The sequence below is a fragment of the Calliphora vicina genome, chromosome 2 (genome assembly GCF_958450345.1).
Source record: "Calliphora vicina chromosome 2, idCalVici1.1, whole genome shotgun sequence".
In the NCBI taxonomy this organism is placed as follows: Eukaryota; Metazoa; Arthropoda; class Insecta; order Diptera; family Calliphoridae; genus Calliphora; species Calliphora vicina.
In genome coordinates this window covers 46,949,321-47,021,409 of record NC_088781.1, presented here as the reverse complement: position 1 = coordinate 47,021,409, position 72,089 = coordinate 46,949,321, and positions in this window count along the sequence as shown.

Sequence of the window (72,089 nt, the reverse complement as noted above, 5' to 3'; positions counted from 1 at the left end):
GTTCGAAAGCCAAATCCTCATACCGCTCAATGATATAGTATCCAGTTTACACAGAAAATTTCCTTAAATACCAGATTCTATGCCCAACCATCTAATAGAGAGAATTGCGGGAGTCAAAGGACTTTTGCTCTCAGACACACATTTTTTAAGGTCGTAAGAGCGATGGTCAAAAAGTATAAGTGATGTATTGCTATTACAACTTCCCATCAACTGAGTAAAAATTCACAACCAGAGTCTCAACAGATATACTGCTTTGCCAAGAATCTCGGTATGTTACACCGTCCGACAAATAGAGAAAAAATTCGTTAGACACGAACCGGATGATATACGTCTGAAACAAAAATTTTAATGGAGAAAAACTGTGTTTTCAGATTTTCATTTCGTGATCCTGTGTCCTTTTTTAAGGACTTCAAAGTATCAAAGAAGTACATTTTTCAAAAAATATTTAAAAATACTCCTGCTATTTCAACAATGACAAATTGTATGTCAAATGAACAAGAAGAGTTGTAAAATATTTTGTATTATCTTTATTTTATCCTGTAAGGATCAAAAGATGTCAAAAATGTCCTTTTTAAAAAAGTACTCCTTTGAAAATTTGAATCAAATTTGAAATGAAAAACAGAAAACGCAGTTTTTCTCCATTTAATTTATTGTTTCAGACGTATATCATCCGGTTCGTGTCTAATATTGAGTGTCGTACGGTGTTATACTCGTAGAAACTCAGTATAAATACATATTCCAATCTATGTATAATAAATACATTCACATTATTATTTTATACTTTTCGTCTTCATCACTCAACCCATAGTGAATTAGCCTTTACATGTCGTCACCTAAAATGCAAAATAACGTATCTTAAAAAAATATCTAAATTGATTTTTTGAAATTTTCCACTAATACTCAATGTTAATAAGATTTGTTTGGTGTTGAAAACCGCGGTTTCGGTTTGAAAAAATTTAAAACCGATCGGTTTCGGTCGGTCTTGTTATAATTTATTAAAAAATTGGTACATTTTCTTTTAATGGTACTTTTTTCATATATTAAATTAGTTAGTTTATATACATTAAAGTTGCTTTTCAGTAAAGAAATAATCAAGAATAGGAGGCTCAATGGTATTATGATACCAAAAAAGGAAAACTAAACCAAACTAAGGAGTACTTTTTCGTTCTTCATAATGGTACTTTTTGAATTTTCTATAATATTGAACCTAAAATCAGGAAATTGCTTTGATTTCAAACATGATGGGGGTTCAATTGTTGAAAATTGGAACGTTGTCTTCTAATTGTACTTTGTATTATATTAAATTATTTTACTTATGTACATAATAGTTGGCTATAGTACTATTTCTTTATTCCAATAGTACTTTTGGAATATTGTATAATAATAAACCTAAAAATTAGACACACGTGATTCTGAATGAGTTCGATTTCGCAAAAGGTGTCTCGAGTGGTACATTTCTTTTGCATTTTCAATAATAATGGGCCCAGAAATATAAAATTGGGCATTCATGATGCTGAGTGGGAATAAAAAATGTGGTTCTTTATGGTACTTTTTTAATTCCAATAATACGTTTCAAATGAGCTAGAATCCTCATTAAAATAAACCAATAAACTTGAAGCTTTAGTGGTTCATTAGGAGACTTAATAGTACTATTTCTTTCTTCTAATTGGGGTGGCGAAGCGCACCGGGTCAGCCAGTACTCCATAATTTTATTGGATGTTTGAAAATAACTAATGGAGTTTTGTTTTCTGCCATAAATGATGCCTTTATTCTGCCTTTTACCCTTTTCTGTGTTCTTTTCTAAAAAAATGTAGATTGGAAAGGGTATATCGTGTTCTTTTCAAATAATGTTGCCCTAAAACCCCGAAGATATGCTTCACGTTTCACCCTCAATTTTATCAAATGCAGGACTTTTTAAAGAGCAAAATGTATAGTTTTACAACATTTATAAGGTACATAAAAGAAAATTGCATAAATGGTAATGGTTTTTGTTCTATTGTGATCGTTAAAAATGTAAAACATTATGAGGGTATGGGTTGTCTTTTATAAATGGTACAAAATATGTTGGCATTTTGTGTCAGAAAAGAAAACGCCATAAGTCTTTGTTAAAAACACTTTGCATTCTTTTTTTTTTAATAAAATAAAGAGCCATTTGAATTTTAATTATCAGGAAATACTTAGATCTTTGGATGAAAAAGTTTGTTTTTCATTTCTAAATTTTGAATTTTTCTACTAAAAATAGATTAAAAGTAAAAATTGAAGAATAATTGTCGGTTTCGGTTTTAGGCCTTGAAAAACCGCGGTTTCGGCTTCGGTTTCGACTAAAACCGAACACGAAACTCTATAATTTATACTGGTTAATTTTTGGTGCAGGATTTTTCAAATGTTTAGCTTTTATTTTAAAACATTTGTACAATATTGTGATGCAGTCCTGGTCTGTCCTGGTTCTGTCTTGGATTTTTAGAATATGCTTGTTAATGGGCGAATCTTCTAATAGAGAATTCGACGAGATTTATGCTTCGGCTCTCGGTCGGCTAACGACTTTTTATTCGTAAATAGAGCCTATGGATGTAATCCGAGGAGATAAATTCTTCAGCTCTCGTCGGCTAACTACAACTTATTGACTATACTAACTGGCTATACTAAACAAGAGCGTAAGACGGAACGTTTTTTTGCGCTTAGCTTTAACGCTGAAATGCCATACCTAAACAACAGCGGCAACGCTACGTCAAACAATAAAAACAGGGTTATCAAAAAAATAAATATAACAACCCTGATTATTTAGACAATAACCATATTTCTGATAATATAAAATATATAAATATAAAAGAAAATAATATATGTACTATTTTAAATATTTACACTTACCTTGGTCCCTTTCAAGCAATGCATTTCCTAAAATAATACTTCTCTGTATGCTAATGTTTATTGTGTTGTTGGAACACCAGCAGATACCTGCGCCAAACGCCTAAGAGTCGGTTAAGCCGAGTCGCAGAGTCGTGAAATATTAGGACATTGTGACAATATGACGTGATGAATTGACCTTGTGAATTGACTAATTGTATTTGTATCAAATATGTTAATTTAATGTATTGACTTTTGTAATTGCACAATAAGGGTCCTCATATAAACGCTTAAATGTCTCGCAAACTGTGCAATCTGTGCATTTTTATACTCTCGAAAATGAACTGTCAAAAAATTTATGGAAATTCGTTTGCACAACTCCGATAAGTTTGTGCGACAATTTTGACACGCAAACTTGAATTTATTGTGCATTTGCTGAATCACTTGCTTTTGTTTACTTTTATTTATAAGAAATAAAAATCGAAATATAAAAATTTTGAGCATGTGAAAATTGTGTAACTTTGGAACAGAGTGATTGGATTAAATGGCATTGTGTATGAAAACACATAAACAAAATCTTCCATACTATGTATACCACCACTTGTTCCAAAGATAAGACTTTCATTCATCATTTCTAAAATTAAAATTTATACAATTTGAAAAAATTTGTTTAAAGCTTTTGTTGAATTTATTTTTATTTGACATTTTTATCAAATATATGTAAATTTTCTTTATAAACTGGCACAAAATTGAAAAGGTGGATTCATGAAACACATCGCGTAAATTTGCACAAATGGGAAACTTAAGCGTTTAAATGAGTACCCTTAATATAAATTTATTCAAAGTCAGGAACGAATCAATTCAATTTCGGATACTCTGTTCCAAAGTGAAGCGTATCCCAGAGAGACCGTTCTGCATCGATCGAAACAAATAGTAGTCGGACGATGCAATGTCAGTACTATAGTGCGCGTGAGGCAAAACTTCCCAACCAACCACTTCATTCTAAATATTTTTCAACAGTTATTGCAACATGTGGCCGAGCGTTGTCATGTTGAAATATTACGGTTTCATCTGGATGTTTATTTCGGCCAATGCTCGCTTCAAACGAATCAGTTGCGTTCGGTACATGGTTCCATGTGATGGTCTGGCCAGATTTCAGCAGCTCATAATAGATAGGACACTTTTGCTCCCACCATTAGCACCGCCATGGATATTTGGCTTTGGTGCTGTTTCTGCTTATTGGCCATCCTGCTCTTACACTTCGGGTTATCGGAATGGATCCATTTTTCATCGTAAGTAATTATAGCGTTCAAATATAATTTCGAAATCTCTCGGCTTCAATTGGTATGATACCCAATTTTCCCACTTTTGGATGAATCCTGCTGCTCGTAAACGTTATGAAATTGCGGCTTGAGTAGCTCCCAATAATTTTGCAAGCTCCTATTAAGTTTGACAACAATATTCATGGAGGAATGCCTCTAATTCTTGGATGCCTCTAATTCATGATCTCGTACGTTGAAACCGATGGAACACATTTCCCATAAGCTTTTGTGAGCAATTGGTGTGCTGCAACGGCAATTTTATTTTTCATATTGTTGGTACAAAATACGACATTTTCGTAGCAAAAACAAAATTGTTGTTTACACCATAATGTTCAATAACTAAGTGAGAATAAATAACAGATATTATTACCCTTCAAAATGTCTTATAAGTTATTAAAAACAAAATCCGCGTTCAAAAGATAGACAATCTATTGTAAATCCGACATTTTTAAGTCGCACACCCAATATCTAAAATATTGTTACCTTTTTACCTTTTAAAAACGGTGGTTTATTTCCTTTAAATAAACCTAATTCTTTTGATAGGAAATAGAAGTAGTTTAGTACTTTAAAATCTGTAAAAACTCTTTATTTATTTAAATGTATACAACAATTTAAATATTCGCACTCTTTTAACGCACACACTTATATTACACACTTTATGATGTCCAAGAATACACTGCTCATACAGTTGATGTTAATTCTAACAGCTCCCACTATTTATATACAGCGCCATCTTCCAGTAGCTTCCTGAATTATCTTAACTGACAAAACTAGAATGTTCTATTTCTAGAGCTTGTAGTAGCTTCAATGTCAATGTTGTCATACTTACAAAGAATTACTGTGTGTTTATAGTTTCATGTTAACCTAGACTTGAAAATTTTGTTTCAGTATCTTCAGTAGTTTCCATTTTATGTTTTTTTTTTTTGGTTCTCCTGTAAACTTATGAAAAGTGATGTGTATTTTGTATTGTTGCTAACAATATGTATTTACTTACAACATTTATCTTTAAAGAAAACAAACAAGCATAAAAATATCATTTAATCTCTAATAATGAAAAGGATGAAAAGCAAAATATTGACACAAACATAGCACTGCCAACAAATAAACAAAAAATCACACAAATAAATACACAAACAATATTAAATGTATCTACACAATCAATACCCGCAATAGCTGTACAACTCGTAGAAATAAACCTGTCCTCTCGTATTTGTGCACCACACAAAAATCCATACAAATTGTTAAAATTCAATACTAAAGGAACGACATCAAGTAAAAATCATTGAGTCAGAAACACACACAGCAACTACAAGAAAGGAAAAGAAAAAGAAGAAAGTAAAAACACCGACCGACCAAATCGAAAGAAAACATAAACACACTACCATTCCCATGCATTTAGATTTACAACCACTTACTACTATTACATACTCATTCATTCATTCAATGAATGGACGGATGGATGGATAGATGTATGAAGGAAAAACATTGAACATTTGAAATCAAGTTAATCATGAAAATTGCCAATTATAACATGAATTTCACCAGAGAGAATGGGTTTATAAGGAGGTAACCATTCGTACAAGTACCCAAAATATAAAGTCAAAATGTAGGGAATATAAGAAAGAATGGAACAACATTTAGAAGAATTGTTAAAGGAATGGCTCGTCATATGGATAAACATTCATATAAATAATGAAATCCATACATACATATTCATAAGTTACATACTTCCATGCATTATAGTATGTACGCATAAGCAGACTTGCATACATTAGTAAATATACCGGAATTTAATTCATCTTTGTTGTAAGTACAGTCACCCTACCATAGATCGGGGGAGATATTTTGATATCAAAAAGAAGAACATCCATCCTATAACTCACCTTCAACGCGAATTGTAAATTCTTCTTTATTTGAAGTTTTTTTTTTGTTGACAGCCGTTAACCATGATGACTAACTTGGGTTCATCTGTCCCAAAACAATTCCCATCATGTCAAGGCGGCATACCAAATAGAAATCCAAGTTTTAATTATTGGCCGCATACATGAATAAATGATGTCAGCTAACTTGCATGAGTGTTGAGATTTCATAATTGAATTAAACCAATTAACTTCCAGGAGGAATATCACATATCCCCGTCCAGCCAGTGAGTTGTCCTATGCAAAGTGTTATGAAGTGTTCTATCCGCTACTGACACTATCTACATAGGCAACATTATCTTAACTCATAAAGGGAGTTTTTTTTAATCTCGATTTTTTTTATCCGAAAGATCATTACATAGCATTAACATATGATAATGATTTCGGGCATTTGGCCACCGCGGCTGTTCTTGACGAAGCGCATTCTGGACATAAAGTTTTGGACCACTTTTTCGAGCATTGCTGGCCGTAAGTCATGAATAACACGACAATATTGGCTTCCAAGATGTCAACTGTTGCTGGTTTATTAGCATAAACCAGTGACTTTACATGTCCCCACTGGAAATAATAGAGAGCAGTGAAATCGTACGACCTTGGAGGGCAGTTGACAGGTCCATTTCTTGAAGTAATCGCCAAATTTTGATTTCAATAAATCGATGGTGGAGTCATTATTTCTTTATTGGAGACATCTACTATATTTAGATTAGCTGTGGCTGTTTCTGGGAAACATATTGCTACATTATCACAATGCCTACAAACTTCACTTAGTACACTTATCCCTTGTAGCACTGATAGTGGACTTGGTGTGAATCCTAGGAAAACGGAGCTTTTGCTTTTTTCAATAAGGTACACAATCCTTCCCATTACCGCGCCTTAACGGTGTGGAACTTAAGCTATCAGATATACTCATTGGTATAATTTTGGTCTCCAAGCTATTCTAGAGCCTGAATATCCAAGCGAACCGGCTATCGCTATTTATGCCTGTATGAGGTATGTGGTGGAAAAGCCCATATTAATGTATGGAGTTCTAGTATGGTGGAGTCCACCTACTGCGGGTTGATTGAGACAATCCTGCGAATCTCTACACTAATGATTACGGGTGCGCAGATCTCCACTCCATCTCGTGATTTATTCGTTATGCTGGACTGGCTACCGGTTGATCTAATGGCCTAATAATTCAGCGGTTAGACTAAGCACTGTAGGACCATGGAGGTCTGGCTTTACCGGCCATACGTATATTCTGGGATATATATATATTATATCCTTGTGAACATTGACTACTGCACTCCCTTACCCTTTATTGACAGACTATTCTCTTCATCGACGGAGGGCGTTTGTCATCTCCCGTAACACACCCTCCCCCCGTTTTCAGAAGGGGGTGTGTGTGTCAGGCTACACGATCAATTCAGTGTAATTCTAGCTGAGATTTCAGCCATCAAAAGCGCGGTACACTGGATGAAGTACTATAGGTTATTTGGTGTGAATATCCGAGTACTGACAGCAAGTTTGCTATCAAATCCCTCTCTGGGTTGTATTCGACATCCAGATTGGTATATGAATGGCGGGTACCTCTTAACGAGATGGCGGTTTACCGCTCTCCTGCTGTAAATCACTCATACAGCTTAAATAGTTTGAGTCTGCTCAGGTCATATGTTTGTCTAGTTTGTCAAATTGCTCGATATCGAGGTTCATGTGGGCCGTTTTTGACCATCATAGGTAAATGTCCGTTGATATCCAAACTTACAGGGCACTGATTAATTGGTTCGTATGCTAGGAGACTGAACACTTCATATAATGACTTATGTAGAAGTTGTCATGATGAAGGCGAGGAGGAAATGGTTTAACATCTCCTCTGTATGAGGGGCAATGACCTCTTCAGGACCTGAACATGATCCTTAGGGTATTACAAAGGGACCAATTCATGGACCCAAGTGATACCCAAGTTAAAACTGGCTGCCTTTATAACCTAACCTAACACCTTAAGCCAAAACTGAGCTTCATCGCTGAACACAATTTTGCTATAAAACAGTCGTCTATAATTTGGTAGCGTTGTTCAAGCGTCAATCTATTCATGATGGTTTGCCAGAGCATACTGATCATAAATGGCAAAAAGTGAGCGCAGAAGGACTTATTTTATATTTCTGCAATCAACTAGTCTCAGACGATCGTTTTATACATTTAGCATCCTTTAGAATATCATGTCCACCTGTTCTTAGAGTATCTCTTAGAATATCTTTTAGCGTTGCTACAGAAGACCTTCACTTGTTATGTTACTATGAAGATTATGACATTTGTTTTCAGTTAATCATACTTCCTTCTCGAAAGGGATGCAATCCCGCATCGATAAAATCTTTATATAAGAGGTTATTGAAGAATTATTCGCTAGAAACCATTCCCTAATCTTAACAGAGTACTCTTCCTGCTAAAATTACAAGAAAAATCATTTGGGCCACTGAGTTTAATATTCGTCAGTTCCGCAATGGCTGCAAAGTACTGTTATATTGCATTCCTCACTTTGTCTTATTTCAACTTCAAAAGAGGTTATCTATCCACTAATGCAAACTTATTCTGAAATGGGAGAGTTAGTGAGTCGAATGCAAAGTAAATAGCAGTAAGTTCGATTTTGGAAAGTTATTTTAATACATGTCACATTATATTTCCCTGTTCGTCTTACTCGAAAAGGATGAATAAGTATTTTACCGATGCGAATTCATCCCTTTCCGCTTAAGTGATTGCCTTCCAACTCAATGATCGACTGCCGGCCATCCCTTCACATTGTTGGGCATAATGGACTGCAGGATATCCTCGTCCTCGACAAAATCGGAGTGCCTTTAGTTGTCACTAGGATAGTCCATTCATAGGGCCTCTGTTGGATCAATCCCATCGAGTGACAATGGCAGTGCTGTGCATTTTGCATAATTCATGTTGTTGTTGTTGTAGCAGAGCTTCAAGAGTATTCGCTACAGGTGAAATCGTCCTTCCCAATTTTTGATTACACGGAAGTCAAAGATCGCCCAGGTCAGACAAAAAAGTTTGTAGACCATGAATTGGAGATTGTTGTTTAACTCAACAAGAGCCTGAAAATCATTGGGACCTACTAAAGCAGCAATTTAAAAACGTCTATGAGCAGCATGATTCATCCAAAAGCAAAAAAATTGGGTACCATATGTATTGAAGCCGAGATACTTTGAAAGACTTTGGATGTCCGAAATGATGTTTGAACGCTATAATATGATTATTGCACCGAATCATTACTTGCGATGTAAAATTGATCCATTACGATAACTCGAAGTGTGAGAGGTCGTACGTGAAGCCCCGCCAACCAGCCGAATTGACATCAAAACCAAATATCCATGGCGCTATTTCAATATGACAACGCTCAGCCACATTATTGAATACCGGTTAAAAACTATTTAGAATGAAGTGGTTGGGAAGTTTTGCCTCACCCGCTTTATAGTCTCAACCGTGGCCCATCCGACTACTATTTGTTTCGATCGATACGCTTCGCTTTGGAACAGAGTATTCGATATTGGCTTGATTCGTTCTTGGCCTCAAAATATGAACAGTTCTTTTGGCTCGGGAACCATATGTTGCCAGAAAGAAAGTAAGAAAAAATCCTGCATTTTTAAGTCATACACCTAATAGTTCCCACAAAGGATTGGGAATTGGTCACTTCCTATTTACTTAACAATAAGATGTTTGATCCTTCACGAATTATTTAAGCACTCTTACAACATTGAACGAAGCTTGACCTATTTATAGGGTGCACAGCAATAAATCGTCTCAACCTTCTGTCATTGTCATAACCCGGCACTCCCCACTTATTGTATTTCTATTTCTATTACATTTATAGATTTGTACTTCAGTCAATTCTACCATTTCGAACATGTTCAGTATCAATTTTAATAATTCGTTGTAGTTTTTTTTGGGTGGGGATAGGATGGAGAGATGGTGAATGAGTTTAATGGAGCAGCAGAGTCAGCCAAAGAAGAAAATTTTAGAAATCTACAAAAATAAAGAACAAAAACTAGAAAGGAAAGAAATCAATGAATAAATGAATGAATATACTAAAGAGAAGAACTAATGATGAAGATGATGATCATGATTATGTTGACGATGATGGGTGTAATGATGAAATTATTATTGTTGCCATTACTCTTTTTGCTGGGACTGACTGAGTGACTGGCTGGAACTACTTACATACTGCTGCCACTCATATCGAGTATATGCTGATACTGAAGATGATGATGACAATAATGATGGAATAGGAATTATGAACGTGCTTATTCGTTTCAATTGTTGAACAACAGAACTTAATCTAGCAAAAAAAATGACAAATTTCAAACCAAACACATGAATGTAGAGTAAAAAAAAAATCCCTATGCTCTGTAGAAGAATGAATTGTATTTATTGTTGTTTGCTTTTGATTTGGTTAGAGATGGTCCGACGGTTGGTTGGTTAGTTGGTTGAATGGCTGTCAGGTTGGTCGGTCGGATGGTTGGTTGGTAGTAGTTTAGGTTAGGTTTGCTTAAAGGTTTGGTTAGTTAGTGAGCTAGTCGGTTGGATGGTTTGGTTATTTTGGCATTGACTACAGATTAGTAGTGACTGGAGGTAAAGATGTTTTCATTGATGTTTTGTTTTTAATGTTTGGGGCGGTTGGGTGTAAGTACCCCACAAGCACTTGAGTAATAATTTTTACTGCCAATCTCCTTGTGTTTGTTACAACAATTTTGATTAAATGAATTACAATTCCTTTTTATGATTCCATATATCACAGAAAAGTAGTTGGGGAAGCGAAAATAGTAGTAGTGTTGATTCTTAATATTCAATTTCAATTAGTACTCAACCAATTTGATTTGTCAACGACAATTTTTATGCACTAACTTGATGTTTTAGAAGCTGGTAAAATAGAAAATTAGGTATGATTTTATAATTGCGAATAAAACAAGTAATTATTTGCAATTACTGTTTTTTGTATTAATAGTTTTGTTAAAAACAATCAATACTTTAAAATTTGTACAAGTTTTAGTGCTCTTATTTTGTTCCTAAATGTTGTAGGCAGTAAGCTTCTGTTTACACAGTCACTTATTCAATTTTATTTCATTTTCAAATGCATTTATAGCCTTTACAGAATTTAAGCAGATAAGATGTTTTTATGTAAGAATTTGTTCTTTTCTCAATTACGAGAATTTTCTGTTATTTTTTCAGAAGATTTATTTTAAGCCTAGGAAAAATTTACAGTGAAATTTTAATGCCGGCTTACTAGTTACATAGAATGTAAAATTTAAATGAAACAAGTAAGGAAGTTACATTCGGCAATGCTGAATCTTGTATTCCGACCCGCAATATGAGACAATAAAATATTTTCACATCTAGTTCACACCTATTTATATCTCTAAAGGGGATCACAATGGATCTCCGATTGGATGTGTTCTTCTTATAGTACACATCGCTTCAAATCTATATAATCTATCTAATCTATCTAATCTATCTAATCTATCTAATCTATCTAATCTATCTAATCTATCTAATCTATCTAATCTATCTAATCTATCTAATCTATCTAATCTATCTAATCTATCTAATCTATCTAATCTATCTAATCTATCTAATCTATCTAATCTATCTAATCTATCTAATCTATCTAATCTATCTAATCTATCTAATCTATCTAATCTATCTAATCTATCTAATCTATCTAATCTATCTAATCTATCTAATCTATCTAATCTATCTAATCTATCTAATCTATCTAATCTATCTAATCTATCTAATATAGGTGCTATAGGTAGGTCAAGAATGAACCGATCCTCACAAAAATTGGTAGAACGATTTAGGTTCATATAAAATTAGTTTATGTTCAAGTCCATCATGATGTTAATTATTATAATACAATTATGAATGCTCAAGTTATTTCCTGAGGGGGACCTTGTACGAGGGCTAGGGACAAATCTATAATTTCGGAGTACTTGGATATAGTTTGTGCAAAATTTGATCAGGATTGCCGCATATTCAAAATATTTATGACTGTTCCAACAGTATTCCGGTTGGATATTTGAATGGGGTCTAGGTGAAATTATAGACCTACATTGCCTATACCAAACAAACCTTATCAACAAAGAGCACTTTGTGAGGCATTGGTTGTTGGTTGAACACTACATTATAAATTTAAAATTTTGAAAATTTTTGTTTACATGTATGCTTTGAAATTTGATTCAAACGTTCTTTTGGAAAAATTAAAAATTTTGGTTATTATGTTTTGAAAATTTAATCGAGTCGGTTGTGTCAAGTTTGAAAATTTTGGTTTTCTTCTTTTGATTGTGTTCAACTAGATTTTTTTTTTTAAATACGTAAATTTGAATCGACAATACAATTGAACGAAAATTAATTTGTTTGTCCATTGGATTTTTGCTGAAGAGATAGATTAGCATATTCTGGTAAGAGAATTTAGAGTCAAAATGGCTATTTGTTTGGTTATTGAGCAACTTTTCCTTTCTTTTGTTGTTTAAAGGCCTCTACATTGATCTTTGTTTTGAGATTCCTTTGTACGATTTGGAAACAGAGACAGCTAAATTTCGATTTTTGGAAGAAGATTCCCAAATTTTAGGGAAGGGAATTGAAAATTTGTATTTTTACCAATAGCTGGACCTTGGCAAGAACGAAAATTAAATATCCCTCAAATATTCGAATATTCACAGCATATACATACAACCGGACTTACAAATACTAAATACAACTATTAACGGATCAAGATTCGCAGTTATTGTAACTGTGGAATCCTTGAATCCTTACTATTATTGCAATTCTCCCTGAAACTGACAATTTTAATCATTTCCAAACTACTTTTGGAAGTCATAATCTGATTTTTCAATACATCTACTAATCAAGGGTGTGAAGTTAAATTCGTAAGTTAAATACGTCCCACATATATGTTAACTACTTAACATAGCACTGTTAAATAAAGTAAATTTTAAAAACATAGTTTTTTTTGACAAAAACATAATAAAATTAATTATTTTTATTCACCAATTAAAGAAAATACCTTAAATTTAAACTTTTAGTTAAAAAATAAAAAAAACGTCTTCATATTAAGATTAAAATTACAGTTTGAATATGTAGTATTCAAGTTCATTGGCGGGCCACTTAGGACAGACCTGAATGGGGTTTGGATATGGTAGGTGAAAGCTGGGAGGGAGTAGATATCAAAACTATATAGGGTATACCCAGTTGTTTCTCAGGGAAGGCGCTACAAGGGGCGGAATTTGTTCGATTACTTTGTTTACATTAATGTTCAAAGCGTTATAGGGGCCATTTAGGACAGACCTGAAAGGGGTTTTGAGATACCGGGTGAAAGCTGGGAGAGAGTAGATGTCAAAATTATATAGGGCATATCCAGTTCTTTCTCAGGAAGGGCGCTACGAGGGGTGCAATTTGTTCCAAAATTGTTGTAATGTTAAAAGTGTTATAGGGGCCATTTAGGACAGACCTGAATGGGGTTTCAACATGGTGGGTGAAAACTGGGAGGGAGTAGATATCAAAACTATATAGGGTATACCCAGTTGTTTCTCAGGGAGGGCGCTACGGGGGGTGGATTTTGTTCCAAAATTGTTGTAATGTTTAAAGTGTTATAGGGGCCATTTAGGACAGACCTGAATGGGGTTTGGATATGGTGGGTGAAAGCTGGGAGGGAGTAGATATCAAAACTATATAGGGTATACCCAGTTGTTTCTCAGGGAGGGCGCTACGGGGGGTGGATTTTGTTCCAAAATTGTTGTAATGTTAAAAGTGTTATAGGGGCCATTTAGGACAGACCTGAATGGGGTTTGGATATGGTGGGTGAAAGCTGGGAGGGAGTAGATATCAAAACTATATAGGGTATACCCAGTTGTTTCTCAGGGAGGGCGCTACGGGGGGTGGATTTTGTTCCAAAATTGTTGTAATGTTAAAAGTGTTATAGGGGCCATTTAGGACAGACCTGAATGGGGTTTGGACATGGTGGGTGAAAGCTGGGAGGGAGTAGATATCAAAACTATATAGGGTATACCCAGTTGTTTCTCAGGGAGGGCGCTACGGGGGGTGGATTTTGTTCCAAAATTGTTGTAATGTTAAAAGTGTTATAGGGGCCATTTAGGACAGACCTGAATGGGGTTTGGACATGGTGGGTGAAAGCTGGGACGGAGTAGATGTCAAAACTATATAGGCTATACCCAGTTGTTTCTCAGGGAGGGCGCTACGATGGGTGGACTTTGTTCAATTACTTTTTTAACATTTATGTTCAAAGTGGGATAGGGGCCATTTATGACAGACCTGAATGGGGTTCTGAGATACCGGGTGAAAGACGGGAGGGAGTAGATATTAAAACTATACAGGGTATACCCAGTTGTTTCTCAGGGAGGGTGCTACGAGGGGTGGATTTTGTTGTATTACTTTTTTAACATTTATGTTCAAAGTGTTATAGGGGCCATTTAGGACAGACCTGAATGGGGTTTGGAAATGGTGGGTGAAAGCTGGGAGGCAGTAGATGTCAAAACTATATAGGCTATACCCAGTTGTTTCTCAGGGAGGGCGCTACGATGGGTGGACTTTGTTCAATTACTTTTTTAACATTTATGTTCAAAGTGGGATAGGGGCCATTTATGACAGACCTGAATGGGGTTCTGAGATACCGGGTGAAAGACGGGAGGGAGTAGATATTAAAACTATACAGGGTATACCCAGTTGTTTCTCAGGGAGGGCGCTACGAGGGGTGGATTTTGTTGAATTACTTTTTTAACATTTATGTTCAAAGTGTTATAGGGGCCATTTAGGACAGACCTGAATGGGGTTTGGACATGGTGGGTGAAAGCTGGGAGGGAGTAGATGTCAAAACTATATAGGGTATACCCAGTTGTTTCTCAGGGAGGGCGCTACGAGGGGTGGATTTTGTTGAATTACTTTTTTAACATTTATGTTCAAAGTGTTATAGGGGCCATTTAGGACAGACCTGAATGGGGTTTGGACATGGTGGGTGAAAGCTGGGAGGGAGTAGATGTCAAAACTATATAGGGTATACCCAGTTGTTTCTCAGGGAGGGCGCTACGAGGGGTGGATTTTGTTGAATTACTTTTTTAACATTTATGTTCAAAGTGTTACAGGGGCCATTTAGGACAGACCTGAATGGGGTTTGGACATGGTGGGTGAAAGCTGGGAGGGAGTAGATGTCAAAACTATATAGGGTATACCCAGTTGTTTCTCAGGGAGGGCGCTACGAGGGGTGGATTTTGTTGAATTACTTTTTTAACATTTATGTTCAAAGTGTGATAGGGGCCATTTAGGACAGACCTGAATGGGGTTTGGACATGGTGGGTGAAAGCTGGGAGGGAGTAGATATCAAAACTATATAGGGTATACCCAGTTGTTTCTCAGGGAGGGCGCTACGAGGGGTGGATTTTGTTGAATTACTTTTTTAACATATATGTTCAAAGTGTTACAGGGGCCATTTAGGACAGACCTGAATGGGGTTTGGACATGGTGGGTGAAAGCTGGGAGGGAGTAGATGTCAAAACTATATAGGGTATACCCAGTTGTTTCTCAGGGAGGGCGCTACGAGGGGTGGATTTTGTTGAATTACTTTTTTAACATTTATGTTCAAAGTGTTATAGGGGCCATTTAGGACAGACCTGAATGGGGTTTGGACATGGTGGGTGAAAGCTGGGAGGGAGTAGATGTCAAAACTATATAGGGTATACCCAGTTGTTTCTCAGGGAGGGCGCTACGAGGGGTGGATTTTGTTGAATTACTTTTTTAACATTTATGTTCAAAGTGTTACAGGGGCCATTTAGGACAGACCTGAATGGGGTTTGGACATGGTGGGTGAAAGCTGGGAGGGAGTAGATGTCAAAACTATATAGGGTATACCCAGTTGTTTCTCAGGGAGGGCGCTACGAGGGGTGGATTTTGTTGAATTACTTTTTTAACATTTATGTTCAAAGTGTTATAGGGGCCATTTAGGACAGACCTGAATGGGGTTCTGAGATACCGGGTGAAAGACGGGAGGGAGTAGATATTAAAACTATACAGGGTATACCCAGTTGTTTCTCAGGGAGGGCGCTACGAGGGGTGGATTTTGTTGAATTACTTTTTTAACATTTATGTTCAAAGTGTTATAGGGGCCATTTAGGACAGACCTGAATGGGGTTTGGACATGGTGGATGAAAGCTGGGAGGGAGTAGATGTCAAAACTATATAGGGTATACCCAGTTGTTTCTCAGGGAGGGCGCTACGAGGGGTGGATTTTGTTGAATTACTTTTTTAACATTTATGTTCAAAGTGTTATAGGGGCCATTTAGGACAGACCTGAATGGGGTTTGGACATGGTGGGTGAAAGCTGGGAGGGAGTAGATGTCAAAACTATATAGGGTATACCCAGTTGTTTCTCAGGGAGGGCGCTACGAGGGGTGGATTTTGTTGAATTACTTTTTTAACATTTATGTTCAAAGTGTTACAGGGGCCATTTAGGACAGACCTGAATGGGGTTTGGACATGGTGGGTGAAAGCTGGGAGGGAGTAGATGTCAAAACTATATAGGGTATACCCAGTTGTTTCTCAGGGAGGGCGCTACGAGGGGTGGATTTTGTTGAATTACTTTTTTAACATTTATGTTCAAAGTGTTATAGGGGCCATTTAGGACAGACCTGAATGGGGTTTGGACATGGTGGGTGAAAGCTGGGAGGGAGTAGATGTCAAAACTATATAGGGTATACCCAGTTGTTTCTCAGGGAGGGCGCTACGAGGTGTGGATTTTGTTGAATTACTTTTTTAATATTTATGTTCACAGTGTTATAGGGGCCATTTAGGACAGACCTGAATGGGGTTTCAACATGGTGGGTGAAAGCTGGGTGGGAGTAGATATTAAAACTATATAGGGTATATCCAGTTGTTTCTCAGGGAGGGCGCTACGATAGGTGGACTTTGTTCAATTACTTTTTTAACATTTATGTTCAAAGTGTGATAGGGGCCATTTGGGACAGACCTGAATGGGGTTTGGCCATGGTGGGTGAAAGCTGGGAGGGAGTAGATGTCAAGACTATATAGGGTATACCCAGTTGTTTCTCAGGGAAGGCGCTACGAGGGGTGGATTTTGTTCAAATACTTTTTTGAAGAATTTATGAAGAATTTTTGTGTAGAAATACGTAAACATTTACGTCCCAGCAAAAACTTCGCTTACAAAGGCTACAATGACTTTTTAATAATGTATTTTTTAATAACTTACTTTTTAAGTAGTAAAGTCTAAAAAAACAAAATAAACAAACAAAACAAAAAAGCTGTTACTTTTTTTCAATTTGCCCATTTTTTTATTGCACGTTTATTTTTAGAAAAACAGAAAAGAATATTGCATTACTGTGTGAAAACAATTATTTGACGCACAATAAAATATCTAAGCAGTGGTGTAGTGAGCAGAACGGCGGACTACCAAACAGAAGGTTGCAGGTTCGAATCGGGTCTGCGACTTATTTTTTTTATTTTTATTTTTTTATGTAAATAAAAATTCTATAAATAACTCTAACAAAACAACTTATTTCTGGCCAAAATATAAAGGATTACTTTTGGGTCATCGCGAACAAAAATAATGACTTCTTACAGTAGAAAAATAAGTAGTTGAATCGTCAAATTCCCCTTATTTTTCGGCTTATTTGTAAGAAAAGTTTTTGCTGGGATATTTTGGACAGAAATAAGTTGTTTTGTTAGTAGAGTTATATAGAATTTTGTATTTGCAAACAAAAAATAAAAAAAAAAATAAGTCGCAGCCAAGAGTCGAACCATCAACCATCCGATTGCTAGTCTGTTGTTGTACTCACTACACCACTGCTTAGTTATTTTATTGTGCGTCAAATAATGGTTTTCACACAGTAATGCAATATTCTTTTCTGTTTTTCTAAAAATAAACATGCAATAAAAAAAAATGGTCAAATTGAAAAAAGTAACAGTTTTTTTGTTTTGTTTGTTTATTTTATAGTAAAGTCTAAAAAACAAAAACAGTATAGGTACTTAAAATGTAAGTTATTAAAAAAGACATTAAGGGTCCTCATGTAAACGCTTAAAAGCCTCGCAAACTGTGCATTTTTACACTCTCGCAAATGAAATGTCAAAAAATGTATGGAAATTCGTTTGCACAACTCCGATAAGTTTGCGCGACAATTTAGACTCGCAAACTTGAATTTATTGTGCATTTGATGAATCAGTTGCTTTTGTTTTATAAAAAATAAAAATCAAATAAAATATAAAAATCCCAGCAAAAACTTTTCTTACAAATAAGCCGAAAAATAAGGGGAATTTGACGATTCAACTACTTATTTTTCTACTGTAAGAAGTCATTATTTTTGTTCGCGATGTCCCAAAAGTAATCCTTTATATTTTGGCCAGAAATAAGTTGTTTTGTTAAAGGGGGGTCAGACGGCATGTATTGCTTGTGTTTTGTGCCATGTATTGGGACATTTTTCCATATGTAAACATATACATACCGTGTGATCCATATGAAACTTTGTGTATGTAAAATACATGTGTATTACTCATGACATTTTTGGCAATTAGAGCATGTTCTATTTTCGTGTGTATAACAGTGTTGTATTTTGAAATACAACACTGTGTGAATGCAAAATAAAAAAAAAACAAAACAAAAAAGAGTAAAGAAAAATCATAACAAAATAAGTTTCATCGCATTAAATATATTTATTGTGATTTAAAAATGTTTTAAATAAATATATTGTTAAAAACAACAAACATATAAACTAATAGAGGTTATGTCACATGCAATTACATATGTACGTTTGAACATGGAAATTATGAATCGTATGTATAACGTGAATTTTGACATACACATGGAATTCCATATGTATCGAATACATGTCCCAATACACAAGCAATACATGCCGTCTGACCCCCCTATTAGTAGAGTTATTTATAGAATTTTTATTTACACAAAATAATAAAAATAAAAAAAAAATAAATTGCAGACCCGATTCGAACCTGCAACCTTCTGTTTGGTAGTCTGCCGTTGTGCTCACTACACCACTGCTTAGTTATTTCATTGTGCATCAAATAATGGTTTTCACACAGAAATGCAATATTCTTCTCTGTTTTTCTAAAAATAAATATGCAATAAAAAAATGGGCAAATTGAAAAAAAGTAACAGCTTTTTTGTTTTGTTTGTTTATTTTGTTTTTTTAGACTTTACTACTTAAAAAGTAAGTTATTAAAAAATACATTATTAAAAAGACATTGTAGCCTTTGTAAGCGAAGTTTTTGCTGGGATTTTGTGCATGTGAAAATTGTGTAACTTTGGAACATTAACCAACAGCTAGAACATAAACAAAGTCCTCCAAACTATGTATACCACCGTTTGTTCCAAATATTTAACTTTCATTCAACATTTTAAAATTAAAATTTATACAATTTGAAAAAAAATTATTAAAGCTTTTGTTGAATTTATGTATTTTTATTTGACAAATATAAATTTTCTGTATAAACTTGCACAAAATTGAAAAGGTGGGTTCATGAAACATGTCGCGCAAATTTGCCCATTTGCACAAATGGGAAACTTAAGCGTTTAAATGAGTACCCTTATTATTTGTAGCTTTGTAAGCGAAGTTTTTGCTGGGTAGTTTGAGAAATTCAGCAGAAACTTCGCTTACAAAGCTACAAATAATGTCTTTTTTAATAACTTACATTTTAAGCAGTAAAGTCTAAAAAAACAAAATTAACAAACAAAACAAATAATCAGTTACCATTTTGGAACAAATTCCACCCCCCGTAGCGCCCTCCCTGAGAAACAACTGGATATACCCTATATAGTTTTGACATCTACTCCCTCCCAGCTTTCACCCACCATGTCCAAACCCCATTCAGGTCTGTCCTAAATGGCCCCTATCACACTTTGAACATAAATGTTAAAAAAGTAATTGAACAAAGTCCACCTATCGTAGCGCCCTCCCTGAGAAACAACTGGATATACCCTATATAGTTTTGATATCTACTCCCTCCCAGCTTTCAGCCACCATGTCCAAACCCCATTCAGGTCTGTCCTAAATGGCCCCTATCCCACTTTGAACATAAATGTTAAAAAAGTAATTGAACAAAGTCCAACCATCATAGCGCCCTCCCTGATAAACAACTGGGTATAACCTATATAGTTTTGACATCTACTCCCTCCCAGCTTTCACCCACCATATCCTAACCTCATTCAGGTCTGTCCTAAATGGCCCCTATAACACTTTGAACATAAATGTTAAAAAAGTAATTCAACAAAATCCACCCCTCGTAGCGCCCTCCCTGAGAAACAACTGGGTATACCCTGTATAGTTTTAATATCTACTCCCTCCCGTCTTTCACCCGGTATCTCAGAACCCCATTCAGGTCTGTCCTAAATGGCCCCTATAACACTTTGAACATAAATGTTAAAAAAGTAATTCAACAAAATCCACCCCTCGTAGCGCCCTCCCTGAGAAACAACTGGGTATACCCTATATAGTTTTGACATCTACTCCCTCCCAGCTTCCACCCACCATGTCCAAACCCCATTCAGGTCTGTCCTAAATGGCCCCTATAACACTTTGAACATAAATGTTAAAAAAGTAATTCAACAAAATCCACCCCTCGTAGCGCCCTCCCTGAGAAACAACTGGGTATACCCTGTATAGTTTTAATATCTACTCCCTCCCGTCTTTCACCCGGTATCTCAGAACCCCATTCAGGTCTGTCCTAAATGGCCCCTATAACACTTTGAACATAAATGTTAAAAAAGTAATTCAACAAAATCCACCCCTCGTAGCGCCCTCCCTGAGAAACAACTGGGTATACCCTATATAGTTTTGACATCTACTCCCTCCCAGCTTTCACCCACCATGTCCAAACCCCATTCAGGTCTGTCCTAAATGGCCCCTATAACACTTTGAACATAAATGTTAAAAAAGTAATTCAACAAAATCCACCCCTCGTAGCGCCCTCCCTGAGAAACAACTGGGTATACCCTATATAGTTTTGATATCTACTCCCTCCCAGCTTTCACCCGGTATCTCAAAACCCCATTCAGGTCTGTCCTAAATGGCCCCTATCCCACTTTGAACATAAATGTTAAAAAAGTAATTGAACAAAGTCCACCCATCGTAGCGCCCTCCCTGAGAAACAACTGGGTATAACCTATATAGTTTTGACATCTACTGCCTCCCAGCTTTCACCCACCATGTCCAAACCCCATTCAGGTCTGTCCTAAATGGCCCCTATAACACTTTGAACATAAATGTTAAAAAAGTAATACAACAAAATCCACCCCTCGTAGCGCCCTCCCTGAGAAACAACTGGGTATACCCTGTATAGTTTTAATATCTACTCCCTCCCGTCTTTCACCCGGTATCTCAGAACCCCATTCAGGTCTGTCCTAAATGGCCCCTATAACACTTTGAACATAAATGTTAAAAAAGTAATTCAACAAAATCCACCCCTCGTAGCGCCCTCCCTGAGAAACAACTGGGTATACCCTATATAGTTTTGACATCTACTCCCTCCCAGCTTTCACCCACCATGTCCAAACCCCATTCAGGTCTGTCCTAAATGGCCCCTATAACACTTTGAACATAAATGTTAAAAAAGTAATTCAACAAAATCCACCCCTCGTAGCGCCCTCCCTGAGAAACAACTGGGTATACCCTATATAGTTTTGATATCTACTCCCTCCCAGCTTTCACCCGGTATCTCAAAACCCCATTCAGGTCTGTCCTAAATGGCCCCTATCCCACTTTGAACATAAATGTTAAAAAAGTAATTGAACAAAGTCCACCCATCGTAGCGCCCTCCCTGAGAAACAACTGGGTATAACCTATATAGTTTTGACATCTACTGCCTCCCAGCTTTCACCCACCATGTCCAAACCCCATTCAGGTCAGTCCTAAATGGCCCCTATAACACTTTGAACATAAATGTTAAAAAAGTAATACAACAAAATCCACCCCTCGTAGCGCCCTCCCTGAGAAACAACTGGGTATAACCTATATAGTTTTAATATCTACTCCCTCGCGTCTTTCACCCACCATGTCCAAACCCCATTCAGGTCTGTCCTAAATGGCCCCTATAACACTTTGAACATAAATGTTAAAAAAGTAATTCAACAAAATCCACCCCTCGTAGCGCCCTCCCTGAGAAACAACTGGGTATACCCTATATAGTTTTGACATCTACTCCCTCCCAGCTTTCACCCACCATGTCCAAACCCCATTCAGGTCTGTCCTAAATGGCCCCTATAACACTTTTAACATTACAACAATTTTGGAACAAAATCCACCCCCCGTAGCGCCCTCCCTGAGAAACAACTGGGTATACCCTATATAGTTTTGATATCTACTCCCTCCCAGCTTTCACCCACCATATCCAAACCCCATTCAGGTCTGTCCTAAATGGCCCCTATAACACTTTGAACATAAATGTTAAAAAAGTAATTCAACAAAATCCACCCCTCGTAGCGCCCTCCCTGAGAAACAACTGGGTATACCCTATATAGTTTTGATATCTACTCCCTCCCAGCTTTCACCCGGTATCTCAAAACCCCATTCAGGTCTGTCCTAAATGGCCCCTATCCCACTTTGAACATAAATGTTAAAAAAGTAATTGAACAAAGTCCACCCATCGTAGCGCCCTCCCTGAGAAACAACTGGGTATAACCTATATAGTTTTGACATCTACTGCCTCCCAGCTTTCACCCACCATGTCCAAACCCCATTCAGGTCAGTCCTAAATGGCCCCTATAACACTTTGAACATAAATGTTAAAAAAGTAATACAACAAAATCCACCCCTCGTAGCGCCCTCCCTGAGAAACAACTGGGTATACCCTGTATAGTTTTAATATCTACTCCCTCGCGTCTTTCACCCACCATGTCCAAACCCCATTCAGGTCTGTCCTAAATGGCCCCTATAACACTTTGAACATAAATGTTAAAAAAGTAATTCAACAAAATCCACCCCTCGTAGCGCCCTCCCTGAGAAACAACTGGGTATACCCTATATAGTTTTGACATCTACTCCCTCCCAGCTTTCACCCACCATGTCCAAACCCCATTCAGGTCTGTCCTAAATGGCCCCTATAACACTTTTAACATTACAACAATTTTGGAACAAAATCCACCCCCCGTAGCGCCCTCCCTGAGAAACAACTGGGTATACCCTATATAGTTTTGATATCTACTCCCTCCCAGCTTTCACCCACCATATCCAAACCCCATTCAGGTCTGTCCTAAATGGCCCCTATAACACTTTGAACATAAATGTTAAAAAAGTAATTCAACAAAATCCACCCCTCGTAGCGCCCTCCCTGAGAAACAACTGGGTATACCCTATATAGTTTTGATATCTACTCCCTCCCAGCTTTCACCCGGTATCTCAAAACCCCATTCAGGTCTGTCCTAAATGGCCCCTATCCCACTTTGAACATAAATGTTAAAAAAGTAATTGAACAAAGTCCACCAATCGTAGCGCCCTCCCTGAGAAACAACTGGGTATAACCTATATAGTTTTGACATCTACTGCCTCCCAGCTTTCACCCACCATGTCCAAACCCCATTCAGGTCTGTCCTAAATGGCCCCTATAACACTTTGAACATAAATGTTAAAAAAGTAATACAACAAAATCCACCCCTCGTAGCGCCCTCCCTGAGAAACAACTGGGTATACCCTGTATAGTTTTGATATCTACTCCCTCCCAGCTTTCACCCACCATGTCCAAACCCCATTCAGGTCTGTCCTAAATGGCCCCTATCACACTTTGAACATAAATGTTAAAAAAGTAATTGAACAAAGTCCACCTATCGTAGCGCCCTTCCTGAGAAAGAACTGGATATGCCCTATATAATTTTGACATCTACTCTCTCCCAGCTCTCACCCGGTATCTCAAAACCCCATTCAGGTCTGTCCTAAATGGCCCCTATAACGCTTTGAACATTAATGTAAACAAAGTAATCGAACAAATTCCGCCCCTTGTAGCGCCTTCCCTGAGAAACAACTGGGTATACCCTATATAGTTTTGATATCTACTCCCTCCCAGCTTTCACCTACTATATCCAAACCCCATTCAGGTCTGTCCTAAGTGGCCCGCCAATGAACTTGAATACTACATATTCAAACTGTAATTTTAATCTTAATATGAAGACGTTTTTTTTATTTTTTAACTAAAAGTTTAAATTTAAGGTATTTTCTTTAATTGGTGAATAAAAATAATTAATTTTATTATGTTTTTGTCAAAAAAAAATAAGTTTTTCAAATTTACTTTATTTAACAGTGCTATGTTAAGTAGTTAACATATATGTGGGACGTATTTAACTTACGAATTTAACTTCACACCCTTCTACTAATCCTGGGATAGGAAATACCTAATTTAGTACTTATTCTAATTTTTAACTTAAATTTTAACTTACAATTTACTATTAAACTCTTAATTTATTTGCATACTTAATCTTTTAAAATCAAATTTTTCTTCAGTTTCTTTCCCAATATAAGTTTTTTTTTTTATTTTAATTCAATATTAGAATCTAATTCATTTATCAATCTACGTCATAATATATAAAAACATTAACAGAATAACATCACAAACAAAAACATATACTCTAACATTCATTCAAATACTTTTACATTCGACCTAAAACAATTGAGTGAAATTTTATGTATATACATTTAAAATAACAAACTTCGAAAGCAAATAGCTCAAGTTCCATCGAAATCAGGCCTGAAGTCTACGTGGGAAAATATGTGGTGATTTTATTTTGTTTATAAAATTTATTTTCACTCAAAAGTAACATTTACAAATTTAAAAATTCAAATATCTATACACAAATAAAAAGTTTGACAATTTTTGAAATTAACATTTTTATGTTGTCAATATTTTCAACACATAATTAAAAATGTTAATAACATAAACATAAATATATTACATATAATTCTATTAACATAATAAAAGTAAACAAATATGGAATAAAATGTTAACAACATAAACAAAAATATATCAATAACTGTTATACTAAATGTTAATACCATAAATTTCAATTTTAATACAATAGAAAGAAATTTTATTTGTTGTTTTTTTTTGTAAATTTTATTTGGTTATGTTGTTAACATGGTATAAGAATTTAGATTCTAACATTATTATTTTGAATTTACACGTTGTTTGTCAGTTTATTCTTCATTAATTTTCATATGTTTAAATTTGTTAATTTAAAATCTTTTATAGTTAAAATAACAAATTTTTTTTTTGTCTAAATGTTTTTATTTATAAATAATAAACTAATATTTGTTAATAACAATATGATTTGTTAGAATTTTAATTGTTTTTAATTTCATGAAAGGTTAAGGTCATTTGGTAGGTAGGTAAATTTTGGGATATCTAAGGATTATATAGTACGATAGTATGGTTAGGGTGGGTATTGAATATCGAAGGGGAAACTACACCTATCCCTCTTCAACCTGGCTTCTCTCAAATTATTTTTTTTAGTTTTTTCTTTATCTCTCTATCGCTCTATTACTATCCCATTTTCGCTTTTCATAGTCGATTTCGAATAAAGCTACCTAATTTTTGAATTGTGTAGTTTACCGTAAACTGACATGATAGGGGAAAGAACCACCCCATTTTCCACGAGCTCGGCCGGTATAAATAGGTAGCAGCCCCTTGAATGTTAGGCCCTTGCGGCTAGGTTCGTTACAACTTCTGGAAAACTTAAGCCAGCTATCTCCTTTCACTTTTTAAGAGATTTATGCCTCCTGGATAACAATCTCATCTCGATGTGGTGGCTTTAGTAGGGTCAACTTTCGAGATAATGAACTGAAAACCCTTCATGACCAAAGTCTCCCCTCCCTTATCATTACCACTTTTAATACCTTATCTCGGCAAAAGAAGTCATGAGAATGCCAAGGACTTTCGTCCAATTAGTCTTTAATTTTTTCAACTTAAAACAGTGGAAAGACTCATCGACACTCATAATAGCAGTCAGCATACCTCTACAAATACAGCTCTGCTTGAAGTCGTAGGAGTTATAGAGAGATCGCTCGACTTTCTTTCCTGAATATAGATGGTGCTTTCAATAATGTAACTACTCTTGCAATTCAATAATCTCTTATTAATCTAGATGAAAATAACATCAACGACTGGTAAGTATCCATGTTGAAATCAATAATAGTTGCAGCTAATCAGGGCACACCTCAGGGCGGGGTGAACTCTCCACTACTATCGCTTATCGTTATTAACTCGATTCTCATTGAACTAGGCCAAAAAGGAATAAAAGTTGTCAATTATGCGGACGATGTGGTGATACTTGTACCAGGATTATTTCCGAATCTGATTAGTGATATTATGTCCACTGCCTTAGGGTGAGAATTACCGTCCAATAGCAATTTGTTCTGCACTTTCCAAAGTTATGGGAAGTATGGTAAACTACCATCTGGTTAAATATTTGGAGTCCAACAATTTACTTAACGACCGCCAGTAAGGCTTCTGTAGGTGACGCTCTACGGAAGACAATCGAGCTTTCTCGGAGAACGCACTATACGAGTTGTTATAGAGCGAATCGCATCAAACGAGTTCAAGATAAATTCAGGGGTACCGCCAGGATCCGTTCTTTCTCCTACTCTATTTCTTATTTTCCTAAACTGCTTTCTACGTCAAACTTCCAACCCTATCTATTCTTTTGCAGATGACAGCAACATTTGTGATTCTTATTAATTCTATTATAGCCCAAGCAAAACCTTAATCGGAAACTTTTGATAATCTATGAATAGGGTCGTGCGAATAGGGTCGCTTTCAACGCTCGCAAGACTCAGTGTTGCATGTTGACACAAAAAAGAACCACAGACCAGGTCGCTTCATCTGTATTTATGTTGGTGTAAGTATTGTGGAAACAGACACTCTAAACACATTTTTCGAAGTGTCGAAAGAAGCATTAGGAATTATTCCACTCCACTGATCTCCTCACTATTTACTGCACCTTTATCCGACTGAAAATGGAATACAACTGCCATGTATGGGCCTGTGCTTCTAGCTCTATTTTGGAGCTTCTCGACCGCGTATAGGAGAGGGCGAAGGTGATTGTTGGTGACAGTAGGGTATCCAACTTTATTGATGCGCTGGGGTTTGCGTGTCACTGTTCTATCGGTACTACAATGAAATGTGTTCTGATGAAATTAGGGAACTTGTTCCTGATACCTGCAGATTTTTACGCAATACACGTTTTTCATCAAAAAGACATTCCTACAAAGAAAATTCGTTCTTTAGCCGTACACTGTAAGTATGTGAAATAAGCTTACCTTAGTTCAAATCGAATGTCCACAAAACTACTCCTATTTCCTCCCTCCCTTAACCGATTTTCCTAGTATAATAATTTGCATGAGTAGGGGTCATACCCTGAGTGCTGGTCCAAGAAAAAAAAAAATCGAAGCAAAACAGAACTTGTACTTTTCACAACAAAGACCAAGATTATGGGCTTCAGACTTCAGCGATTGAAATAACTGCGAAATCCCCATTTAAAATAATGCGAAATATCTAGGTATTATTCGGGACTCTAAACTATCATGAAAACTGAATGGATAGTTAAATGGATGTATACAGCTATAGTAAGTCCAATTCTCTTGTCGTAGACCAACTATATAAATTCCAGAGATCAGCTTCCTTCCTTCCTTCACATAATGGCCTCCTCTGCCTGCAGCGCAGCGAGTCTTAACGCATCTGGATGTTGGAGATCGAGAACATATGGTCACGCGGGGATTCTGGGCCTACTGCCTTCGATCGTATACCAACCTTCGGGCTATATTACTCCATATACAGATTTTGATAGGGTGTTCAAAGTCTTAGTTCCCTCCAGGAGTGAGTGGTGTAGGGATAATCTAGAGTACGAATATGACACCAGGATATATACTGACGATTCTAAATAGAGCTGTGGTATTGTTCTGGCACTTTCTGTAATGAAGATGGGATAGGTATCGTCATACCGTCTTCCGAATGAATGTAGTAGCTTGTAATACATTACATGAACATAGTACTCGCTATAGTATCTAACTGAATGCTTATACAACTTCATCTTCATAAGTCAGGCAATATAAGAATGCTCTGTCAAGGCTAGGTCGTCTATCTGACATTACTTTAGTTTGGGTACCGGCGCATAGAGACTGCTATGGAAATGAACAGGCAGGCGAATTAGAATTGGAAAACGAACTGTTCAACTGATAACTCGTAATCGAAGGGATATATCAAGGTTGCTGGTAGTATTAACGGGGCACAGGATGCTAGACAAGCATGCCAATCACCTTGGACTCCCATTTAAAGGATAAGAAAAAAGAGGAAACGATTTTCCACCTTCTCATACAAATGTGTTCTTAAAAACCTACAGCTGACAGTAGGCCAGTTTTCTGACTTTAAATTACCACAACCCAGTCATTTTACAAACGATTTGTATCAATCTGTTTATGTTTAAAAGGTAAAACTCATGTTTTTCAATTAAAAGAAGCAATGAGTTTATTAACAACATATTTATAATGTTTTGAAGTTGTAACTTTAACAAAACAGAATTGCAACATGAGAACATTCCCATTATAACGCTGTGTATTTTTACTATATTTTGTGGGTCCAACTGGGTCCCCTCATTTTGCACCAATCTTTCGAAGTGGAGAATGATCGTCAAAAAAAATCCTTAATTTTTAGGAAAATAAGGCGATCGTGTTCATTTTTTAGAGATTTATTTCGTTTTAAGGACCTCTAGAGTCGACAGTTATTCATTAATGCGTATATCCATTATTCGTCTCGAACTTTTGAAAGTACCATTTCTTAATACAAACGTGGTAACCTTCTTACAATTGCTAAAGACAAGCTGTGAAGCATTTCTGTTTTTGTGAAAAAATATTTAACTTCTCTTACATTCCTAGTGTATTTTCTAACATTAATTCAAAGCTTTTCTTAAATGGAGCTTACAGACAAAACAAAACAGCAACGAATAGAAAAGGAAAATAACAAAGCAACGACATACAAATTAAAAGCGATTTATTTTAGAGCAAAACAATTTTTCTGCTGTTTCCGTTTCCTCTACTTTGTTTTTTCACTTTCTATTTGAGTTTTTCTTTATTTTTCAATACATTCACAGTGTTACGTTGGGCTAATGACTAGCAAAGAGTGGGTTTATGGGGTTAGTTAACAGTTGTGCAGTATTTGGCAGGGGGTCTGGCCTCAAGATGTTTTCTTTATGTTTTGTTTGACATTAACAAGCCAATACCATAAATTTAATGCTGACAACAATCATGAAACGATAATAGGAACAGATTAATTCTTACACACATCTTCTTACACACAAATTCACTAATAACAGCAGATTAGTGAATGAAATTTCAAATGAAACAGGGCCAGTGAAGAGTAATAGGGAAGGAAGCTGGCTGGCAGGCAGATAGATTGAAATTGTTTTTATTGGTTTTTGTATCCTGTTTTGACCAGCAGTAAAATATCACCTTAAGCACAACTAGGCCACTACACTTGTTTCTGGGGGGGCTTATCGAGTATGGGAGATAATAAAGTAACTATTTAATCCTTAAACAAAAAAGGACATGCACAAACACACAATCTCTCCTGCTCTCAGTGTTATTACAACATGCTGTTATACAAATATATTGTATCCTTCAGATATTCATACTCAAACGCTTACACACATAGATTCTGGGATGTAAACTTTTGTACGCATAATATTTAAGCGGATTTATTTATGTGTATTTTGTTGTCTTATCGCATTGTCATCAATTTGCTTGATTTGATTTTATTTTGGCATCTTTGAACAATGTATTGGGGAAGAGTGTAAAGTTCGAATTTTTGTCCTTGTAACTTGCTGTCAGCCAACATTTATCTCCTCTTAGGTTTTACAAGTTTGGGGAGCATATGAAAAAGCGTAAGGTTATGGTTTAGTTGTAGTACATAAATAAAAGTATTTTGAGAGTATTTCTTGATTATCGATTATTTGTAGGGCTTTACCGTGGGACTAATAAAGATCAAAACAAATTATAAAATAAAAAATTGAACAAACAAATTTTTGTTTTTCAGCATTCTTAATACTAACTTTAAATATGATTTTAATAATAAAATAACTTTTATAAGAAAGACTTGAATGGTGGCTTTCTATGGAGGCTTTAAGTGCTTAAATATTTCTTATAGTATCTAAGTTATTTAGATTTGTTTAAAATAAGTCATAATTAATATTACTCATACGCTCAAATTTTTTTTAAATTTGTTTCAAATCGTTTAAAGTCGTATTATATACCAAAAAATGCTTAAAAATAATAAGTTAAGCAGGAAATAGAGGCATAATTAATCTTCTTATTCCTATTATTGGTTCTTTTTTAATATTTCTAAACTATATCTGATATAAATGCGAAATTTGGTATTTAAGCTCTTGAATTCGATCAAAATTTTCTATGTAAAACACGTAAATATGCGTCTAATTAATAAAAAGACCTCAATTTCAATAAAAAAATACTCTTTTATTAAATAAAAAAATTTTCCAAAAAATATTTTTATTTTTCAGCATACATGTTTAATTAGTTCAAAAATGGTTTTAAAAATAAAATATTGTTTATTAGAAACCCTTAACTGTTGGCTTTCTATAAAGGCTTTAAGTTCTTAAATATTTCTACAAGTTTCTAAGTTATTTACAATTGTTCAAAATAAGCCATAATTAATATTACTCATACGCTCAAAATAAAATTTTTCTAAACTCTATAAAATAGTTTTAGGACATACAATTTAGCAACATAATGCTTAAAAATAAAAAGTTAAGCAGGAAATAGAGACATAATTAATCTTCTTATTCCTATTTTTGGTTCTTTTTTAATATTTCTAAATTATAGCTGATATAAACGCGAAATTTGGTACTTAAGCTCTTGAATTCAATCAAAATGTTCTATGTAAAACACGTAAATATGCGTCTAAGCAATAAAATAATAACAATTTCCATAAAAAATACTCTTTTATTAAAAAAATTTTCCAAAAAATATTTTTGTTGTTCAGCATACATTTTTAATTAGTTTAAATATGGTTTTAAAAATAAAATATCGTTTATTAGAAACCCTTAGCTGTTGGCTTTCTATAGAGGCTTTAAGTGCTTAAATATTTCTACAAGTTTCTAAGTTATTATCAATTTTTTAAAATAAGTCATAATTAATATTACTCATACGCTCAAAATAAATTTTTTCTAAACTCTATAAAATAGTTTTAGGATATACAATTTAGCAACATAATGCTTAAAAATAAAAAGTTAAGCAGGAAATAGAGACATAATTAATCTTCTTATTCCTATTTTTGGTTCTTTTTTAATATTTATAAATTATAGCTGATATAAACGCGAAATTTTCCAAAAAATATGTTTGTTGTTCAGCATACATTTTTAATTAGTTTAAATATGGTTTTAAAAATAAAATATCGTTTATTAGAAACCCTTAGCTGTTGGCTTTCTATAGAGGCTTTAAGTTCTTAAATATTTCTACAAGTTTCTAAGTTATTATCAATTGTTTAAAATAAGTTATAATTAATATTACTCATACGCTCAAAATAAAATTTTTCTAAACTCTATAAAATAGTTTTAGGACATACAATTTAGCAACATAATGCTTAAAAATAAAAAGCTAAGCATGAAATAGAGGAATATTATTGGTTCTTGTTTGATATTTCTAAATGATTGCAAATAAAAGCATGACATTTTGTACTTAAACTCTTAAATTCACTCAAAATTTTCTATATAAAGCTCGATAAAAGGACCTTAAAATAGAATCACTAACATTACCACGAAAATCAATACTGTTTTATGAAAAAAACTATTAAATAAAAGAATCTCCAAAAAATATTTTTGTTTTTCAATAAGTTACAATAAGTTGAAATACGGATTTAAAAATAAAATATCATTTATTAGAAACCCTTAAATGTTGGATTTCTATAAAGGCTTTAAGTACTTTAATATTTCTACACGTTTCGAAGCTATTTAGAATCGTGTAAAATAAGTCATAATTAATATTACTCATACGTTCAAAAGAAAAATTTTTCTAAACTATATAAAATCATTTTAAGACATAAAATATAGCAGAAAATTATCAAAAATAATAAATTAAGAAGCAAAGGCAAACTTAATGATTCTTCTTATCGCTATTATTGGTTCTTTTTTGATATTTCTAAATTATTGCAGATAGACGCATGACATATTGTAGTTAAGCTTTTGAATTCAATCAAAATTTTCTATGCAAAGCTCGATAAAAGGATCTTATTATTGAATCACTAATATTTCCACAAAAATCAATACTGTTTTTTTTTAAATTATTAAAAAAAATTTTCCAAAAAAATATTTTTATTTTCAGCATACATTATAGTAAGTTTAAAAATGGTTTTGAAAATAAAATATAATTTATTAGAAACCCTTAAATGTTGGCTTTCTATAGAAGCTTTATGTTCTTAAATATATTTATGCGTTTCTAAGTTATTATCAATTTTTTAAAATAAGTCATAATTAATATTACTCATACGCTCAAAATATTTTTTTTAAAACTCTCTAAAATCATTTCAAGACATATAATTTACCAAATAACAAATTAAGCATTTGAATTCAATAAAGTTAATAATTTATTTTATTTAATTGGTAATTTTTGTGAAAATTTAATGTTTCACAATTTGTTTAATGAAAAAAATGTCTCCACATATTTCCTAATACATCCCACAGTGAGTTTATACTTATGTATAAATTCCTCAACATAGTGGATATAATAGGTTTGAGTATTAATGCTTATAAGCGCTTAATATGCCTCAAGTTATAAACGCGTTACAATTTATTATTTTACAAACGTTTGTGTGTAAATAACTATTTTGTCATTTGTATCAACTAATCTGCTTATTTTTCAAATTAAATGAACTGTAAATTGTTGTATTTTGTCATAATGTTTTTGTGAAACTCGCCCTCCCCTTTTAATTACCCCTTAAAAATCAAGCCTAGAGTAAAAAACCAGCAACAAACCCCCTGTTTCTCCTTCACGTTAAGTATAAAAATAATTTTATTATTTTGCCGGCTCATAAATCAAGTGTATTTGATTAGAAATTATTCTTTGTAATTAAATTGCGTCTACAGTGTCTGCTGAAATTACTGGTGATAGTGAAAAGGGTTAAATAGCGGCTACTGTTTTAAGATAATTAGATCAGGTGACAAATGATTATCATTATAAATGACACTGTTGAAGAGTTCTAGGAAAATAAATCTACTAGTACATTATTACTGGGTTTGTGGGTGAAAACAAAATTTTACTAGACATTGCGTAGAAATACTTAATATGTATAATATTATGTTTTTACATCACATCTAGTTGGATATTTTAAAGAGCTGCAGAATTTATTTTACCTGTACTCTGCGCACAAGGTTTACATGGACAGCCAGCCGACCAGCCAGACGGACGGACGGACATCGTTTAATTGACTCAGAAAGTGATTCTATGTCGATTGTCTTAAAATTTTGTAAGGACCCAGAATATATACATATACTAATGTGGGACTGCGACAAATATTTTGATGATGTTATAAATGGAATGAAAAAATCTTTTTTGTTGGTGGATATAAGAATGTTCCTTTTATATTTTTATTCAATTTAACAAATCTGAAAATGTTCCACTTGACGCTCAAGTCCTACTGCTATTTGTTTGCTAATTTAAACTAATTTTAGCATCTTTATTTAATAACAAATGCTTGGCAGTTTGATTGAAATTCCCTAAATGTCTTTGTTTTTGTGTGTTTGATCTGGATAAGAAACATAACATAACAGAGCCTGTCCATTATTATTATCTTTTAATAATTAATTACTGTACAACGTGTCACACTTAAAATTCAATTGATTGATCTAATATTTGTTTAAATAAAATACATGCACGTATGTACGCGAATAAATAGGGGCAGGTCAAATAAATGTTTTATTTTTTTTGTTTGATTATTTGCATTAGCACAGTCTGTCTGAACTGAAAAATTTATATTTTTTATTAAAGTATAGCAAGTTTGAAAGAAAATTTAATTTGTTCAAGTATTTAATTTGAAATAGCTTTGCTATTTTTTTTATTATTAAATTCTGTTCATAATTAGTTGTTCATTTACTGTATATACTTCTGACATATTGTTATGCACATACAAACATACAACGTTTATTACTATTTTACACATTTCAATTGTTCTTGTCCATGGAGTGTAATTGATAACCTTTAATTGAACAACAGCTAAAACAATAACTACCATAATAGCAACAACAATAATTACAATAATATCTATAATTGCTCAGTGTTCAGTAAACAGCTGCATAAAAACTGATTTGCAAATTCTTCTCAAAATTCTTGGTTTTTTCTAGCCTAAAGCGACATATTTTTTCTGAACAATTGAAATCTGTATTCATATTTTAAAAAAGTACCAAACTGTTTACAGATAGATTTGTCTATCGGTCACCAAAATGGACAAACTGAGTATAGGGTTTTACTACCTTGTGGTCGAACCTATATAGTCATGATCGTGTGTTTTTTTCACTGTTGCACTGTGTTATCTTATGATTTACAATATACATACTTAACTTAGTCTATGGGGGATTTCATGTCAGTTGAACCAACTTTTGAAATTGTTGTCTTCAAAATGTCTACGGGATGAAATTTGCACCAAGGTTAGTTCTATTGGATAGTAATTCAGATGCAATTCAACAAGATCAGTCAAGAACTCGCTGAGTTAGAGGGTTTCAATATTTTACATTTTAGCCAAACAGGTATTTTTTCATCCATGTAGCTTATTACCTATTGTTCTTAGCAAAATGTGTCCCAAATATTTTAGAAACTTTTTCGAAAAAAATTAAAAATTTTTAAAATTTTTTTTCCAAAATCCAAAAATTTTTTGATTTTTTTTCAAAATGGGGCTCAAAAGAAAACTTAGATATTTTCCTTGAAGAGCTTTTTGGTCGCTTAGTGGGATGCGAGTTAGATATCTCTCAAAATAAATGTTTTGTAACTCAAGACATAAAATTTTTGACCTTTTTGCAAAATTTAAAACTTTGTTGAATTTTTTTCTTCAAAATTTACCCTTTTTTGAATTACTTTTTTTGCTTAAAAGAAAGCTTAGGACTTCTCCATTAAGATCTATTTTGTCGCTGAGTGAGATATGAGTGGGATTTCTCTTAAAATAAATGTTTTGTAACTCAAGTCATAAATTTTTTTTTCTTCCCTATCGGAAGACATCGATTTCACAAGTTGGTTCAAGTGAAAAATCCTATAAAATCCCAATTATATATATAGAAGGTTTTCCCATACATACAAATTATATATACAAATTTACTTAACATTTACTTAACATTGGTGGTAGTCCGCCCATTTCTGTCCGAAATATTCATATAGATATCTGCTACAGTTTTCCCTATATAGAATTTGTCATAGCTATGGGAGGTATCACGCCCACTAATCCAATCACGAACTAATCCAAAGCGAACAGTGTAGTCGGTTTAGAGTGAACACTTGATAATATGAACTACTGGATAGTATGAACACACAAATTTTTACATTTGAGACTGTAAAGAGTGAACATCGCCTATCTCTATAGAGTGAACTTTAGATTTTTTTTGCAAAAAATTTTAAAATCAAAAGTTTTTATTTGTCATTTTTTTTTAAAAATCCTAAAAATCTTACTATAAAAGTTTAGCAAGAAATAATTAAAGATATGGACAATGGAGTGGGAGTTACAGTTCCAGCAAATAAATTTGGTGTAGCAAAGTCCACAATATGTGGCATTAAAAAAATACAATGTGGAATTCTATGCCACAATAAAAGTGCTATAAATAAAAACAAATTTACGAAAAGCGGAATGTCACACCGTCGAAAAATGCTCCATAATTGGCTTTTAAAGCAGCGATGTAAAAATTTGCCTGTCAGTGGAGAAATGCTTAAGGCAAAATCCAAAAAAAAAACAAGTAAGAAAGTATGGTCGGTCAAGCCCGACCATATAATACCCTACACTAAGTAAAAGAGCAAAAACATTTTTCTTTTAAAATTTCAATAATTTATATTTTTGAGTGATTTTTGGAAGTGGGCCTTATATGAGGGCTATGACCAATTATAGACCGATCACCATGAAATTAGGTCGTGTGATTTATGTCTATATTAAAGTTAACTATGTTGAATTTTGTGTGTATACCAACATTTTTAAGCGATTTATGCACGTAAAAGTGATTTTCGGAAGCGTGTCTATATGGGAGCTATGACTAATTATGGACCGATCGTAAAAAAATTTGGTGACATGAATTTTGTATATATAAAACTTATTTAGAGCGCAATTTGTGGAGATACATATATAAATTAAACATTTATGACCAATAAAGTCCAAATTCGGAAGGACATTTGTATGGGGGCTAGGTGAAATAATGGACCGATTTCAGCCAGTTTCCATAGGCTTGGTCCTTGGTCCGAAAAAATAATATGTACCAAATTTGATCGAAATATCTTTAAAATTGGACAGCCAGCCAGACGGACGGACATCGTTTCATCGACTCAGAAAGTGATTTTAAGTTGATCGGTATACTTTAAGGTGGGTGTTAGACTAATATTTTGGGCGTTACAAACATCTGCACAAAGGAATTATATATACCCTCCCCACTATGGTGGTGTAGGGTATAAAAATACACGAGCAGTTACACGATCAGGAGGTTTCAATGCAAGCGCAGGCTGGCTTCAAGGGTATAAAGCAGCAACTCAAGCTGTTCAAATTTTAAAAAGCTGAGAACAATACTAAAGATTATGAAAATATATTAAAAAATCCAAAGGTACATGTACAAAACAAGCAACCATTAATATTTTACAGATTTGTTCCTTTATACAAATATAATAAAATGTAAATTTTTTACATACAATTTTATGTTTTTTTATCATTTTTTCAGTCTCGATAAAGTGAATTTATTGGATAAAGTGAACAGGCTTTGCATTAATTAGTTCACTCTATCACGCCTCCACTGCATTCAGAAATACCTGTTTCCTTTGTATGTTAGGTGACTCATCTCCTTTTCCGATCCCTTTCATTTTTTAGTTAAACTTGAAAGTTTGAAGACTTTAACACTTATAGTTCTCGAGGTATTGGCAAATAACTATTTACTTTGTACGATAGGAGCCACGCCTACTAATAAAATCCCGCACATTTTCAGCCAAACTCCGCATAGTGATAAGAAATTAATTCGTACAAAGCTTAAATTCTTTTACGATTATAAATCTTTGGATATTCCAAATTAAGGATTTACATTGTGTGGGAGGTGCCACGCCCACTATTAGAATGCCGCCCATATAGTTCCCCAGATTTTTAAAGCCCGCATTTTTAAGTCATAATCCCAATATTTAATTTGTATGGAAAGTGCCACGCCCACTTGAAATTTCAAAATAAAAATTAATGTATGTTCCTCTATATCTGGAAGGAACAATAGCACCTTCCTAAATTTCAATTATCTCGAGAAACAATTCTAAGCTTTTTATACCCACCATCAAAAAAATGGTGGTATATTGATTTTGTCATTCCGTTTGTAATATTTGTATATTCTGGGTACTCATAAGATTCTAAGATGATCTAACTATGTCGTCTGTATATATTGAAAACAGGATAGAGCCCAAATGTTATTGAAAATGATGTCCCCCCGGAACACTATATTAACACTTAATTATACTGTAAACTATAGCGAAAATCGGGCAAGATTTCTACATAGTCCCCATACAAGGTCCCTCTCAGAAAATGTCTTGAACATTCGCCCACCATCAATATGTGACAATAAAATAATTTTCTGATATAGGGGTTATAAAAGGGGTAGGGTCAATTATGGACCGATCCTCAAAAAAGTTGGTAGAAAGATATAAAACTAGTTTATGTCCAATTGCATATTGATGGTGGGTACACACGAGTCGGCATCTTGTATTGTTCTATAATATTAAACTGGTAACTCTCTCGATTATTTAGGTTGACTAAATTAGTTTAACTGGGTTGAAGTTTTTTTTGCCGTCCTTAAAATGTTGTAGCAACCTAATGTTTCAATCAGTTGCTCTTAAACATAAATGTATTTATGTGTTAATAACAGTGCATTTGAGTAAATAAATGTGTGTGTGTGTATGTGTGTGTGTTTATGTGTCTATTGCATGTTTTCACCCATTAATTTAACTGTCCATTTCGTATCATTAAACAACAACAACGTGATTATTATTTTCTATATGATTTTCGTTTCCTGTTCTGCACCTATTTCCTCTCTACAGCATTTTAAAACATCAGCTATTCATCGATGATTTTTCTGTTTCATCGTCTAGTTTTAATTTCCCCAACATTTTATGAATTAATAATTCTGTGGGGCCAAACGTGCGTAACAAAAACACATTATTATTATTAATAAATACATCTTGTTGTTACTCCTGAGTTTAATACAAGTGTTTTGACGGTTTCTGTTGTTGATTGACTCGGGGGAATATTGATTTTATAAACTGCGAATGCTTATTTTTTTTTGCTTCTCTCTCTAATGTTCTAATACAACATTTAAATTGATGATTGAAAGGTTGATTTGAAAATGCATTTATCGTATTTAATTATTAATTTGCATGTAAATAATTGTGTGCACTCACTCACACATGCAGAGACACTTTAGAAATTATATGGTGTAAATTAATATTTGAATAGGTTAATTTTACATGATAAGTGCTAATTTGAGATTAACCCAGCAAAAACACTTGGCAATAACATGTTTTTTTATAGATTAGCATGCTTGTATGAACTATTGCATACAACTTGAATTACGGGGAAGTGGTTAAGTAATGGTAAGCTGAAAATGTGAAAATTAAGTATTTATTCATTAGTTCATACAAACAAGTAAGAGAGCTATATTCGGCTGTGCCGAATCTTATATACCATTCACCAAATTATACATAAACAAAATTAAAATTTTTTTAAATTTTTTTTCAAATTGTTTTTAATTTGTTTTAAAAAAAAGTTTTTTCCAATTTTTTTATACCCTTCAGCTTCGTGAGAAGGGTATATATAAGTTTGTCATTCCGTTTGTAATTTCTACATTTTTCATTTCCGACCCTATAAAGTATATATATTCTGGATCCTTATAGATAGCGGAGTCTGTCTGTCTGTCTGTCTGTCTGTCTGTCTGTCCGTCTGTCTGTCTGTTGAAATCAGTTTTCTGAAGACCCCAGATATCTTCGGGATCCAAATCTTCAATAATTCTGTCAGACATGCTTTCGAGAATTTTGCTATTTAAAATCAGCAAAATCGGTCCACAAATGGCTGAGATATGAGTAAAAAACCAAGACAACCTCGATTTTTTACCTATTTTTTTTACCTATATCTGGATTACTAAGACATTAATATAGACAATATGGATATCTAATAATAGATATTTCAAAGACATTTGCAACGACGTATATAAGACCATAGTAAGTTGGACCCACAATGGGTCAAAATCGGGAAAAAATTTTTAACCCGAATTTTTTTTAAAAAAAAAAAAAAATTTAAAAAACAAAAAAAAAAATTTTAAAATTTAAAAAAAAAAAAATTTAAAATTTAAAAAAAAAAAAAATTTTAAATTTAAAAAAAAAAAAATTAAAATAACAATCGAAAATTTTTTTTTCCAAAAAATTAAAAAACTGAAAAAAAACTAAATTTTGTTTACCTAAAAATATTTAAAATTTTGAAGTATAATTTGGTGAAGGGTATATAAGATTCGGCACAGCCGAATATAGCACTCTTACTTGTTTTTATTAATTTTTTTAAAATTTGTTTTTTTTAATTTTTAAATTAATAATTTAAAAAAAATAATTTATGACAAAAAAAATTTTTTGATGAAAAAAAATTTCGATTAAAATTATTTTTCCCGATTTTGACCCATTGTAGGTCCAACTTACTATAGCCTTATATATGTACATCGTTGCAATGGACTTTGAAATATTTATCATTAGATATCCATTTTCCCGACATATTGATGTATGAATCATATATTTAAGTTATTTGGGGGCTACGGAAAGTTGATTTCAACAGACGGACATGGCTATATCGACTTCGCTATCTATAACGATCCAGAATATATATACTTTGAAATCAACTTTCCGTAGCTACCAAATAACTTACATACATAATTGTTACATCGATATATCCGCTATAGATCCAGTTCGGTTGCTATTTAAAATTGGGAGAATTGGTCCACAAAGGTCTGAGTTATACCGAAAAAACCACAACAACCTCAATTTTGGCCTATTTTTGATCTATATCTGGATTACTAAGTCCTTAATATAAACAGTATGGATATCTAATGATAGATATTTCAAAGTCCCTTGCAACGACGTATATAAGGCTATAGTAATTTGGACCTGACAATGGGTCAAAATCGGGAAAAATATTTTTCAACCGGAATTTTTTTTTTAACAAAAAAAATTTTTTATTACAAATTATTAATTTTTTTATGGAAAAGAAAATTTAAAAAAAATTTTTTTTACAAATTAATTTTCAACCTTTTTTTTAAATTTTTTAAAATAACTAATAAATTTAAAAAAAAGATTTTGAAAAAAAAAAATTCCAAAAATAATTTTTTTTTTAAATTTTGTTTACTTAAAAAAATTAAAAAATTTCAAACATGATTGATACATCAATATATCGGGCACGGTTGCTATTTAAAATCGAGAAAATCGGTCCAAAAATGGTTGAGATATAAGGAAAAAACCGGGACAAACTCGATTTTTGGCCTATTTTTGATCATACATATATCTGGATTAATAAGTCAATAATATAGACAATATGGATACCTAATGAAAGATTTTTCGATGTCCATCGCAACGATATATACAAGGTGGCGCAAAAGTAATCCTCCTATCAGAAAATGTTATAAATTTTGCGATTGGCCCCTAATGTCAGTTCTGTTTTGACATTTGTGTAGTAAACACATGCGAAATACACGTTAATAAACAATGTTACGCTATACTGCTCCAGAACGCGGAATATTGCTGACTATTTATTTGACCAATAATCGGTCTGTGACTTTGGCACAACGTGAATTTCGTCGCAGATTTCCTGGCCGTCCAACGACTACTGGTGAAACACCAGAAGTTTACTTTTGCGCCACCTTGTATAAGGCTAATAGTAATTGAACGCACAATGGATAAAATCAGGAAAAATATTAAGCAGAATTTTACTAAAAAGATTTTTTTATTACAAATTTTTAATATTTTTAGGTAAAAAAAAATTTAAAAATATTTTTTTTACAAATTTATTTGAAATTTTTTTCAATATTTTTCCAAACTTTTTTTTTTTAATTTTTTTAAAATTACTAATAAATTTAAAAAAAAAATTTTAAAAAAAGAATTTGAAAAAAAAAATTCCAAAAAAAAAATTTCGAAAATAATTTTTTTTTTAATTCTGTTTACCTAAAAAAAAGTTATTATAAAGTATAATTTGGTGAAGGGTATATAAGATTCGGCACAGCCGTATATAGCTCTCGTAATTGTTATATCAAAAATCGCTTTTTGGTTGAAAATAGTGATCGTCCTTTTTGGACCACCATTTAAGGACTTATAGTCCTGTTTATGTATTTGTTCCTTTTCTTATGAAATATCTAAATCAAATTTCCCTTAAATCATTATAAATAACAATGAAAATTTAAGCCTAAAGCAGTTGACAACTTGAAATTTCTCAAAATTTAATAAAAAAACTCAAACTAAAAATAGAATAGTTAAATATTCAACAAAATTATGATATTTAAGTACTATTTAAAATCAAGTTACTTTTTCTTTATTCTACATTCTATTTCAACTGTCCATAAAATTTTAAAAAACCCATGGGTACCACCCCCTTCATTACCTTGAAATCAAACAAAAGTAAAAGTAATCGTAGTCACAATCGAAAAAAAAAATAAATATTTCTAAGTACTAAGGAAGAAAAATTCATCAATTTTAATTTTAGTCTCTTGACAACATTACTTTCATTTAATTTTCTTCTTTTTCTCTATACATATTTTTACTTTTTTTTACAATGAAACATTTATTTTTTTTGTTTGATTTTCTCTAATAATCATTATCAGACATGCTGATACTAAACGCCTTTTATACTTAGATTTCTAGGAAAATTTCCAACAAATTACTTATGGGAGGCAAATTATTTTCCAAAAATCCATATGAAAGAGTAGGAAAGTTGAAGCAAAATACCAAATAATTTCGATAAATATTTGCACATACATGTCAGACATACAATTATGTTTATTTTTGTATGTGGAAAATATTAAAATTTGAAAACCAGCAGCCTGGGAAAATAAGGAAAATTCACCTATGTTGGCATTTATTTTTACTTTAATGGAAAAATCTTCATCATAATGCTGATGATTATGTTGATGTCGTTGTCGTTGTCTTCGTCATCATTTTCATTGTATTAGTCTTAGTTTTGAGAATAGATGTATGCTTGGTTACAATAGACACGTACTGGCAGTAAATCTTTTCATCTACATATATTAAAATGATTCATACTGACAGTAGGGGGTAAAAAATTATTAGGCAAAAACGAAAATTAGAAAAAAAATAAGTAAAATTGAAATTGATAAAAAAATAAAATTGATTAAAGTATCAAAATAAACTTATAACATGTATTCCTTCCACTCCTGTTAGGAGCATAGGACCGTAACAATATTTCAATCGTCTACACTAGGTTTTATCTCATTCCAAAGTACATATCGCACAGGTTCCTCTAAAGAGCGTCTACTCAAAATTTTTAAATTTTGCTACTCCGCTATCTATTTTCAAATTTAAAATCCTTTTTTTGTATTCGTAAAAATATAAATTTGCGACTTTTTTCATATAATCTTTTTCACTATTTACTGTCGAAGATCGCGAAGAAAATAAATGAAATACTTATGTTTTTTTTTAAATTAATTATCTCCTTCCCTGTGCTAACTTTTCATTCCCACTGTATACTATAGAGTAAGAGTGGTGTAATTTTAATGTCGGTTGTTTAAATACCATATGATGACATTCCATCTATATAATACCACTTTAAAAGTTTTTTTTGTTCTTATTGCTGATGTACCCATTGTACTTCTTGTTATTCAGTATCACAAAATAATAAAAAATAGAAGTAAAATCTCTAAGGACTTAATGAATTTTTGTAAATATTTTCACAATGAATTGTAACAGGAAGAAAGTAAAACACACACTCACTGTGAGCTTAACACCACGTCACCTTTTTAACCCCAGACAGGCAAACAGACGTTGGCTGGTATAGATAGACGGACAGACTGATAAATAGATAAATAGAATATTACGAGTACATGTCTATAGTTAAACAGCTACAATCTGTGCTAGAATAGAACTCTTCAAGGTATTTCTTTTTTGTGTGTTTTATTTGAAACCAAGACACACAACTGATGTTTTTAGTTGTTGCTGTCGGAAAATATTTCAAGACATTTGTTGCTCTTGCTGTTGTTTTTATTATTATAATTTAGAGTTGTCGCATCGTGACTATCCTTTATACTCCCTTAAGGTTTTCCTCTTGTTTTGTTTTCTTATTTTCTTAACTCTAAAAGCTGAACCAAAGAACCACTTTTATGTACATATGAAAGTGTATGGAAATGAAGTGGAACATGCCTGCCACAGAGTAAACACCCACCCGGATTGTGTTGTAGAATATACAGGTTATAGGTAACGGATACAGGAGTCTATTCATTTGTATATGTGAAATAATTTAATATTGTATATTTAATATGCACACTCTGCTTTATTATCATATAAATTTATTTATTTTTCTTTTTGTTCTTGTTGTTGTCATTTCTCTTTTTTCGCTTTTCTTGTAAATTTACCGGAAATTTTTGTCATCAACATAAAAAAATAAAATATATTCTTTAGAGATTGTTGAGGTTTCTATATAAGTAAGTAACTTCTGTGTAATGTTGGGTAGGGTGAATAAGAAAAGTCTGTTTTTGTACTGGAACTCTAGTTCTTTTCTAGTTCAGTTCTAGTTCTTTTCTAGTTCAGTTCTAGTTCAGTTCTAGTTCAGTTCTAGTTCAGTTCTAGTTCAGTTCTAGTTCAGTTCTAGTTCAGTTCTAGTTCAGTTCTAGTTCAGTTCTAGTTCAGTTCTAGTTCAGTTCTAGTTCAGTTCTAGTTCAGTTCTAGTTCAGTTCTAGTTCAGTTCTAGTTCAGTTCTAGTTCAGTTCTAGTTCAGTTCTAGTTCAGTTCTAGTTCAGTTCTAGTTCAGTTCTAGTTCAGTTCTAGTTCAGTTCTAGTTCAGTTCTAGTTCAGTTCTAGTTCAGTTCTAGTTCAGTTCTAGTTCAGTTCTAGTTCAGTTCTAGTTCAGTTCTAGTTCAGTTCTAGTTCAGTTCTAGTTCAGTTCTAGTTCAGTTCTAGTTCAGTTCTAGTTCAGTTCTAGTTCAGTTCTAGTTCAGTTCTAGTTCAGTTCTAGTTCAGTTCTAGTTCAGTTCTAGTTCAGTTCTAGTTCAGTTCTAGTTCAGTTCTAGTTCAGTTCTAGTTCAGTTCTAGTTCAGTTCTAGTTCAGTTCTAGTTCAGTTCTAGTTCAGTTCTAGTTCAGTTCTAGTTCAGTTCTAGTTCAGTTCTAGTTCAGTTCTAGTTCAGTTCTAGTTCAGTTCTAGTTCAGTTCTAGTTCAGTTCTAGTTCAGTTCTAGTTCAGTTCTAGTTCAGTTCTAGTTCAGTTCTAGTTCAGTTCTAGTTCAGTTCTAGTTCAGTTCTAGTTCAGTTCTAGTTCAGTTCTAGTTCAGTTCTAGTTCAGTTCTAGTTCAGTTCTAGTTCAGTTCTAGTTCAGTTCTAGTTCAGTTCTAGTTCAGTTCTAGTTCAGTTCTAGTTCAGTTCTAGTTCAGTTCTAGTTCAGTTCTAGTTCAGTTCTAGTTCAGTTCTAGTTCAGTTCTAGTTCAGTTCTAGTTCAGTTCTAGTTCAGTTCTAGTTCAGTTCTAGTTCAGTTCTAGTTCAGTTCTAGTTCAGTTCTAGTTCAGTTCTAGTTCAGTTCTAGTTCAGTTCTAGTTCAGTTCTAGTTCAGTTCTAGTTCAGTTCTAGTTCAGTTCTAGTTCAGTTCTAGTTCAGTTCTAGTTCAGTTCTAGTTCAGTTCTAGTTCAGTTCTAGTTCAGTTCTAGTTCAGTTCTAGTTCAGTTCTAGTTCAGTTCTAGTTCAGTTCTAGTTCAGTTCTAGTTCAGTTCTAGTTCAGTTCTAGTTCAGTTCTAGTTCAGTTCTAGTTCAGTTCTAGTTCAGTTCTAGTTCAGTTCTAGTTCAGTTCTAGTTCAGTTCTAGTTCAGTTCTAGTTCAGTTCTAGTTCAGTTCTAGTTCAGTTCTAGTTCAGTTCTAGTTCAGTTCTAGTTCAGTTCTAGTTCAGTTCTAGTTCAGTTCTAGTTCAGTTCTAGTTCAGTTCTAGTTCAGTTCTAGTTCAGTTCTAGTTCAGTTCTAGTTCAGTTCTAGTTCAGTTCTAGTTCAGTTCTAGTTCAGTTCTAGTTCAGTTCTAGTTCAGTTCTAGTTCAGTTCTAGTTCAGTTCTAGTTCAGTTCTAGTTCAGTTCTAGTTCAGTTCTAGTTCAGTTCTAGTTCAGTTCTAGTTCAGTTCTAGTTCAGTTCTAGTTCAGTTCTAGTTCAGTTCTAGTTCAGTTCTAGTTCAGTTCTAGTTCAGTTCTAGTTCAGTTCTAGTTCAGTTCTAGTTCAGTTCTAGTTCAGTTCTAGTTCAGTTCTAGTTCAGTTCTAGTTCAGTTCTAGTTCAGTTCTAGTTCAGTTCTAGTTCAGTTCTAGTTCAGTTCTAGTTCAGTTCTAGTTCAGTTCTAGTTCAGTTCTAGTTCAGTTCTAGTTCAGTTCTAGTTCAGTTCTAGTTCAGTTCTAGTTCAGTTCTAGTTCAGTTCTAGTTCAGTTCTAGTTCAGTTCTAGTTCAGTTCTAGTTCAGTTCTAGTTCAGTTCTAGTTCAGTTCTAGTTCAGTTCTAGTTCAGTTCTAGTTCAGTTCTAGTTCAGTTCTAGTTCAGTTCTAGTTCAGTTCTAGTTCAGTTCTAGTTCAGTTCTAGTTCAGTTCTAGTTCAGTTCTAGTTCAGTTCTAGTTCAGTTCTAGTTCAGTTCTAGTTCAGTTCTAGTTCAGTTCTAGTTCAGTTCTAGTTCAGTTCTAGTTCAGTTCTAGTTCAGTTCTAGTTCAGTTCTAGTTCAGTTCTAGTTCAGTTCTAGTTCAGTTCTAGTTCAGTTCTAGTTCAGTTCTAGTTCAGTTCTAGTTCAGTTCTAGTTCAGTTCTAGTTCAGTTCTAGTTCAGTTCTAGTTCAGTTCTAGTTCAGTTCTAGTTCAGTTCTAGTTCAGTTCTAGTTCAGTTCTAGTTCAGTTCTAGTTCAGTTCTAGTTCAGTTCTAGTTCAGTTCTAGTTCAGTTCTAGTTCAGTTCTAGTTCAGTTCTAGTTCAGTTCTAGTTCAGTTCTAGTTCAGTTCTAGTTCAGTTCTAGTTCAGTTCTAGTTTAGTTCTAGTTTAGTTCTAGTTCAGTTCTAGTTCAGTTCTAGTTCAGTTCTAGTTCAGTTCTAGTTCAGTTCTAGTTCTTTTCTAGTTCAGTTCTAGTTCAGTTCTAGTTCAGTTCTAGTTCAGTTCTAGTTCTAGTTCTAGTTCTAGTTATAGTTATAGTTCTAGTTCTAGTTCTAGTTCTAGTTCTAGTTCTAGTTCTAGTTCTAGTTCAGTTCAGTTCTAGTTCAGTTCAGTTCTAGTTCAGTTCAGTTCTAGTTCAGTTCTAGTTCAGTTCTAGTTCAGTTCTAGTTCAGTTCTAGTTCAGTTCTAGTTCAGTTCTAGTTCAGTTCTAGTTCAGTTCTAGTTCAGTTCTAGTTCAGTTCTAGTTCAGTTCTAGTTCAGTTCTAGTTCAGTTCTAGTTCAGTTCTAGTTCAGTTCTAGTTCAGTTCTAGTTCGGTTCTAGTTCAGTTCTAGTTCAGTTCTAGTTCAGTTCTAGTTCAGTTCTAGTTCAGTTCTAGTTCAGTTCTAGTTCAGTTCTAGTTCAGTTCTAGTTCAGTTCTAGTTCAGTTCTAGTTCAGTTCTAGTTCAGTTCTAGTTCAGTTCTAGTTCAGTTCTAGTTCAGTTCTAGTTCAGTTCTAGTTCAGTTCTAGTTCAGTTCTAGTTCAGTTCTAGTTCAGTTCTAGTTCAGTTCTAGTTCAGTTCTAGTTCAGTTCTAGTTCAGTTCTAGTTCAGTTCAGTTCAGTTCTAGTTCAGTTCTAGTTCAGTTCTAGTTCAGTTCTAGTTCAGTTCTAGTTCAGTTCAGTTCTAGTTCAGTTCTAGTTCAGTTCTAGTTCAGTTCTAGTTCAGATTCTAGTTCAGGTTCTAGTTCAGGTTCTAGTTCAGGTTCTAGTTCAGGTTCTAGTTCAGGTTCTAGTTCAGGTTCTAGTTCAGGTTCTAGTTCAGGTTCTAGTTCAGGTTCTAGGTCAGGTTCTATGTCCGGTTCTAGTTCAGTTCTAGTTCAGGTTCTAGTTCAGGTTCTAGTTCAGGTTCTAGTTCTTGTTCAGGTTCTAGTTCTTGTTCAGGTTCTAGTTCTTGTTCAGGTTCTAGTTCTTGTTCAGGTTCTAGTTCTAGTTCTTGTTCAGGTTCTAGTTCTTGTTCAGGTTCTAGTTCTTGTTCAGGTTCTAGTTCTTGTTCAGGTTCTAGTTCAGGTTCTAGTTCAGGTTCTAGTTCAGGTTCTAGTTCAGGTTCTAGTTCAGGTTCTAGTTCAGGTTCTAGTTCAGGTTCTAGTTCAGGTTCTAGTTCAGGTTCTAGATCAGGTTCTAGATCAGGTTCTAGTTCAGTTCTAGTTCAGGTTCTAGTTCAGGTTCTAGTTCAGGTTCTAGGTCCGGTTCTAGTTCAGTTCTAGTTCAGGTTCTAGTTCAGGTTCTAGTTCAGGTTCTAGTTCAGGTTCTAGTTCAGGTTCTAGTTCAGGTTCTAGTTCTTGTTCAGGTTCTAGTTCAGGTTCTAGATCAGGTTCTAGTTCAGTTCTAGTTCAGGTTCTAGTTCAGGTTCTAGTTCAGGTTCTAGTTCAGGTTCTAGTTCAGTTCTAGTTCAGGTTCTAGTTCAGGTTCTAGTTCAGGTTCTAGTTCAGGTTCTAGTTCAGGTTCTAGTTCACGTTGTAGTTCAGGTTCTTGTTCAGTTCTATTTGTTTTTTTTTTAATAATGCATTGGCTTTTTCTCACTTACCTAATATTAATATACATCGTAGTGACATCGTGTGTGTTCTCAGGTGGAGTCAAAAAGTTTTCCAACATGTGTGTGTGTTTATGTGACTCCCTTTTTCTTGTTGTTGTCATATTTTTTTTGTTGCTTGTTTTTCTTTTTAATTATTGTAATGAAAATAATTTAAATTCTTTTTGTGTCAACAATGTTTTTGACGCTAATTTATGCATAATACATCCAATCCATCTTTTCAGTTCCTCAACTACTACGAGTGTTTATTGTAAGTGCTCATGTGTGGATGTTTGTTTGTCTGTTATATTTTTTAATATTTTAAGGAGCTATTTTAAGAAGCGGTAAATGAGTTAAAATCTTTAAGTTAATTTAAGCTTAAAAGTTAAAATTACTTTAAAATGTAAATATTTTAAAGCCTTTTTAGTAGATTTAAAAAGTTACATTGCTTGTGTGACTACACGAATTTAGGTAGAAATATTTATAAGATATTTTGTTTCTTTTTGTTTGCTTCGAAGCTAGAAAGGTAAAATGATATTGTGGTTGAATTTTTGTGGTAAAATCAGAAAGGAGAGCAATCAGTGATAAGTTGTGGTATAAACGTTTAGAAGTTGAAAATATATTGTAGTGTTGGAATATTATTAGAAAGTTCTTTAAGATGCTCGCTTAGTGAATTGATAAACTTTGAATTTCATTTAATATTTTAAGTATCGTTTATTTTGGTTGCCTTTTTTCAATCTCTTCAAAAATAAGTTTTCCTTGAAAGAAAATAAAATACATATTTAACTGTTTATTCAGCAAGAATTCATCATTCAAATTATGCTTAAAGAAAATGATTATTTTCGTTAATTTTTGTATAAAATAAGTTAGAATTCAACGAATCTTAAATAACCTCCTCTTAAAATTACATAATTTTCACTCATCTCAATATTGTCCTTTCACACACAGACACAAACATAGTGAAAAAAATTCAACAACAGTCATAAACTACAACAACATGATTGCTGATACACATTACAACAACATTGCTGAATAAAATTATATTAAAATTTTACGAGGCTGTCTCACGTTTTGGTTCATAACTTTTTTTGTACTCTAACGATTTTGTTAATTTTCAATAACAAACTGATTAGGACAATGCTAAACATATCAATAATATTGTTGTTGTATTTTGGACTTGAGAGTGTTTTACACACACAAATAATTCAACTAAGTATTACATGATCTTCTTATATGAATATTTCTAACAGTTACACACAGAACGATAAACTTATATTAACCTTGTTTTAGTTGAATTTGTAAAAAAAATAATAATTTAATTCTTTGCAACTCATACGCCAAAACAAACTTACTTTCGTAAAGCATACAAATTGTTTCACAAGTTTTGCATTCTTGAGAAAACTCACGAAAACGAAAACTTATTTTCATGGCTCATTTATTTAAGCCAATGCAAAGGAATTAAATAAATAGAAAAATGAAATAAGCGAAAGAAAAAGCACAAATTGAAATGAAATTGAAATATGTTTCTACAATTATAGCCAATTTTTCTTTTACAACCAAAAAAATCCCTACTCCAACACATTAAACCCCAAATCTTTAACATCAAGAACAACCATAAGCTAAAAAAATTCATAAGTAAAATTACACTAACTAATGCAGCGAAAAAAAATTATTACGAAAATTATTATTTTGTAAAAAAAATGAAACATAAAAGTCTTCTAAAGAAAACCCTCAAACATACTCCTTCCTCTGCACAAACAAATAATAATTTATTTCGCTTAAATTAACAAACCATAAAATGTTGGCAAAAAACCATAAAGAAACGAATCATACAAACTTGACTTCTCAGTACTCTTTCTTGTTGCAGATTCTTGCACACAGACACAGTTCCACCAACGAAATATTTAAAAAAAAACAGCCAACCGACAGCTACTTACAACATCTTACATCATACAGCTGGAAATGAAAATTCTTTAAGCTTTTAAAAGGATATTGTTTATATTGTTGTTGTTGCTGTTGCTGTTTTGTTGTTACATTTTTTGTGACTTTCTGCATTTGATGTTGTATGTGTTATGTGTTGACTGCTGCCTGCTAAAATTGTTATATCGTTTATTGCTATTTGGCACAATGGGTCTATGGCAAGATAAAGACAAGAATCATTGCTATATTTCTCTAAAAAAGGAAAATTGCAGATCAAAAAATCTCTCTTGAATTCCTTTTGCAGGGTTCTTAATTCAAGGATCTTTGATTCAGAAATCTTAGAAAGTAAATATTGAGTTTTTAGCTTTTATTTTTAAACATTTGTACAATATAAATTTGTTAAAAATATTAGCCATTTTTAGCTATTACCTTTTCCAATCTGTCTGGCAACATATGGATTCCGAGCCAAAAGAACTGCTTTTGAGGCCAAGAACGAATCAAGCCAATATCGGATACTCTGTTCCAAAGTGAAACGTATCCCAGAGAGAGCTTCCTGCATCGATCGAAACACATAGCAGTCGTACGGGCACAGTCTGGATTGGGATACTTCCCAACCACTTCAAGCTAAATACTTTTTAACAGGTATGGCAACATGTGGCCGATTGTTGTCATAATGGACTACTAGAGTTTCATGTCTGGCCTCAAATTCTGGGCGTTCTTTGGCCAATGCTCGCTTCAGTTGCATTCGGTACAGGTTCCCTGAGATGGTCTGGCCATATTTTAGCAGCTCATTATAGATATGACCCTTTTGGTCCCACCAAATACCTTAGTGCCATGGATATTTGGCTTTGGTGTCGATTCTGCTGGTTGGCCGGGCTTCACGTACGATTTCTTATGATTCGGGTTATCGTAATGGATCCATTTTTCATCTCAAGTAAGGATTCGATGCAAAAATGATTTTCTTTTTAGCATTCAAGTATCATTTCGGACATGCAAAATCCTCTTTCAAGGTCTCTCGTCTTCAATTCATATGGCACCCAATTTCCCCGTTTTTGGATGAATTCTTCTGCTCGCAAACCTTTTGAAATTGCTGCTTAAGTAGCTCCTAATGATTGTGCAAGCTCTTGTTGAGTTTCACAACAATATTCATGTCTCCAATTATTGGTCTTCGAACTGCCGATCTTTGTCTGTCGTGTCAAAATCACCACTTCTAAACCGAACAAACCATGTCTCGTACGTTGAAACCGATGTAACACATTCACCATAAGCTTTGGCGGACAATTGCTTTGCTTCAGCGGTACTTCCTTTTCTAATTAGAGAAGTAAAGCAAAACTTCCCGCATATAACGCTTAGTTGGCACAAAAGTCGACATTTTCGTTTACACTATAATGTTCAATAACTAAGTTAGTCAAAATGACATATAAGGTATTAAAAAAATCTATTGTAAATCCAATTATCATTAAATTGTTCTATAATCATCTCTTTACTCTGGCTCATCAATCAGTAGCTTCTTTAATAATGCTCAATCTTGTTTCTCTGGGATCAGACCAATTTCTTTAAAAGTTGCTCTGGATCGTTCCAACGACATTGTTTTTATCCTGACTTAAATTCAGAGGGTTTGCTAATCTCAATTGTCTCTTATTATACCCTACACCACTATAGCGAGGAGGGTATAATGCGTTTGTGCAGATGTTTGTAACACCCAAAAATATTAGTCTAACACCCACCTTAAAGTATACCGATCAACTTAGAATCACTTTCTGAGTCGATTAAAGATGTCCGTCCGTCCATCTGGTCGGCTGGCTGGCTGTCCATATAAACATTGTGCGCAGAGTACAGGTCGCAATTTTGAAGATATTTCGATGAAATTTGATACATATTATTTTTTCGGCTCAAGGACCAAGCCTATTGAAACTGGCTGAAATCGGTCCATTATTTCACCTAGCCCCCATACAAATGTCCTCCCGAAATTGGACTTTATCGGTCATAAATGTTTAATTTATATATGTATCTCCACAAATTCCGCTCCAAATAAGTTTTATATACACAAAATTCATGTCACCAAATTTTGTTACGATCGGTCCATAATTAGTCATAGCTCCCATATAGACCCGCTTCCGAAAATCACTTAAACGTGCATAAATCGCTTAAAAATGTTGGTAAACACACAAAATTCAACATAGTTAACTTTAATATAGACATAAGTCACACGACCTAATTTCATGGTGATCGGTCCATAATTGGTCATAGCCCCCATATAACGCCCACTTCCGAAAATCACTCAAAAATATAAATTAATGAAATTTTAAAAGAAAAATGTTTTTGCTCTTTTACTTAGTGTAGGGTATTATATGGTCGAGCTTGACCGATCATACTTTCTTACTTGTTATATTTGCCAAAGCGTAGGAAAAAGCATCAATCATTGCAGTTGGCCTTCTTTTCACATCGTTTTATACCAGTAATGCGGGTATTTGAACAGCTTCAGCTTCCTAGACGAAGCAGTTGGACTCATAGATTATCGTTATTACACTTGTAGTTCGACACTCGCATCGATTATCTGAAACGAACTATTAGTAGGATGAGAAATGTAATCTTTATAGGAAATGTCAAGTTGTAGTTTCTTCAACACTACCAAAGAGGGCAATTCTGAGCTAGACCTAGACAAATTTAAAGGAATTATTGTTCGCAAATCCGTTGTTGTCCATAGTGAATCCAAAGATACAAGAATAAGCATGTGCCGAACTGGCCACATCTTCACATGCTAATTTAAGTTGTTGTAAAGTCATCGTCGTAGTTAACGTTTTCAAGCCTATTGGCGGAAATACAAATAAAGACTGTCATTCAAATGTTACAGATTTTTGATTCGAAAACTACCAAAATTTTTTGGAAATAAATCTGGCATTTATGAACGGCTGGTCCGATCGATATAAAATTTGACGTGGACGTAGCGAAGGAGTATTAGAGTTTAAGTTATTAAAATTGGTCCTGCAAATGCTCCATGGGCGGCACTATGGGGCTCAAAGTAGATTACCTTCGACATGTAAAATTTTAAAACACGTGCCATTTTTTTGATTTTTATATTTTTGGAAAGCGCTCGTCTAGGTCTTTATAAACATGCTTGCGTGTGCTATTTATCTCTTATATAGGCATTTCAAATTTGGAATTATAAAAATTTGCCATAACTTGGTCCGTTTTTTTTTTAAAATATAGGGTGTACTTTTGGACCGAATGGACTCGAATTTTTTTTGTTAGTTAGACAAATAAATTAGCAATAATATACAAACGATTTCAGAGCAATATCAATTATTTATCCAATAATACGAGATATTCAATTTAAAAATTCAAAAAATAGTAGGTTTTTGCTGTTTTTTGGGCGAAAAGGTGACATAACTCTTTGTTTTATTAAAAAAAAACTTTCTTTAAAAACGTATAACAGTTTTATGTTTTTCTACAAGGTATCTTTACGGAAAATATTTTTGGTAAAAAAAACATGTCGACCCTACGCCCTTTGGAATTTGACCTATTTTTTATCAAAATTTTGGGCTACATGTTCTAAAATCCCAAAGCTTGGATCACAAAACGGAAAGCAGCATTGGAAACCTGTTCCCTATTTATACCCAAAGTATTTTCCCAGCCCCAAAGGAAATTTGGACCCTATGGGCGAAATTGTAAAAAATACCATTTTTGGGATTTTCGCTCCAATTTTTAGGAATTTTGGGATTCCTTTTGACATCTTGACAAGTTTTTTTAAACATTGTTATTTAGAATAATAAATTTAAAAACCTTTGAAAATTTTATTGAGTTTTGTTAATAAATAAAGATTTTATTACATATTACAAATTTTTCTTGTTTAGATAATTTAATTTTTGGTATTACAAAAGTCAATATATCAATTAGATCCCAAAATATACCACTTCAAAAATATTGCACTTTTTCATGTTTTAATGTGACTGAGTCAGTCAGAACCATTGCAATGCATTGACTTTTTGTAGAATAAAATATTAAGAAAATTTATAAAATTTTTTTAGTATGAAAAATTGCCATATTTTTTAACTCCTAAAATGAGTTTTATTTTTCCCGTCAGAAAATAAACATTTCGTTTATTTTCTCTTTTTTTCAGTATATTTCTTTATAGAGTCTATCTGATATAATGTATAATAATAATGTATAGTAATTTATTTGTTTAAGAAAAGAAAAAAACCACAACAATTTAATAATAAGAATCAAACATTAACAAATTAACATCCCACTTATTTTTATTTCAATGACGATTTTTTCAATTGCAATGCAAAGTGCTTTACAAATTGTAATGATCTGACCAGCGGCAATCTTTAGTAACTTTAATTTACATTAAATGAGTTTTATTTTCGGACGGGAAAAATAAAACTCCTCAAATGAATTTTATTTTCTGACGCAAAATAAAACTCTCTTTTTAATAGCTTCATCCGAACTATTTTTTCTATTTTCCCCAAATGAGTTTTACTTTATGACGGGTAAAATAAAATTCCTCAAATAATTTTTTTTTTATATGGGAAAAATAAAACTCCTCAAAGGAGTTTTTTTGACGACGGCTAATTAAAACTCTCTTTTTAATAGTTTCATCCGAAATTTTATTTTTACGTTGAAAAATATCTGTTAACTGTTGAGTTGTGATCGTTTGTGACGGGAAAAATTCTATTTTTCCCCCAAATGAAAATAAAAAATAAAACTCTTTTTTCATTCGAACTTTTTTTTCTATTTTTCCCCAAGAGAGTTTTACTTTATGATGTGAAAAATAAAATTCCTCAAATGAGTTTTATTTTAGATGGAAAAAATAAAACTCCTCAAAGGAGTTTTTTTAATGACGGCTAATTAAAACTCTCTTTTTAATAGTTTCATCCGAACTTTTATTTTTACGTTGAAAAATAACTGTTAACTATGGAGTTGAGATCGTTTGCCTATGAAGGGAAAAATAAAACTCCTCAAATGAGTTTTATTTCAGACGGGAAAAATAAAACTCTTCATATTTTTTTCTTAATGACGGCTAATTAAAACTCTCTTTTTAATAGTTTCATCCCAACTTTTTTTCTATTTTTCCCCAAATAAGTTTTACTTTATGACGGGAAAAATAAAATTCCTCAAATGAGTTTTATTTTAGATGGGACAAATAAAACTCCTCAAATGAGTTTTATTTCAGACGGGATAAATAAAACTCTTCATTTTTTTTCTTAATGACGGCTAATTAAAACTCTCTTTTTAATAATTTTATTTTTACGTTGAAAAATAACTGTTAACTGTGGAGTTGAGATCGTTTGTTTATGATGGGAAAAATAAAACTCCTCAAATGAGTTTTATTTCAAACGGGAAAAATGAAACTCCTCAAATGAGTTTTTTTAATGGCGGCTAATTAAAACTCTTTTTTTAGTAGATTCTTAGATCCTTTTTTAAATTTCACAATTCCAGGCCCATAGTGTGTGCCCTAACATCGACTGTCTTTTGGGTGATGATGCTGTTACTTTGGCGCTATTTTTTTGTTGCTGTTGTTATTATTGTTTTATTTCAATCTGATATTGTTGCTATTGCTGGCTGGCTGGTGGCTGCTGTTGACTGCTTTTATTTTTCGTAAAATTTGATGACTGTAATGGCCTTGATTTTCTTGTTGCTGTTGTTTTTTGCTATATGTATAGTAAGTAAGTAGTCATAGTCACTGCCATTGCTGTTATTTTCGGTTATAATCTTTTATTTTACGTACTTCTTGGTGATTTATAGCTTTAAATTATTTTCGTTAAGTGTATACGTTTAAAATGTTCTTTTTTTTTCTCACTTTTTCTCTTACAATTTCTTAAAGGTTTTAAGGTTTTTCTTGCTCTACCGTTTTGATATTTTCTTTTTTTCATTTCGTTGGTTAATGTGTGTGAGAAAATTCTTGGAAAAATCATTTGGTTTCTGTTGAACTTGAAAAGTGAAAGAATTTCCTGGCATTTTCTTTAAATGCCAGTAGAATTGTAGCTTTTTTTTAAAATATTTTCTCTTTTAAATGATATTTTTTTTGTTGGGGTGAGGAGGGGAGTTCATGAAAGTATCAACGTAAGTAAGTATTACAATTGTTGGTTGGCTGATTATATCTGAACAAAAGTAACCAAGAATTTTTGTGTAAAATTTTTAAATTTTGTGGTACGTTATTTGGCATCATGTTGCTGGTATTATTTTTTTTGGATTTTTCCTTATTTCCTTTCATATTTTTTGTTATTTATTTTTCAATTACTTTTTTCACAGTATTTTTTGTTGGGTTTTTTTGTGTAAATTTTTCTTTCTATGTATGAAATACATTGGAAAAAAATACAAAACATGTCGCCGGTTTTTTTTGTATTTTTGTTCATGCAATTTGTGGTGAAAATCATTAACACAAAGTAAAGTCAAGGCTACGTCAGATTATTGAGTTGAATTGAGTTGTGCGGCTGTTGTAGGTGTCTATGTGTTCCAGCGTTAGTTAGTTTGAGTGCTTAGATATTTTTGTGTGGGAATTTCTGAAATACAGTGGACTTGGAAAAACAAACTGTCGTTCACATGGCCAACAAAGAACTAAACTAAGGCTTTATAAAGATCTATGAATGAAGCTATTTTTGGAGTATATCAAGACCTACGATTGAAACCTGACTTAGACTTTATAAAGACCTAAGATTGAGGCTAAACTTGGACTACAAAAGCTAGTAAAATTTAGACTTTATAAAGACCTATGTTTGAAGCAAAAGTTAGACTTTATACAGACCTAAGATTGAGGCTAAACTTGGACTTCTAAAGCTAACTAAACTTAGACTTTATAAAGTCCTATGGTTGAAGCTAAACTTACACTATAGAAGGCCCTAAGATTGGAGCTAAACTTAGACTACATAAAGACCTACGATTAGACTTTAGAGTTACGATTTAAGCTGAACTTAGACTATACAAAGATCTAAGATTAAAGCCACTCTTAAGGAGTGAGATCGAAAAATTCTTAACATACATATATGTTTATAAAAAAGAAACCACTAAACTTACAGCTTTAATTTTTTTTTTATTTGATTGAAATTATTATTACAATTTACAAAAAAAATTATTTTTATAGTTTTAATCACTAGTGATGAAATTTTGAACCTTTTTCGGAAACCCTTCCATTAACGTTTTTATAGTGCTTTCTGTCACTTTGCTCGAACATGTAGTCCATCTCCGTTTAAAATCTACCACACTTTTGGACACCTTTTTTGTACTCTTCAATTCTCTTTTAACAAGAGCCCAATATCTCTCCACTGGCCTTAGCTCCGGGCAGTTTGGAGGATTTGCCTCTCTTGGTACAAATACCACATTATTGTTCTTGTACCACTCAAGGGCTTGTTTGCCATAGTGACAGGATGCCAAGTCAGGCCAAAAATAAGTGGACACATTATGAAGTCTTATGAATGGAAGCAGCCTTTTTTGTAAACATTCCTTGATGTAAATTTCGGTATTTATAGAGCCCGTTGTAACAAATGAGTGGCTTCTTTTGCCGCAACTGCATATTGCTTGCCATACCAAGAACTTTCTGGGAAATTTTGTCTGCTTTTGGGTCCTAAACTTTTCTTTAACATTCCCTCGAGCATCAGCAACATAAAATTTTTGACCTGGAAGTTGCGAAAAATCTGCCAGAACATACGTTTCGTCATCCATTATGCAGCAAGAATATTTTTTTATAAAACTTGACTTCAATTTCCGTGCTCTGTTTTTGGCCTCTAAATTTTTAGTAGCGTTCCTGTCAGGAACTTTTTGAGCCTTGTATGTTTTTAAACCTGCATTAGCTTTAACTTTTCGTACCAAATAGTCCGAGCACTGAGCTAACCGGGCTGCTTTCCTACCGGATGTGTTGGGAGCTCTTTTGAAAATGCGTTCTATTTTTTTGGCTTTAGAAACATCATGTGGACCATTCCTTCTACCTGAACCAGGTTTTCTATCAACTGACAAGTTCTCCCGGTACTGTTTAATAACATTGGAAACAGTTTGACGGCAGACCTTTGTATGCTTGGCCAACTTTTTGTAAGACCAAGTTGGGTTTTGTTGAAAATATTTAATAATTTCAGTACGCACTTTTTTCTGGTCACTCATTTTAATCAGATTAACAAAAAAATTAATATAATTGACATTACACATAATAACTGACATGTTTTTCAAAGGTAACTTGATCAAAAAAAAATTCAAATAATACTTGGGTTAAAAAATGTAATGAAAAACGTGTGTTAAGAATTTTTCGATCTCACTCCTTATATAGACCAACGATTGAAGTTAAACTTAGACTAAACAGCTTAATAAGCTTCTACTTATTATTTTCCCCAGTATCTTATTTTTCAACCACTGTACCTTACTGTGAACTTGGCGTTCATACAGCTTGTAAATGTGTCCTTTACGCAAAAGGCCTTGTGTGCAATGCATCGTTACACAAGTGAGTAAAAGTGCGTGTGGCAATTTTTGTGATCACTTAATGTCTGACACAAAAATTTATGAAAAGGAACAAAAAATACAAAAAACTGAAAAAACACTACTTTGTGATTTAGATGTATAAACCACCAGGCAACCAAAGGACACAAAAGACTGGTGGTTAGAATGGTAGAATGGAATGATGAGTGAGTGTATTTTTTTTTTGTCAAATTCTCACATTTATTTATTAAAAACCTTGAATTTTCGTTCAAGTGCTAAAGCAAAATTAGCCTGTTTGACAAATTAATTATTTAAAAAGTGTTTTTGTTGTTGGCTTTTATACTATTTACTGACAGGGTCTTTTTTGTTTCACTTGTCTCTTTGCTTTAATTTAATTAAAGCTATGAAATATTTTATTAGAATAGAATATTTTGCTTGATGGTTGTTCTTTTTTGAAGGCAAATATTTAATAAATGTTAATAATAGTTACTAGATTTTGCTTTGTGGTAAGTGAGAAAATAAACATTTATCAAATTTGTTTGAAATCTAAAAGGTAAATTCAATTGTTTATAAAATTTTTCGAATGGAATTTGGTTTTTGGGAAAATAAAGGAAAGGAGCAAACAATAGAAGTGAAATATTAATAAATTGTAAGTTTCTTTTAGGTCATTGAAGTTTCTAATAGAACACTTTGTTCATTTTCAATGTCATGCATACTGTGGCAGCTATAGTAAAAAGATAGGAGCAAATTAAAGAATTAAAATCGTGTTTTTGGAAAACAAGAATTATATCATTGGAAAGATAACACCTTTTTCTATGCTCATATCTTGCAAACAGTTCGGAATTAAAAAAAAATTAAAAAATTAAAATCAAAAAAACTTCATCTTCAAGATCAAAATCGCAAAAAATCAAAATTCCTCAGAGAGAAAATCAAAATTCCGAACTGTTTGCAAGATATGAGCCTGAGAAAATGATCAATAAATCTTTGGGGGATCATCTTAAAGAAGTGCATGACTTTGGGCAAAACTGGGAGACACGGGTCCTTTTTTTAGTCTTTTATCACGTAGTGGTTTCCGTATATGGTTATATTTCCATGACTCAAAAAATTACAAACAGTGTTATTTATTGAATGTTTGTATGACCTAAACAAGTAAGAAAGTATGGTCGGTCAAGACCGACCATATAATACCCTACACTAAGTAAAATTTCAATAATATATATTTTTGAGTGATTTTCGGAAGTGGGCCTTATATGGGAGCTATGACCAACTATGCACCGATCACCATGAAATTAGGTCGCGTGATTTATGTCCATATTAAAGTTAGCTATGTTGAATTTTGTGTGTATACCAACAATTTTAAGCGATTTATGCACGTTAAAGTGATTTTCGGAAGCGGGTCTATATGGGAGCTCTGACTAATTATGGACCGATCGTAACAAAATTTGGTGACATGAATTTTGTATATATAAAACATATTTGGACCTAAATTTATGGAGATACATATATAAATTAAACATTTATGACCGATAAAGTCCAATTTTGGAAGGATATTTGTATGGGGGCTAGGTGAAATAATGCACCGATTTCAGCCAGTTTCAATAGGCTTCGTCCTTGGGCCGAAAAAATAATATGTACCAAATTTGATCGAAATATCTTCAAAATTGCGATCTATACTCTAAGCACAAGGTTTACATGGACAGCCAGCCGACCAGCCAGACGGACTGACGGACGGACATCGTTTAATCGACTCAGAAAGTGATTCTAAGTCCATCGGTATACATTAAGGTGGGTGTTAGATTTTGGGCGTTACAAACATCTGCACAAACGCATTATACCCTCCCCACTATGGTGGTGTAGGGTATAATCAGTCACAATTTGTTTAAATCTTTTTTTGTAAGTTATGTGAAATAAACAATAACTATCTAGTTTATTATACTTTGTTTTTAAGGTATAAAACAGTAAAATACGTTTATATTTTTTGATTTTTTTAATCTTACTTTACAAATGACAAATGTGCCCCAGCCCAATGGCGTATTTACCCCATGGGTGGGGTGATTTCGCCGTTTTTGGTCTGTCTAGAAATGTTAAAAAAATATGTATATTAAGATGAGATAGGCAAGATTGAAATGATCATAACCAAAGCCAACATATCTAAGTATCCGAAACAAGAAACAAATTAAGAATATGTATTGTAGTTTTAATTTGAGAATGCCTCAAAAAAAAGTGGCATATGGTCCCCCTTCTACCCTACTCTGTTCCAAAGTGAAGCGTGTTACAAAGAGAGTATTCGGCATCAATCGAAACAAATAGTAGACGGACGGGGCACGGACTGGATTATAAAGCGGGCGAGGAAACTCTTCCCAACCACTTCATTCTAAATACTTTTTAACAGGTATTGTAACATGTAGCCGAGCATATTGTTATGATAGAATATTACTGGTCTGGTCAGATTTCAGCAACTCACAGCAACTTTCAGCTCTCACTAAATACGGAGAAGTACCTCAGCGACATGGATATTTGGTTTTGGTGTAGATTCGACTGGTTGATTGGGCTTCACATACGATCTTTTACGCTTTGGGTTATCGTAATGGAATCATTTTTCATTGCATGTAATGATTCGGAGCTAAAATGATTTTCTTTTATATCGTTTAAGCATCATTTGGAACATGCAAAATCGTCTTTCAAGGTCTTTAGGTTTCAATTCGTGTGGTACCCAATTTCCCTGAATTTGGATGATTCCTGCTGCTCGCAAACGTTTTGATATTGATGCTTGAGTAGCTCCCAGTAATGCCGCTTGGTCTTCAAACTTTTTTGGCTGGCCTTGGCGGTCTTTGTCTTCCATGTCAAAATCACGGCATTTTTTTGAAAATTTAAGTACTAAAGTAAAACTTCCCGCATATGACGCTTTGTTGATACAAAATTCGACATTTTAAGTCATTCACCAACTTAGACTGCGTTAAGACTTACGACTGAAGCTGAACTTAAACTACAAAAGGCAAATCTTAGTCTACATGAAGACCAACGATTGAAGCTAAACTTAGTGTACATAAAGACCCCCGATTGAAACTAAACGTAGACTTCCCAAAGACCTAAGATTGAATCTAAGCTTGGGCTACATAAAGACCTACGGTTGAAGTTAAACTTAGAGTTCATAAAAACTCAAGAATGACATTGAACTTAGTCTTTAAAAATACTCGCAATCGAGTCTAAACTTGGTCTACATGAATACCTACGATTGAAACTAAACTTAGTCTACATAAGCGTTAATCGTAGGTTTTTGATTAAAACTAATCTTAGGCTACATAAATCCTGCGACTGCAGTTAATATTAGGGTTCGTAAAGACCCACGTTTGAGGCTTATCTTAGACTACACAAAGACCTATGATTGCATCTAAACTTAGTCTATATAAAATTCTCAGCGAGTTGTTAAGTTTTCCATAATTAATTTGACACGTAAAAAACATAAGGTAGATATATTATATATCAATGAATAGAGCATTTTGTCTACTTTTCAAAAATGTATATAAGTTTTAACAATTAAAATATTCATGGAATACTTTTTTGAAAAATATGACAAAAAATGCTTTTTATTGAATTTTGCATAGATACAAATTTTTCAAATTGAAATAAAATTTTTATTTATGAACATTTTTTAATGAAATTTCACAGTTATGTAGATTTATCCATTTCAAATGGAAAAATCAAGTATCCCGCATTTCACAAAAAAATCTTGAAAAATCCCAAAAATGGGATTTTTTCGTTTTTTGGCTATAATATCCATACCAGGGGCGGGGTTATCGGAACCCTTTACAAAATAATTATGAACTTATTGGGCCATCTAAAATAGGTTACTATATTTTGATATCGAGTATGCGATTTGAGAATTTTTGCCCTAAAGTTGAATTTTACATAAAAAATAGGCATTTTTTTAATGGACCTGATCCCGTCGGTATCAAAAATAATAAATGTTTTTTTCATTTAGAATATTTGGCGTAAAGTTAGCTTTTCAAAAAGTACAAATTCATTATACATCCTCTTAGAAATTTTTTAGATAACTTAAAAAGAATAAAAGTACTTTTTTCCCAAAAAAATTGCGAAAACTCGCCTTTTTTTAATTTTTTTAAATTCAAATGCATGCAACTTTGGACTCAGTCATGATTTTTAAACACTTCTTTCTTTATTTGATATATAGATTTATTGTTAATCCTATAAAAGAAAAATGGAGAAAATCAGGGAATATTTGGAACCGCGGTCACCAAAAACTGGAGTAGGGTGGGTAAAAATTTTGAAAATTAAATTTTCAAATGCGAATATCACCTAAGCTATAACAGTTAATTGATAGCTACTCGACGAGGAGATTCTATATATTTGTATATGTTTTTTTTTAAAAAAATTGAACATACCCGAGGTGTCCTACTTTGGGAAACCCTGGTCCCGCTCCTGGTGGGCTCATGAGGTCCAAATTCAAAACTTAAACTCGACTACACTTCCTCTATGCGCATGTGAAATTTCATTCAAATCGGCGTAAGGGTTAAGAAGTTACAGATTTATTTCCCTCTTTTTTTATTCTCATACCACTGTGCGTTGTTCGGCAACAATTCAGTAGTCGAAACTCTTAGATTTCACCAGAATGTTTATTTTCATGTTTAAAATACTTATTTTGTTTTCAAATATAGTTTTTTCCCCCAATTCACCATTAGCTGAATTTAAATGCTATTGAAAATTGCAATCTAACTGTAGTACAGATCTTCTTTCAGTAAAATATTTATTTGAGTTTATAAAATTTTGTGGTTGAATACGAAATTTTATTTTATCTGTATAGTATAGGCCTTCACATTTTGTTTTCTTTTTTAGCCATTACTTTACAATATGTCATATAAACATTTCGTTGTTACTTACCGCTCACGATTATTACATTTAATCGGATTATAGTTTTACAATTGATTTCTAATTCATCAAATTATTTAACATTTATGCATCTGTATTATTATTATTGAACATTTTTCGATTGGCACTAATATTTGATTGAATTCATAATAATGAAAAAAACGTAAAATTCAATCATACGTCATGTACAATAGCATTTAAAACCAAAATGACGGGATTTTCAATAGAAAAATTACCATGCTAGTACATATTTGCAAATGGAAAGTTTCGAGCTAAATGTAAAATGATTTTTAACAATAATTTAATATTTTCAATATAAAATGCAGAACACAAACCCAGTAGAAAATTTCAAAGCAGTGAGAAAAACCTGACTTGACTGATTTTCTTATTAGTTGCTCAAATATTACCAGGTCTCTCTTCCACAAAGTTATTATTCCAAAGATGATAGTGTACTTCAAAGTAATTTTGGGCAAAAAGGGTCAAAATATCTTTCGTTTCCATTTTGTAAGCTTATTATTGATATGGTACTTATAAGTACCGTCGGTCGACAAAGGGTTAAATAATAAGTAAGCTCATATTCGGATATGCCAAATCTTATATACTCTTCACCAAATTATACTTTGAAATAAAAATTTTAAATGTTTTTAGGTAAACAAATATTTTTTTAATTTAAAAATGTTTTTAAATTTTTTTCTAGTGACAAAAATTTTATTGTGAATTTTTTTTTAAATTTTCTTCTATTTTTTTTTTTTAATTAAAGATTTGTAGTTCTGGAAAATAATTTCGGTGTCTATAATTTCTTGTTATAACCGCGTCTTCACTATCGTCGAACAAAAATTCACGTCTTAACGTTTTTAATGCTTCACTAGTTATAACAATATGAATTTGTAAAGCGATCGTTTACCTTGCAAATTTTTGACAAACTTATCAAAATTTGCTTTGCAAAAATAGAATTTACAGTTTTTGTGGAACCAACCAGCATAATTATTTGCAAATTACACTTTTCAATATTAACTTTGAACATGAGAACGAACGTATGTGGCACAGAAATTGCAAAAAAAATATAAAAATTGCAAATTACACTTATCAATTTCAACTCATCACTTATCCAATTCTATAGTTCTGGGGAACATAAAGTTTTGCAAATTCACACAAAAGTTTGATATGTGCAAAATGAAAAGTTGATAAGTTGTTTTGTGTAATAGGGCCCAGTTTGTAATCCAGCCAACCAGATACTAACTGCTAAGTGACAGTCAAATAGTCTATTCTTAGTAATTGACTCGTGCTCAGGGACCTAGGGTTTTAGTTCAATACCTGGTTTCTTGTAAACAATCCATCTAAAGTGCAGTACCATTATAAAGTGTAAAGTGATTACACTCTAGATTACTTCGAGGCACTAAAGAGTAGTCAATTTCACGCTGATGTATATAGAAATCAATTGAATGAATTTTCTATAGAAAATATTGTGTATAACAGTTTAGTCTATAGAAACAGTATTTTCTATACAAAATAATTTGTATAACAGTATTTTCTATGGAAATTAATGTGTATAACAGTTTTGTCTATATTAAATAATGTGTATAACAGTATTTAATATAAAAATCAATGTGTATAACAGTATTTTCTATGAAAAATAATGTGTATAACAGAATTTTCTCTATAAAATAATGTGTATAACAGTTTTGTCTATAGAAACAGTATTTTCTATGGAAATTAATGTTAATAAAAGTATTTTCTATGGAAATTAATTTGTATAACAGTTTTGTCTATGGAAATTAATTTGTATAATAGTTTTGTCTATAGAAAATAATGTATATAACAGTATTTTATATGGAAATTAATGTGTATAACAGTATTTTCTATGAAAAATAATGTGTATAACAGTATTTTCTATGCAAATTAATGTGTATAAAAGTATTTTCTATGGAAATTAATGTGTATAACAGTTTTGTCTATAGAAAATAATGTGTATAACAGTATTTTCTCTAGAAAATAATTTGTATAACAGTATTTTCTCTAGAAAATAATTTGTATAACAGTATTTTCTCTAGAAAATAATTTGTATAACAGTATTTTCTATGGAAATTAATGTGTATAACAGTTTCTTCTATAGAAAATAATATGTATAACAGTATTTTATATGAAAATAAAGTGTATAACAGCATTTTCTATGAAAAAAAATGTGTATAACAGTTTTGTCTATAGAAACAGTATTTTCTATGGAAATTAATGTGATTAAAAGTATTTTCTATGGAAATTAATGTTTATAACAGTTTTGTCTATAGAAAATAATGTGTATAACAGTGTTTTATATGGAAATCAATGTGTATAACAGTATTTTCAATGAAAAATAATGTGTATAACAGTATTTTCGCTATAAAATAATGTGTATAACACTATTTTCTCTAGAAAATAATTTGTATAACAGTATTTTCTCTAGAAAATAATTTGTATAACAGTATTTTCTATGGAAATTAATGTGTATATCAGTTTCTTCTATAGAAAATAATATGTATAACAGTATTTTATATGGAAATCAAAGTGTATAACAGCATTTTCTATGAAAAAAAATGTGTATAACAGTTTTGTCTATAGAAACAGTATTTTCTATGGAATTTAATGTGATTAAAAGTATTTTCTATGGAAATTAATGTGTATAACAGTTTTGTCTATAGAAAATAATGTGTATAACAGTATTTTATATGGAAATCAATGTGTATAACAGTATTTTCGCTATAAAATAATGTGTATAACACTATTTTCTCTATAAAATAATGTGTATAACAGTATTTTCTATGGAAATTAATGTGTATAGAAGTATTTTCTATAGCAAATAATATGTATAACAGTATTTTCAATATTAATTGAAGTGTATAACAGTATTTTCTGTGGAAAATAATGTGTATAACAGTACTTTCTATAGAAAATGTTGTTTATAACAGTATTTTATTTAAAACAAGTAAGAAAGTATGGTCGGTCAAGCCCGACCATATAATACCCTACACTAAGTAAAAGAGCAAAAAAAATGTTTCTTTTAAAATTTCAATAATTTATATTTTTGAGTGATTTTCGGAAGTGGGCCTTATATGGGGGCTATGACCAATTATGGACCGATCACCATGAAATTAGGTCGTGTGATTTATGTCTATATTAAAGTTAACTATGTTGAATTTTGTGTGTTTACCAACATTTTTAAGCGATTTATGCACGTTAAAGTGATTTTCGGAAGCGGGTCTATATGGGAGCTATGACTAATTATGGACCGATCGTAACAAAATTTGGTGACATGAATTTTGTGTATATAAAACTTATTTGGAGCGGAATTTGTGGAGATACATATATAAATTAAACATTTATGACCGATAAAGTCCAATTTCGGGAGGACATTTGTATGGGGGCTAGGTGAAATAGTGGACCGATTTCAGCCAGTTTCAATAGGCTTGGTCCTTGGGCCGAAAAAATAATATGTACCAAAGTTGATCGAAATATCTTCAAAATTGCGACCTGTACTCTGCGTACAAGGTTTACATGGACAGCCCCAGCCAGCCGACCAGACGGACGCACGGACATCGCTTAATAGACTCAGAAAGTGATTCTAAGTCGATCGGTATACTTTAAGGTGGGTGTTAAACTAATATTTTTGGGCGTTACAAACATCTGCACAAACGCATAATACCCTCCCCACTATGGTGGTGTAGGGTATAAAAATTTAGTTTATAACAGTATTTTCTATAGATAATGATGTTTGTAACGGTATATATACAGTAACCAATTGACTACATTCATACGTCAAATGACCCACAAGATATATTAATTTTAGGCAGTCAAGTAATTAGACATTAATAAAAATGAATGTCTATAAAACTGCTAGGTCTGCTTGAAAAAATTCCAACTGGGATTTTTATTTCAATATCACTATTTACTGTTTTAAATTGAAAAATGTTCCCAGATGAATGTACATAAATGTCAGAGAGATATTTGGTTGATTGTGGCATAAAATAAATAATAATAATCTATTAAATTGGTTGTAATTTCGCTTATATGTAATTATAATGAAATAGAGATTTGAAAACCTAAAACAATTTTATCAAAGCAAATAAGAGGAAATAATAATATTCATCAAAATTTTAAGTAAATATTTCATTTTATTGATTTGTATTTTATTACCGGAAAATCACAATACTTGTTGCAGCATTTTTTTTTTGTTGATAACATTATAAAATCCTCAATATTTTTGTGTGGTATGTTAAAAAGAATTTGAATCAGCTTTTTGCCTGGTCATCAATTTGAGAGGTGAGTTTACATTTCAGTGTAGAATTAACTTGTAGAGGTATAATTAACAAAACATTTTCAACCTAACCAAATCGCAGACGAGTATTGGGAAATTCAACATATAATAAAGGATTTCAATTATTTGTAATATAAATAATTTAACAGCAGCTAGATTTCTTCTTTACTCCATAAGTATCTAAGCACTGATAGATATCTATTTGTTGAAATTACGGGCATTACTTCATTATATTAGCACTTTTTTACGGCTTCTTTAAAACTATTGAAATAATGGAATGATGTATTATATTCTTATTTCTATGAATTATTTAACTTTTTATGTTTTATTTGTTTTTAAAAATATTTTATATTAATACGAGTTATATTTCAAAAATACTTAATAGCTAGAATTTTACTCCACCTCTTAGCGAAAATTTGTAACAGCTTAAAAAGTATTTGTAAGCTGTAAGTAGATAAGCACATTATGTATTGTGCCCGGGGGTGTAATTACTTTGTCAATCAATTTGTATAATAAATATGTAGATAAACTGTCATTGGAGAAATAATGTAGAATTGAAACATGATAAAAATCAATCAATTAAACCAAATTTTTAACATAGATTTTTGGGTTTCTTTTGAAGGAACTAATTAAGACATAATTTACTGTATGATAAGGCAATATTTTTGATCTGTTCTACTTGGTGTATCCAGGGTGATCCTTATACATTACACCTCAAGTCGACTCGCAAACCTCCTCGTTGTGGGCCCTATTGATGTTCTTCATAGCCGTCAAGCATCGGCGAGTTGTGAGAGTTAAGCGGTTCGCTATATAAATATGATACCTACTATGTCAGTCTGCTGGCTAAGATGGCAGCCCCTGCTTATCTGAAAATTAATGATTCAAGAAAACTTGAATAATATGAATAATAAATAAAACGTTGACGACCTCGAGCTTGAAACATAGGGCACGATTTGGTTCATGGTATGTAAGGACGCTTTTGGAACCATCTCTTCTGGCGCAACTCTGCAAGGAATTTAAGGTTTACGGCCTACTCTTCCTAGGGATAAGCGAGATTCATTGGCCCGGTGTGGGGGAATTCAAGACACCCGATGAATTCACACTGTTATATTCAGGCAAAGCAGATACTCTTCCCAAGTCAAGCTGTTTGGGGTTTCTTGGAAACCTTTTTCGGACAGGGTTATATCCGTCAGGTTTCGCACCAATATTATGCCGCGACTGACACCTCCGACTCTGAAAGCATGGAAGAATACTAAAATACGCTTGATAAGGCAATGGAGGGGATCTTTATTAGATGTGCGTAGTCGTAGGGGTGCAGATATAGTCGCAGAGATCCGCATCAAACTTGAAGCTGTTGAGAAATGCTGTTGGATCTTGCCAAGAAGGTGAGCTAACGGAATGGAAAACGATGAATCCTATATTTATGGAACCTGTCACTTGAAATGTCAGCCATAAGGAACGTGCGAGAAAAGAGTGAATCTCCGATGAAACCTGACGAATAATCGAACTACGGAATTGCACGAAATCGTAGTGTTAAAGTACACTTGCAAGATAAAATGATGTGGCTGGACAAGATCAGCAAGGACGCACAAATCGCAGAAGATTGTCATCGTACCAGCGATATGTATAGGTATTTGAGGAAACTGCGAACGGGATGCGTATGTGAGTATCATGTGAATGACCCACATATCACTTCCGCATGTGCCACCATTGAGGAGATGGTGAATTCAATTAGCAGTCTCAAACGAAACAAATCCCCAGATGTTGACGAAATCTCTGCTGAGCTCTTGAAGTCCGACTTACATACGAGTGTTGGAATAATACTGCCAATCGTTCGAACATTCTGGGATCATCACTCTCGACAACGAGAGTGATGATAAATATCCCAAAAAGGGGCGATCTCACAGACCCTAATAACTGGAGCGGAATTACTCTGCAATTCGTGATTAATAAGTTAATAGACCAGATAATCGTCAAAAGGATTTCTTATAGGGTAACACCAACTCTAAGGAAGGCACAAGATGGATTTAGACCCCATAAGTCCATCATCGACCACATAAACAGCCTACGTGTTATTGTTATTGTGGAACAATTTATACTGTGGCGCTCACCACTGTATCTATGCATCATAGACTACGAGAAGGCCTTCGATAAGCTAAACGATGATGTGATTTCGAGTTCATTGTTGGCAGAATACCTCTCAAACTTATACGATTTATAAAGAGCTTTTACCATAATGCCTCCTGTATGATAAAACATGGCAAATTGCTGAATGAAACTGTGAGAGTTAGGATAGGTGTGCGTTAGGATCTGGACACGATCCTTGGAAGAGCCTTTGATAACGGTAGGGGATATTGTGGGGATTGCTGGGTCGACTAAACGATCTTGATTATGCAGTCGATATTTGTCTACTGGCTCACAGCTGCACAGATCTCGCGGCGAACTTACGAAGCGTAACGCTGGCAGTGGAATCATTAGGTTTGAAATATTAATGCAACCTCCCGGAATTTATTTGTTATTGGTGCACGCAAAATATGAGATGTATCTCAATTCTACTATCTTGGGTGTATTATATCTATGCACGGGGGATTGCGTAATTCGGTGTAATTGCTTGCATAAAGCAACCTATTTGGAAATCACCCTCTTTATCTTTGCGTACGAAAATTTCAATCTTCTATGCCATAGTAAAATCTATCCTTCTGTATGGTTACGAAACCTGGAACGCTGCCACTCGTGTTATACGAAAAATTCAAGTATTCGCGAACTGCTGTCTTCGCAATATCCTAAGTGTATTCATAATCACATCTCTTCATACGCTCTGGGAAAAATATGCCAACAAACCCGATTGGAATTAGGAGACGAAAATGGCGTTGGATCGGCCACACTCTTAGAAGGCAGACTAACGACATCACTGAAACTGCTAAAGACTTGAATCCACGAGGGAACAGAAGAAGGGGACGCCCAGATCATGGAGAAGATAGACTAAGGCCGGATATAATATTAGTAGCAAAAGTTGACGAGAAGTGAAGGCGTTAGCAATAAATATAGAGATGTTCAAACATTTTATTGAGGACCTATGCTCCATGTAGAAACAACGGGAACTTATATTTTTCATTGGGACCAGTAATTTAGCAGATACAGATTTATTGCCACTACCCTATCGATCGACTTCACTGTGGGCTGATAATTAAACGGCTATGTTGTAAAGAAAGATAATCAAATCAGAAAAACTAGTTCGGTCGGTTTAATATTCGACTATACAAGATGCGCCCATATATAAGAGTTTCTGCTACTACACTAGTTCCAAAAGAGTGATTCGGGAGCACTTCAATTCTGTTACGAATAACAAGGGTTAGTACGAATTAAAAACTAAATCGGGAGTTAAATTGGCAAAACAATAATGAATTCATAACTTCCTGAATTCAGGCACGACACGGAAACACTAAAAGAATAAATAAGTTCGTGATTATTGATTTATAATTTTCTATAAGACAATCGAGTACAGTAGTCTGTTCAAAGTTCAAACGTTTCCATACATCTCCAATTTTATTTTAAAGAACTTTGAAAATAACACATCAAAATTATTAAATTTTAGTAGTCTTTTCGGGCTATTTTGGTTCCTATGGCATTAATGGTTAATTTCCATTTCCAATGCTATGTTTTTATTTATTCCAAGGTTCTTTTCCTTTATTTAAGCATAATTTTGATATATTGACTTTATCATAATATTTATTGTTATTGAATATTATTTATTACAATCGATTACAAAGGAAAATATAGGAAAACTTAACCATTTGTATAGTGACCTTTTTTAAGCAGATTGAGCAATTTTTCTGTTTGTGCTCTCCTAGACAAATAATCTTATTTTGTAAAAAAAATAAGTAGTAGTACGTACAACGTAGTTAAAGTTAAAATAAATACAATTGGAGAATTCAAACGGTCTGCTATTAGTTGCTATTGTCATAATGTTCTAATATATTATGATAGTTTAAATATATTTTTGTTGAGCTTCAAACAAAAAAGTTTTAAACTAATAAAACAAACATTTTTTCAAACTATCATAATATATTAGGAAATTATGACAATATGACTTAATAGCAGACGGTTTGAATCCCCCAATTATAAAAAAATTCAAATGTAAAATTTTATTTTAAATATAAATAAGGTTATTCCTGTGCTCACACACAGTATTATTTAAACAAGGCTATGTATTTATATTGATAATTTCAATATCTTTGAACTTACTTTATTTTAAGAATTGTTAAGTGTTTTTTTTATATTCCCGAATAGAGCTGAATAATAATTTCCTCTACCCAACTGTGCACTAACTAGATTTTACAAACGTGAGATAGA